Source organism: Saccopteryx leptura, chromosome 2 (assembly GCF_036850995.1).
Source record: "Saccopteryx leptura isolate mSacLep1 chromosome 2, mSacLep1_pri_phased_curated, whole genome shotgun sequence".
NCBI lineage: Eukaryota > Metazoa > Chordata > Mammalia > Chiroptera > Emballonuridae > Saccopteryx > Saccopteryx leptura.
This window is the reverse complement of record NC_089504.1, coordinates 208366965-208439053: the sequence shown is the minus strand read 5'-3', so window position 1 is coordinate 208439053 and position 72089 is coordinate 208366965.

Sequence of the window (72089 nt, the reverse complement as noted above, 5' to 3'; positions counted from 1 at the left end):
CTGGCTTCCTCCCTCCTTCCTCTGCTTCTGAGAGGACACCACAAATCTTCTCCAGCTCTGGAAGTTGCCAGAGGTGCCAAACATTCTCATCTCCAAAAATATCACAGTGGAGTCTGTAAAGCCAGTAGCCACGGACACCATCACAGCCGCCTGGCCCATGCAGGTTTGCATTTGATTCGGACAGTCAGTAATGAAACAAGGGAGCCAAAAACTGGTGGACCATTAGCTTTAATCATACTTTGCACCTGGTGGGCAAGAAATACACACACTGGGCTCCAAAACCTACTCATTCAGTGCTCACAAAGTTATTGACTTATCTGAGTTTTCCTAGGATCAAACATTTCTACCTCATCAGCCTTATTCTCCTCTGTTCCCCATCTCCTTCTCTCTGCACAAACTCTGCACAAACTTGCTTCTCCCTCAGCACTCCACCATATTGGCTGCTTCTCCTGGCCTCTTCCACATGGCCTTTCTCTGCTCTCCTCTCTAATGCTAATCTCAGGAACTGAGAGAAAGCAAGCTCCAGGTCTGCCCCACTTTATAGTATAGAAATCAAAACCTTTAATCCAATATACAAACAAGGAAGTCGCTGATACAAAGTCACTTATCTGAGGCATAATGGGATTCCTCATGAGAGTGCACAACCTTACATCAAAAAGGGTGGGAAAGGCTTAGTCTTAAAACTACGTCTTAGGATATAAGAATCCTGCCTGCTTACAGCCTGTACCCCCATATCCAATGCAAACTATAAGCGAGCAAACATATATATCATTATTTACAAACTTATTAGGTGGATAAGTAAAGGTTTTTCCCAGCCTAAGACCTATCAGTTCAGCATGGACAGCTTACCTTTAGACTTTAGGTTTCAGGAGATGGACCTTTGAAACCACAAATTTTAGGTTAAGAAGGATGAAGTTTTGTTTTAATGTGAATAGTTCCTTTTGTCTAGAAACAGACTTCAAGTTCCTTATGGACAAAGAGTCTCTTCACTCTCTACTATCAAGTAAAGAAATGACACCCTTGCCTAAACACTATAAACAACCTCAGACTTCTCAATGTAAGCAGTAATTTGCCTATTTAACATTTGAAAAAACTGTGACTTGAAAAAGTAAAGCCTCTTTTCCTCCTGTTGTCCATCTGCACCAAATCTTACCTAGTGGCTTAAAACAATATGAATGCTTTCATTTCTATTTCTTCTTTGATACATCCTGTTTTGGCTCTCCTTCCCCTAAAACAAGCCCTCCAGTCATTCTTTTGTAAGAATATTGAACAACCTTTATGCTCACTACTTAACTTGTGCATAAGAATCTTTTTAGGGCAGACTGATCTAAAGTTCTTTTATTCTTTTTGCATGGTATTTAAGGCCCCAAAAAACAAATTACAATAGAATCTGCTCCTGCCTTCCTAACATTAAATATTTTCAAAGAAAATAAACACATCTCACTGTGCTCTGACACTTGCTATCTATGACACAAGCAATAGTGGAATCCTTTTTAGTTCATGACCAAAGTTGCATATCCTTTTATTTTAACTTTCTTGATGTTGGGCGGATAAAATGTATTATGCTCACTTTGTTAAAGTTAACGCTGCCCATGTGAGGCCGTTGCCCAGGTGATATTAATGTGTGTTGAGAATCCTTGTAGCCTGGGGCTTGGTTTTGGGATTAAGCCTTTCCCACCCTTTTTGATGTGGGGTGGTACAATCCAATCATGCCTCGGAGAAGTGACTTTGTATTGGAGACTTCCCTATTTTGTATATTGGATTAGAGGTTGTGAAGCTACACTATAAAATAGGGGCAGAATGGGGGCTTGCCGGCTCTTGGTTCCTGGGATGATTAGAGGAGAGCAGAGAAAGGCCATGTGGAGGAGGCCAGGAGAAGCAGCCAAAATGGTAGAGTGCTGAGTGAGATGCCAGTTTGTGTAGAGTTTGTATCTGGGATAAGGAAGGAGATGAGGAACTGAGGAGAATAAGGCTGGTGAGCTAGAAACCTTTGATTCTAGGAAACTCGGATATCCAAGTCAGTGGCTTTGTGAGCACTGAATGCGATTGGGTTTTGGAGCCCAGTGTGTGTTTTTACTTGCCCGCTGGGTGCAAGCTAGGATTAAAGACTATGGCCCACCAGTTTGTGGCTCTGTTGTTTCTTTACCGACTGTCTGAATCCAATGCGAACCTGAAAGGGCTGGGCTGCTCTGATGGTGGCCCTGGCCCTGCCTCCTGGCTTTACACTTGATGAATTTCACTCTTATCAAAGATTATTGTTAAAATAATAGATAAATGACTACTCAGCTGCCATCTTGAGAACAATGCAGGCTTGGAGAGGAAGTGTGATAAGGTGTCAAAGAAATGCAAAAATTAACATTAGTATATTAGAAGGAAGAGTCATTGTAAAGCCAGCAGGCACAGCCAAGGCCACCATCAGAGCAGCCTGGCCCATGCAGGTTCGCATTGGATTCGGACAGTCGGTAAAGAAACCATGGAGCCAAAAACTGGTGGGCCATAGTCTTTAATCTAGCTTGCACCCGGCGGGCAAGTAAAAATGCACACTGGGCTCCAAAACCCAGTCACATTCAGTGCTCACAAAGCTACTGATTTATCCGAGTTTCCTAGAATCAAAGGTTTCTAGCTCACTAGACTTATTCACCTCTGTTCCCCATCTCCTTCCTTATCCCTGATACAAACTCTACACAAACTGGCATCTCACTCAGCACTCCGCCATCTTGGCTGCTTTTCCTGGCCTCCTCCACGTGGCCTCCTTCCGCTGCTGGCTCTACTCTCTCTTGTCTCTCATGCTAACCTCAGGTACCAAGAGCCAAGTCCCATTCTGCCTCCACTTTATAGTGTAGAAATCCAAACCCTTAATCCAATATACATAATAGGGAAGTCTCTAATACAAAGTCACTTCTCTGAGGCATGATAGGATTGTACCACCTCACACCAAAAAGGGTGGGACAGGCTTAATCCCAAAACCAAGCCTCAGGCTACAACAATTCTCAACACACATTAATATCACCTGGGCAACGGCCTCTTTAACAAAGTGAGCATAATACATTTTATCTGCCCAACAGTCATGCCCCCTTACCCCTTCTTTCTGAGAAGAAAAAAAAAAAAACCCAGAGAAAGAAATTAAAGGGGCAAAAGTTAGTAACTAATCATAATTTAACTATACTTCTCTGGAAGGACTGAAGCTACTACTTGCTAGACAGCAAAGAACTTCCTCTTCCCCTTCAATAAGATCCTTTAGGAGACACTATTTACATATCCTACACTGATTCTAACTCTTCCTCCCCTCCTGGAGTCCTGAGAGTGACATATACCTCTAGACAAAGGGATCACGGGCCCACTCCCCCTTGCTTGTAAAACCTGCATTCTGTAACATTTCATATGCTTTCTAATAATCATCCCTCTTGAAATTCTTTATATGTATGAAAACTTATTAACTAAATGTTAGGCAGATAAAATATATTATGCTCACTTTGTTAAAGATGGCGCTGCCCACGTGGTTGCCCAGGTGATATTAATGTGTGTTGGGGGCGGGCTGTGGGCAGGTAGGATCCTTGTAGCCTGGGGCTTGGTTTTAGGACTAAGCCTTTCCCACCCTTTTTGATGTGGGGTGGTGCAATCTCATCATGCCTCAGATAAGTGACTTTGTATTAGAGATTTCCCTATTTTGTATATTGGATTAAAGGTTTTTATTTCTGCACTATAAAGTGGGGCAGACCTGGAGCTTGCTCTCTCAGTTCCTAAGATTAGCATTAGAGCAGACAGAAGAGAAAGGTCACGTGGAGGAGGCCAGGAAAAGCAGCCAAGATGGTGGAGTGCTGAGTGAGATGCCAGTTTGTGCAGAGAGAAGGAAGGAGATGGGGAACAGAGGTGAATAAGTCTGATGAGCCAGAACTCTTTGATTCTAGGAAACTCAGATAAGTCAGTAGCTTTGTGAGCACTGAATGAGTGGGTTTTGGAGCCTAGTGTGTGTTTTACTTGCCACTGGGTGCAAGCTGGGATTAAAGATGATGGCCCACCAGTTCTTGGCTCCGTTGTTTCTTTACTGACTGTCTGAATCCAATGCGAACCTGCATGAAGAAGGTGGCTGTGATGGTGGCCCTGGCTACTGGCCAGACATTTAGCATAGTCTGTGGCAGGATTTGATACAGATCGGTATGGAGCCACCACCACCTTTAAGCGGTGGAGTAGAGGACTGGCTGCTGTTATGGTTCTCCATGGCTGTCCTTTTGGGGACCTTAGGCTGGCTGACTTTTACAGCCATGTGTGAGGAAACCAAGAGCTCTGTGGAAGAGGCTGCCCGGGACCTGCAAACTGAAGAGTGGAAGGAGCTGGAGCAAATGCGGGAGAAAGAGATGCTGGCCCTGGAGCTGGAGCAAGCACCGGAGAAGGAGACCGACCAGGTTCATGGGATTTGCTTGGAAATACAGCAGCTGCTGGAGGAGGAATCACAGGTTCATGAGTTGCAGCTTGCCCTGGACATTATGGAGAGCCAGCAGTGGCAGGAGGTCAGGGCTAAGACCGGAGCTGGAGCTGCAAGACCTGCTGAGCGGTGGTGGTGGCCTGGGGCTCAAGCCAGGCAGCAGGAGCTGGTGTTTTCAGTTCCTCTTTGGAGGATGAGGAGAATTGGGTTGGAGTTGCAATCTACAGTCTCCAGAAGATGAGAGCCCAGCTGGAAGGGGCACCTACTATGCCCCTGGTAGTCTGCGATTTGGGGACATAGGGTGAATACCATCATGCTCTCCATAGCAGAGATGGAAATGCTGACTGCCATTGCCACGTGCTCCTCTTTGGGACAGTGCAAGACCTGCCAGGATGGCAGGAATGAGGAAAGTGGCTGACAACCCATGTGCGTGGACTGATTTCTGGACTACGACTGGAGTGGGCACTGGCTCCTTTGTTGGATGGACTTATGCATTTTGGACAATGTGAAATACCCTGATGGGGGTGGGGGACGGCTTTGCTGGAGGCCCTTCCCCTGTCTCGAGAAATTTCAAACGGCTAGAAAAAAGGCCAAGGACATTTTGTGATTTTAGAAAAGAGCTCAGAGACTGGTGAAATGTACCTTTGTAATTGTTGAAATTGTATGATTTGTCATGTTGTTGTAATTTGTATAATATTCCTAATTTCCTTGCACAGGGAGGTTGGTGGTGTAGATTGTAGATAGGGGTGGATTGTTGGGCAGATAAAATATTTTATGCTCACTTTGTTAAAGATGGCGCTGCCCACGTGGTCGCCCAGGTGATATTAATGTGTGTTGGGGGCGGGCTGTGGGCAGGCAGGATCCTTGTAGCCTGGGGCTTGGTTTTAGGACTAAGCCTTTCCCACCCTTTTTGATGTGGGTGGTGCAATCTCATCATGCCTCAGATAAGTGACTTTGTATTAGAGACTTCCCTATTTTGTATATTGGATTAAAGGTTTTGATTTCTGCACTATAAAGTGGGGCAGACTGGGAGCTTTCCCTCTCGTTCCTAAGATTAGCATTAGAGAGGAGAGCAGAGAAAGGCCACATGAAGGAGGCCTGGAGAAGCAGCCAAGATGGCGGAGTGCTGAGTGAGAAGCCAGTTTGTGCAGAGAGAAGGAAGGAGATGGGGAACAGAGGTGAGTAAGTCTGGTGAGCTAGCAACCTTTGATTCTAGGAAACTTGGATAAGTCAGTAGCTTTGTGAGCACTGAATGAGTGGGTTTTGGAGCCCAGTGTGTGTTTTTACTTGCCCACTGGGTGTGAACTAGGATTAAAGATGATGGCTCACCAGTTCTTGGCTCCGTTGTTTCTTTACTGACTGTCTGAATCCAATGCAAACCTGAATGAAGAATGCGGCTGTGATGGTGGCCATGGATACTGGCCTTACACTAAACAAGTGGGGACTAGCCCCAACACTTTTAGCAAGGGTATTTTTATTTGTCCTCTTATCCTAAATGAACCATTTTGCTGTGGCAACAGGGATGGAGGGTAGACACTAGAAGATTTGGGAATGTCTTTAACATGTAAAACGGTATTTATCACTACTGTATTGATATGTAAAACAATATTTATTGCTATTGTGCTACCTTGTAAGTTTTAATATGTAAGAATGTATTTTTCCTTTTAATAGATCCTATAGACGAATGCTGTAAGCTTCTTAATAATTGACTATTGTGTCATGCTCCCCAACCTGTATGTGATCAAGTGTATATAACTAGCCTCACAGCTATATTCGAGGATGCATGATTTGGGTTAGCTATACCCCATGTAAGTCATATGTAGCTGGCTTATTAATTTAAAGGTCCTCTTAAAATTTCTTCTTTATCATGCTGTCTTTACATAACCCTTGGAATTAAGGTAATATACTTTATAACATTAGGAGAACTGGCTTTCATAGAAACCCTGCCTAAGTCCCCCCTTGCAGCCAGTGGAGTCAGGGTGCAAACAGATTTTGAGGAGCTGTGGTAGCTCTCCAATCCACAAACCAGAAACTGTTTTGCACCAGTGGATGCAGCAACATCAGCCACTTTTGCCCAAGGCCCTTTGGTTATTCTATATAACCTCTGCCCTATCCCTCCTTTGGGGCTGACACTAATTGTTGGTCTCAGCCTGTATTCACCCAGGTGCTTTTAAAATAAATTTTCCTTTTGAAACACACTAGCCTTGTGTTTTCAGTTTGGCCCATGGTTTCTGCCTTTCACAAAATCCATTTTATTAGATAATTATTTTCCCTCCACATTTAAAATGAACTAGATGTATATAAATAACAGTTATAGCTTGTTTAAATAAAAATAGAATTATCATTTGACAATATGATTTATTCATTACAACCAAAAGAAAAAGGAATTGCTTATTATACATAATACATACATCTTTTATTTAAGATTATATCAAAATCTATCTAGACCAGCAGTTCTCAACCTGTGTTTTGGTCATTCAACCCCACCGGGGTCGCGACCCACAGGTTGAGAACCGCTGATCTAGACCCTTATCATTGTCTGAAGGTCCAAATATTCTGGATTGGTCCTACTGTTATAATTTTTCCTTGATGTAAAGCCAGTAGGCACGGCCACTATCACAGCCACCTGGCCTGTGCAGGTTCACATTAGATTTGAACAGACGGTAATAAAACAACAGAGCCACAAACTGGTGGGCCATCATCTTTAATCCTAGCTTGCACCCAGTGGGCAAGAAATACACACACTGGGCTTCAAAACCCACTCATTCAGTGCTCACAAAGCTACTGACTTATCTGAGTTTCCTAGAATCAAAGGTGTCTACCTCACCAGCCTCATTCTCCTTTGTTCCCCATCTCCTTCTCTCTGCACAAACTCTGCACAAACTGGCTTCTCCTTCAGCACTCCACCATCTTGGCTGCTTCTCCTCTCCTCCACATGGCCTCTCTCTGCTCTCCTCTCTCTGCTGTCTCCTCTAATGCTAATCTCAGGGACTGAGAAAGCAAGCTCCCGGTCTGCCCCACTTTATAGTGTAGAAACCAAAACCTTTAATCCAATATACAAACAAGGAATTCTCTGATACGAAGTCACTTATTTGAGGCATAACGGGGTTCTTCATGAGAGTGCACCACCCCACATCATGCAATCAGTCAAGGGTGTGGGGCAAAGCTTAGTCTTAAAACTAAACCTCAGGCTACAACGACCCTGCCTACTTACAGCCTGTCCCCCACACCCAATGCAAACTATAAGCGAGCAAACATAGATATCATATTTTAAAACTTATTTGACCAACATCCTGCTATCCATGCATTGCAAAATATTTACTCAATTCAATCATTGAAGACATTTTTTGCATATGGATGAAACATACAGAGATCTAGTCAAGAGAATAGGTCTGTCCTTTGGATGTGCCCTTGGAGTCCCATTTTTTGTAGAGGCACAGATTTTAGAAGTGTAATCAAAGATCTGACTAAGTTAGAAGAACCATCTTATGAATGGAATACAGGCTCCTTACATGTTCTTATCCAAATAATTATTTCTCTATCCAACATTATTATTTTTGGTATTATAACTTTTACTATATAACATATAAAATCTTTAAACATAACTATGCCATGATAATAAAAACTCATGTACAAGATATGTGTTCTCTAAATGTCTTTTTGAAAAGTAGTTTAAGAATTTACATATCGATTTTTCATTATGTCGTTTTTAAATATATTTTTGTTAAGTTCATAGGGAAAAAATCATTGAAATTAAACTGTATTTTTTTTTTACTCCATTCTTTTTTTTTTTTTTATTTGTATTTTTCTGAAGCTGGAAACGGGGAGAGACAGTCAGACAGACTCCCGCATGCGCCCGAATGGGATCCACCTGGCACACCCACCAGGGGCAACGCTCTGCCCACCAGGGGGCAATGCTCTGCCCCTCCGGGGCGTCGCTCTGCCGCGACCAGAGCCACTCTAGCGCCTGGGGCAGAGGCCAAGGAGCCATCCCCAGCGCCCGGGCCATCTTTGCTCCAATGGAGCCTTGGCTGCGGGAGGGGAAGAGAGAGACAGAGAGGAAGGGGTGGGGGTGGAGAAGCAAATGGGCGCTTCTCCTATGTGCCCTGGCCGGGAATCGAACCCGGGTCCCCCGCACGCCAGGCCGACGCTCTACTGCTGAGCCAACCGGCCAGGGCTCCATTCTTTTATTTAAAACAAATAGCTCTGAGCAGGAAAAAACTATGTTCATATAAGTAAGTAGGTTATTTATTTATTTAGTTAGTTTTTAGTTTTAATTTATTGACTTTACATGGATTCAAGTGTCCCACTGAGTATGACACCCTCACCCCTCACCCCTGTGTCCCTATTTATACCCCTTTTGCCCCCCAGCTAACTCCCTCCCTTCTTCCCTCTAGGATTTGCTGTCTTGTTATCTATATCTCTGTGTTATGTATATATAATTTCACTAATCACTTTACCATCTCTGATTCTATCCCTCTGACTGCTGTCCCTCTGCTCCCTGTGACCCTGCCCCTGCCTCTATTCTGTTTCTTAGTTCATTTTGTTAATAAGATTCCACATATAAATGAGGTCATATGATATTTGTCTTTCTCTGCCTGGCTTACTTCACTTAGTATAATAGTCTCCAGGTCCATCCATACCATCACAAAAGGTAAGATTTCCTTCTTTTTCATGGCCCTGTACTATTCCACTGTGTATATGTACCACTACTTTTTAACCCACTTGTCCACTGACAGACACCTGGGCTGTTTCCAGACTTGCTTATTGTAAACAATGCTGCCATAAACATGGGGGTACATATCTTCTTTTGAATCAGTGATTTGGTATTCTTAGGATATATTCCTATAAATGGGATAGCTGGGTCAAAAGGCAGTTTTGTTTTAAAATTTTTGAGGAAACCCTGTACAGTTCTCCACAGTGGCTGCAGAAGTCTGCATTCCCACCTACATGCAGGAGGGTTCCCTTTTCTCCACACCCTTGCCAGCACTTATTGTGTGTTGATTTGTTAATGAGCACCATTCTGACAGGTGTGAGGTGGTATCTCATTGTAGTTTTAATTTGCATTTCTCTCATGATTAGTGATGTTGAACATTTTTTCATATGCCTATTGGCCATCTGTATGTCCTCTTTGGAGAAATGTATATTCAGTTTTTTTGCCCATTTTTAATTGGTCTCAAGCCCAGAAAACTGAGTCACTGATGTGCCTCTCTTTCTTGGCTTCTCAGTACAACCCAGTCACCATGACTCAAGCAGGAGATACTTCTGAGAGTGGAGCAGTTGATCTCCCCAGGCTGGTGCCACTCAGAGAGGACTACTCCACCCCAAAAAGATAGTGATTACAGTACTGGAGAATAACTCAGCACAGAGATTCCAGTGGCTGTCCCTCTCAGTGTCTCTCCCTGGGATTCCAAATTTACACTCTCCTCATGCAACTCTAGTCCTTTCAGCTCTCCTGCACTGGAGCCCTGCATAAGTAGCTGTGAACAAGACTTTCTGCGCAGGCCCATTAAGACAAAGCCTGCATTTCTGAGGACTCTATCTCTTTCTCACATACAAAAACCTAGCTCTTTTCACACCAAATGCTGTGTGGGTGCTTCTTATAGGCTCTGGGGCTCTAGGATGAGTCTCCAGATCTGGGGTTGAGGACCCACTCTTCTCAGGGTGACCCTCCCCACAGTGAGAGTCCCTCCAAACCCTCAGCTACTGTTCACTCCTGGGAGCAAGGCAGCCCTTTCTGCACCTCTACCCTTCCTAACAATCTCAGTGTGGCTTCTTCTGTGATCCTTGGTTATAGACTCCTTTATTTTAGTTCAAAAGTTGGTTTTTCAAGATGATTGTTCTTAACTTGTAATCCAATTTGGTCCTGGGAGGTGGTAGTTGGAACATCTGCCTACTCCTTTGCCATCTTTAAATTCCTTAAAATTGAACTATATTTTAAACTATAATATGTAGTTAATAATATGCAACATTTATTGAACCACTAAAATGTGTTAAGCTCTTTGCTAAGGATATTATATGTATGAAGGATCCATTTTAACCTTAACAAAATCTTTGTTAGTATCCCTTTTTACATATAAAATAATTGGAATTTAGGTGAAGTAACTTACATAAGGTCACATTGTTAATAAATGGTGACAGTAAATTTGGAATCTTACAATCTATCTTCATAATCTCAACACTACAAAAAGAGAGAAATAAGTAAAGGTCATTAATACAAACTATTTTCATGAAACTTGGACCTCTGACTATACATTTTCATTCATTCTTATATTATGAAATATAACAAACATTTCAGAATGACCCATCTTTTCCAAGTGATTATAAATTAGGAATAATTTCTTTGGTTAGTATTGTCTTAAAACTTAAAGAGAAAAAATAATATTAATCACTATGATCCTAATTGTTTTATTTTATTTATTGAGATGAGTTAGCTTTAGGGTTATATATTAGTAATAAATATAATGTTTTTCTGTGTAATAATTTTTACAACACAATTAATATTAAACTTCTAAATAGTTACTATGATTTCACTTCCAAGAATGTCTGAATGTTCTTCTTTGATATTGAAATCCACAGTGAAACAATGCATTCATGATTTTCACATGGACATAAAGTTCACTCACATCTATATTTCTAGACCTGACTTTTTAATTGAAATTTGTAATTCTCATTCTCCTGTTTTCTTTCTGCATTTCTCCCTTTCTCTTTATCCCTTTACTTCTACCTCTCTCTTAATATATAGGCACAAATAGATAAAAATACATATATACACATACATATATAGATAAATAGATAGATAGATATACAGAATATATATCTATATGTTATAAGTAATTATAGATATTTTTAAATGTTATTTATTATAATAAATAGTAAAACCTAAAATCAAAAGAAAAAAATGCAAAAAATCTGAGATTGTGATATAAAATTAAATGACTTGGCCCTGGCTGGTTGGCTTAATGGTAGAGAGTCAGCCTAGCATGTGGGAGTCCTGAGTTTGATTCCTGGTCATGGTACACAGGAAAAGTGCTCATTGCATCTCCACCCCTCCTCTCCTGCTTCTCTCTCTCTCTGTCTCTCTCTCTTTTCTTCTCCTGCAATCATGACTTGATTAGAACAAGTTGGCCCCTGGCACTGAGGATGGCTCCATGGCTTCTGCCTCAGACTATAAGAAAACCTCAGTTGCTGCGCAACAGAACAACGCCCCAGATGGGCAGAGCATTGCCACTTAGTGGGCTTGCCAGGTGTATAATGGTCAGGACACATGCGAGAGTCTGTCTCTGCCTCCCCACCTCTCACTGAATAATAAAAAAAAGAAATTAAATGTCTTATTATATACGCAGTATCTCACAGATGAAACAAGGGAGGCAAGCAAAAGTATTGCAAAGATCCCAAATTAAAAAGTCTTGCTCACAATCAAGGAGAAGAGATAAGAGGCAGTATATACACCAAAGGGCAGAAATTCTGGTAAACCACTTAGAATTTTGCCTACCATAAGTGAGAAATGCTTTTCAAAATTTAATAGCTTTATCAGACTAAGGTATGTTTAAACATTTAAGTAACTGAGGAAGTTAAACAAGGATATATTCTAATAAATGTTATTCAAGCAGGACAGAATAGTCAAGCATTCATGGTATATTGTGTTTCAGGAACATCAGAGAGGTTCACTTTTGCAGCAGTGTGTAAGAGACAGTGTATTTGGGGATGAGTTCAAAATGAAACAGGATCTTGGAGGCTGTTGTGAATTTACTCTGAGTAAACTAGGGTGATATTTTACTCAGGAATGCAAGTACTGAGTTAAGAAAATAAAGATATGTTGCATACATTCTTGAGAAAATAAAAAACCTTCTTGCTGTTGATGGAAGATCATTAACATTTATGCCAAGAAGCCCCAGCATGGATGTCCTTTTTCCTCCAGTTAACAGCAATGGTCCAGGGACAGAGCAGAGCAGGTGGAGAGGTAGATGTAATCTGTCTCAAGGTTATGTCAGAGGGAGTAATGAAATGAGATAATGGCAGAGCAGACAGAGATAAAACAGAAGTTAAATGAATTAAAGTGATTAAAACAATTAGCCATGGATTTTAAGCTGGTTAAGGAATGTACAAACTATTAAAAATGAGACCAAAAAAAATGGGTAGTAATAGAGAGTAGTTGGATTCATGAAAATGGAATAAAATAAGTTTTCAAAAAAGAGGTAAAGGGGGTGAGAGGATGGGATCAGAGAAGGGAAAGAAATTGGTGAAATTATATATACACAACACAGCATTATAGAGAGCAGGACAGCAAATCCTGGAGGGTGAGGAAGTTGGGGGGAGGAGGACAAAGAGGATGTTGAGGTGAGCACGAAGGTGGGGGGATGTTTCAGTGGGACATTTAATCTATGTAAACACAATAAATTTAAATCAATAAAAAAATCTCAAAAAAATAGAAATGTATGACTTTTTTTTTTTTTTTTTTCTTACAAAGACAGGAGAGGGATAGACAGGGACAGACAGACAGGAACAAAGAGAAATGAGAAGCATCAATCATTAGTTTTTTGTTGCAGCACCTTAGTTGTTCATTGATTGCTTTCTCATATGTGCCTTGACCGCGGGTCTTCAGCAGACCGAGTAACCCCTTGCTCGAGCCAGCGACCTTGGGTCCAAGCTGGTGAGCTTTGCTCAAACCAGATGAATCTGTGCTTAAGCTGGCGACCTTGGGGTCTTGAACTGGGTCCTCCGCATCCCAGTTGGACGCTCTATCCACTGCGCCACCGCCTGGTCAGGCAAATGTATGACATTTTTTAATATAAAAATTTAATATGATAAAAACTTCAATTCTAACATGACCAGGCAGTGTGGTTCAGTGGATAGAACATCAGACTGGGAAGCGGAGAACCCAGGTTAGAATACCCAAAGTTACTGGCTTGAGCGTGGGCTCATCTGGTTTGAGCAATGCTCACCAACTTGAACTCATGGTTGCTGGCTTGAGCAAGGGGTCACTCGGTCTGCGTAGCCCTCTCCCCCACTTTCCGTCAAGACACATATGAGAAAGCCATCAGCAAACAATTAAGGAGCTGCAACAAAGAATTGATGCTTCTCATCTATCTTCCTTCCTGTCTGTCTGTCCCTATCTGTCCCCCTCTCTCTCTCTGTCTCTGTCACAAAAAAATATCAATTCAATAAAATGAAGAACTATCTCAGATATAAAAAAATAATAAAATTTAATTAAATCACACCAGTATTTTAAGAGGGACAAAATTACCTAAAATTTTTTAAGAAAAGAGATAGTTGCAGTTGCTTAAAAGTAAAAAATACTGATGAGATAGATGACTCCATGGTATTGAGAATCATTACAAAGACACCACAACCAAGTCAATATTTTGTTAGAATACAAATAATTAGATCAGTGATAGAGAAGAGATTATTTAGAAATAAATAGCATTTGTATGATATTATTATATACATATAAAAAATTATATGTTGGCAAGAGGTTAGTAGCAGAACTATAGAGAAATGAGCAAAGGGTATAAAAAATTATTCACATATGAGTAAATGTATTTGTCTAAAACTATGTAAAGGTGTTCAATCTTTTAGTAGTTATGAAATGCAGATAAAATCACAATTAGTTATCACCATATCCTTAGCATATAGGTAAACATTGAGAAGGACATCTATCATTGTTAGTATAAATGCATTCTAAAAATATTATCTAAAAAATACCTGCACTCAGTTCTTATATTTATCAAAATAAAAATATATTTTTTACCCTTAACTCCAACCCTAGAAATCTATTCTACAGAAATAAAAGTTCCAGTACATAAAGCTATATATGCACAGATATTTATTACAACATAGTTTATTGCCTCAAAAAAGAAAGCAAAGCACAAAATGATTGGAAAAATAGAGTTATGGAAGAGTAAGAATATGGAATATTATATAGTCTTTAAAAATAAATGCAAACAAAATTCATATAGACTGAGGGTTTTTAATAATAAGTAACTCTAAAAACAAACAAAATAACTAAATAAGTTTGTGTTTAGTACATATTTATTGAACACATGTTCTATACCTGCACTGTCCAATTTATAGCCTATAAACATATGGCATTTTAAATTTAAATTTTTAGATTTAAATATTTATTAAAATTAAGTAAAATGATAAATTCAGTCCTTTAATTTCCTTAGGCACCATTCTAGTGCTCAATAAGCACGTGTCTAATGTTACCATATTGGACAGTGTAGATGTTCCATCAATGCACAAAGTCTATTGAAAAGATCACTGAAATACTGTTTTAAGTTCTGGAACAACTAGTAAGCAAAGCTAATAACATTTCTAAACACATCCAATTAGTATTCTAAAGAATGTTAAAAAATGTTTATAGTTAAATTTAATTTTGAAAACTAAGATTTTTCTGAGGGATGAGTATGTGTTTATATATATACCTTTAGATATGTTTATAACTATATATACATGGAGTTACCTGGTTGGGTGAGAGATACTGGCAGAACGAGGTAGAAAATAAAAAGTACCACATACATAAGCAAAAGAAGAAAATGTTTAAAAAGTACAATCTAAGAAAAAAGTTATATTTACTTATTTATATAAAATAATGTGTTCAATATGAAAATAAAATGATTTTGGAGACTAAGAAAAAAGAGAACAACAAAATGATTTTCACTTTAGTCTTAACTACTGATAATTGTTGCTTGAGAAAGGTATGGAAATGTCTATTTCCTAAATAGCTATAAACTGAAAACCAAAAAGCTTAACTTTATTACTAAGAATACATTTCCCAGAAAATATGGGCATTATGACTTCATTAATATATGGATTTCATTTTTTTTTCACACAGCTGTGAAAAAAATCTGTTTTTATTTTATTATAATGTAGAAATGATAAGCATGATACTATTTCAGTTAGGATTATTCACAATTTATGATTTTAATATTTAATAGATTTTATGTCATATAGTTTAACAAAAAATCATGTGAATTGGGAAAGCATAGGACATAGACCTCTTTTTCACCAATTGACAGAAAAAAGTGTGAAGTAACATATTTCTCCTAAAATTTTTTTTGATACAGCAATGTTTTGTAGAAAGAAACATAGGAGAAAATTTGAGAGATGTCTAATTCAAACTTTTGCCTCTGTGAGAGGTCACACCTTCTCTGACTTATTCTGTAAACACTATCGCCCTCTTTTTTTTTAATTGATTTTAATTTATTGTGTTTACATAAATTCTAGTGTTGTCCCAAATGCATCCCCCCTCCCTCATATTCCCTTCAACATCTCCCTTGCCCCCCACCCCATTGTGCCCTCCCCCCTTTCCCTTCAGGATTATCCCATCCTATCATCCCCCTTCACTCTGTCCTCTTTTCCTCTGGTCCCTTTGATCTCTCCTCTGTATTGCCCTCTTTTATTGAAGACATTCCATTTTTCTGGTGGAACATACAAAATAATGAGGATGGTTCTTTTTTAGAACTAATCCACATTCTTACTTTCTAAAGCTTATTTTTTCCAGAAAGTAATCATCTTTCATGTAAGTATAAGTCTGACTTCCAGTACTGGATATAAACTAGTAGCTTGGTTCAGGGAAAGCCTGCTTCTAGGAAAAATCATAATATCTGGGTACCATACAAAATATCAGCTTTGGAAAGAATCTAAGTCTTGATTAATAGCAGCAGCAATCAAGGCAATTCTGATGAGCATGGGAAGAGGGGATGAAACATGATGCTGAAGAGGGGTAAAATGATTTACTGATTTATACATGCCTGACACTCTCTGCCAGTTTTCTGTTTCAAGAATTTGCCAATCTGTACACTCTGTGAGATGAGGAAGTTTAGTAAATTATGTTGGTTACAAGCTTGTAGCTGTCTCCCCCAAAAGGAAAGACTAATGTTGGTGTTCAGAGCTATTCATGCCAGTCTGGAATATGATAACAAGATTGCCAAGAAAAAGGAGCTGCAAAGAATGAACCCAAAATTTTCACCACTCTTTCTTTTTTTTTTTTTTTAAACTTTTCTTAAAATTTTATTTATTCATTTTTAGAGAGGAGAGAGAGAGGGAGAGAAAGAGACAGAGAGAGAGGAGAGAGAGATAGAGAGAGAGAAGGGAGGAGGAGCTGGAAGCATCAACTCCCATATGTGCTTTGACCAGGCAAGCCCAGGGTTTCGAACCAGCGACCTCAGCATTTCCAGGTCGATGCTTTATCCACTGTGCCACCACAGGTCAGGCCACCACTCTTTCACTTTAAGCAGATGCATTGAAAAAGTGCCTGATAAACTAAGAAAAAAAAATAAGTAGTTAAAAATCTAAGAAGAGTTTTCAATAGTATTAACATATTGAGAAAACAAACAAGAAATAAAGTGTATATTCTACTAAGAAGGGAAAAGAACCTGTTAAAACCTTCACCTTTCAAATGATACTTATCAAAAAGGGTAGGAGTAAATCAAATACAGGATAAAAACAAATATATCCTAGAAATATGACAAGTCCTAATCAAGATGATTGCACTTTTCTCTGTTAACTGTATGCATATGTATTGTTAAACAAAAAACTTTCTTTTCTTTTCTTTTTTTAAAGAAATCACCAGTTGGCTATTTATTTATTTATTTATTTATTTATTTATTTATTTATTTATTTATTCATTCATTCATTCATTTTAGAGAGGAGAGAGAGTAAACGTGAGAGAGAGAGAGAGAAGTGGGGAGGAGTAGGAAGCATCAACTCCCATATGTGCCTTGACCAGACAAGTCAGGGTTTCGAACTAGCGACCTCAGCATTCCAGGTTGACACTTTATCCACTGCGCCACCACAGGCCAGGCTAAACAAAAAACTTTCACAGCCAGAAGTTTTCCTGAAAGAAAGTTTTTATTAAACTAAAATGCCAGCAAGAAAATAACAGGTCGTGCGGGGTGAAGTCTACCCCACAGTGGAAAAGACATATATGTCTGCTGTTCTGGAGTTGTTGAGTGTCTTTTATACCTCCAGTAGGGGTTGGGAGTGTTAGTGTAGGTAGGTACATATTAATAAAGGAAGGAACCAGTGGGAATCAGACATTGAGCATAATGAACTAGGGAAGAGGAATCAAATATTAAGTTTAATAAAACTGGGAAGCCTGCTTCAGTAGGAAATTATAGTATTCCATTAAGCTTGATTTTTTAGGAAGCTACAGTATTTGCAGGTTCATTCACACAGTCTAAGAGACCATTGTGTCCTCAGCCTTGGGACTTAATCCCCAAACAATTTAGAAGAGTCTCCCCAGAAGATTGCTGGCCCTGGTTCTAGATTATTGCGAGGAGCAAAGGAGGAATTCCTCTGCTGGGCACATGGGCAGTAGAAACCAGATGGCACAAGGGGAAAGGCTTCTATTTTGAGACATGTATAATATAAGTCAGGATGGTGGTCACAGAGGCTTGTTAGTCCAGCCTAGAAGAATCTGATTGGTTAGTTGAAGAAACCAATAGAAACCCATAAAAGATTTAAAAGTTGATTTGTTGGTTTAAAAAAAAAAACTAGTTTTTCCCAGTCAAGATAATATAAACCTAAACTTAACAAGTTTTTTTTCTTTCTTTCTTCCTTGGAAGCATACCTCTTCCCATTCATTCACAAGTTCTCCAAGTATCAACGTGACCCTAGAAGTGCAGACCAGCACAGGTCTCCTAAGCTCAGACTCTGAGTACAGCCTTCGTACAGCAATATAGTGCCTGAAGGGGACTAAGCCATGGTACAAAGCTTCTGGACACTGGTGTTTCTCCTGGGCTTAATGAAGACCAGATTGCACTTTTTCTTTGGTAGAATGAGACACTGGGAATCTGGGCAGCCTTCCATTTCAATTCCATTAAACTTACCAAGCCACACTCTCCCCACACATGGAGTCTTTGGAATGCTTTCTCTGCAGCTCTGTAAAAAAACACCATGTCCACTGGCAACAGGAAGGGACAATTGTAAGCCATTATGAAAGATTTCCCTTGGCTATAGACAAAGTGGGTAGGAAAAGCTGAAGCAAGGCCAGCTCTGGAAGAGGTGCTGAGTCGGCAAGGAAGAAATGTCCGCTCCTGTGGTTTGGCTCTGGGCAGCAGATTGGAAGTTCCTATATAAACAAGAAGCTGAGCCTACTGCTATTCAATGGCAGAGGCTTCTGGAGTTCAGTGGCACCTGGCTTGTCTCTCTTTTGCATAATCATGGAAATAGCTATGTGTAAATTAATCTGTAGTTCCAACAGATACGCAGGCTTGTGAACAGTCTTTTGTTAGCTGGCCCACAGCTATTAGCAGGCTAACTGTTCTATCTCACTCTCCAGCCACTGTAATTTAATTTAGAACACCTCAGAATTTTCTAGAGTATTATGGGGGCTAAAAAATATTAATACTTTTTCTCCCATCGTCTTAGTCTTAGTTCTTCTAGCTGGGCTAATAACCAAATTAACATGGATAGATTAACTGGAGAAAATCAAAGTTTAATACACATGCATAAGGAATTCACGTAAGGATAAAAATGTGAAATCCCAAAGACAGTGAAGCAACATTAAGCACAGGAAACATTTTGGATGAAGGAGAAAGTGGGAGAATAGGTTATTAGATTTCAGAAGGGAGAATATCTGCTGTCCAGGTATTTGAGGAAGAGTCAAACACACAGGGCAGGGAAATCCTTGCTAGGCAACTAAGAAACAAGGGTACAGATGGTGTATCTAGCTAACAGACCCTACCAGGAGCCCTCTTATTTCCCATATTTAATTCAAATTAAGCTAAACCAACATTTTACATATTCCTGAAGCAGGTTTCTGTCTGAGTGTCTGGGGCAGGATAGGTGGGAAAATGAAAGGCTTCCTCTTAGTCTTGTTTTTTAATAAATAGCTTAAAATCAATATCCCAAAAAGGGAGCTTCAGGGTTACAAAACTTTAGTCCCTTCAGTATCTATACCTGTAACTATGTCTGCCTATCTATCTTCTAATAGAAGTGTTACACGCCTGGTAAAACTGATTAATAAAACCTCGAGACGATGGTTTTACCATTGAAGTTTTTTAAATATTTAAGTATAAAATGGGAAAATATTTCTGAGCAGACAAAAAGACCTATTATTATTATTATTCAATAGTGATTCATAATTTGAAAACCATTTGGTCATTATTGTAGTGCCTGGGAACATTTTATAAATAATAATTTCGTATATAGTTACTTGATCAATTTTTATTTGTAATCATTTCCATGTTTTAGTAGTGTAAGTTCCAGAAAAATAATAGCATATTGCTTTTTCTATGTCTGGAGGTGAAATATTTTTTAAAAATATGTTTAATAATTTTGACAGTGAGTTAGTTTTATGCTTCTACATGTTTTACATGGTTTTCTGTGTACTCACAAACTCTTTGTGAGTTTTAAAATGATAAATCGACTCCTTATATGCCTTTATAACCTAACAGAAAAAGGGAAATTTACATAAGTTATTTTGATGGATCTGTGCTTCAGGCATATTATGAAATCGAGAGCTTTGGACAAACGTATATCCCTCTGTGAAAATGAATGTTTATTAACTAGTTATGTTGAACTTTATGTTATTTTTACATTCTAAACAGCAATATTTTAGCTTGATAAAATATGTGTTTGTCAACTATAATTCAAGAATCGATTTTCAGTGGTCTAAGGAATCTAAGCAGAAAGAAAAGGAGGAAACTGAACAAATTGTAACAACATGTAAGAACACTGTCCTTACTGTTTCAACTATATGTAGCTGTTAACCTGAACATGGAAGAGGAGGAGCACATTAGGCAAATAGTAAATCCTTTTTTCCCCAATAACTTTAAAAACACAAGTGTAAACAGGGAAGGAGGTTAACAGATCCCATTAATGTATTGTTATGAATTCACATGATTTATGTTCTCATTACTAATCAGAAACTCAATTCTAAACCCAACAAGAACAAAGACATGTTTTATGTTTGAATGGTGGCAGCTAAGCTACTAACAAATAAATTTTACCCTTTTTTTTCCTGTTCTAGGTAGATGTTTACCTTCTTAATTAAAAAAAGAGAATAATTATAATCATTATGAAATTTATCTTGGAGAAGCACTTCAGACTGTTCTGTTGACTTGTTAAATTTACATTCAAATTTGGCTTTCACTAAGAATTACTGTTAATGTATTTAATTTTATATTATCAAATCAGAAATTATATTACCATGCCCACTTCCTTTCTAAAATCCCAAATTGAAGTACATTTAGAGATAAAACCAACAAATCTAAGTTTATTTTTAAAAAGTAAAAAAAAAATATAGTAATATATTGTACATTCAGATGAAAATAAGCTTTTGCAAGGATTTTGGTGATTGGCTTTCTAAAAGGATGTTTCAGAATGTGCTGTGGGAGGTGCATGTTTAACTCTACACACAATATGGGATTTGAAGCATTAGATTGATAGACTTGTAGCTATGTTGCTTTAAATAAAAAGAGTAACTTTCTGTTAATCAAGGGTAAGTATGGGTCAAAAGAGAAATTGGGAATAACTGTACTAACATATATTGCTTTAATGACTTTGTAAAAACTCATCAAAATATTTTTTTAAAGAGATTTTTTTTCATGATTTTTAATTTATTTATTAATTTTTAGAGAGGAGAGGGAGAGACAGAGAGAGAGAGAGAGGAGAGACAGAGAGAGAGAAGGGGGAGGAGCTGGAAGCATCAACTCCCATATGTGCCTTGACCAGGCAAGCCCAGGGTTTCGAACTGGCGACCTCCGCATTTCCAGGTCGACGCCCTATCCACTGTGCCACCACAGGTCAGGCTCATCAAAATATTTTAATGCAATGGTTTGAAGGGCTCACCCAGTCTAATATGTACACATGTTAATTTATTGAAGACGTCTGTAACTTGAAAATCATAAGTATAGTGAATACAATTTGTTAGTAATGACTCGAATCTAGAATGTAAACAATACTCATTATATTACTTTTAATATAAGCGTAAATATATATAACATAAAATAAGTGATGTTTAGTGGAATGAAATGTAAACTTACAAGTCTTCTCCAGAAGACAGGTAAGAACCATTTGATATGGTGATGTTTTAAAAGTGAGCTAAGCCTTACTGTCCTGAGAACCACCCTCCATGAATTTATTACTTTCTCTATTTGCTCTGGAGCTTCTAAAGTATGGGTTGTTATTCTTTATATATAGCAATCTGTATTAGGAAAAAAATATATATTTATATACACTTTTACACTTAAATCCTCTGTTTTTATTTAACACTACAAAACAATTGTATTTTTTATGTTAACATTAGAAAATAATATAATTAGTTTTATTATCCTCTACATGCTAAATCTTCCAAAACAGATTAAAATGATGATTGTCTTAACAACCAGAACAACTATGTGAGTCAGGTACTATTATTATGGTTCCTGTTCTACATAAAAGGAAACAGAACCAGTTAAAAAATTCTCAGTATTACTCTAGTTGAAAATTGAGACACACACAGCTATCTGAACCCTGTTCATTTCATCTGCCATTACCAAGCAGTCATTGACTTTAAGAGTAGATTGGTTTAAACTTATTTTATTTTAATTTTGTTTTATATTTTTCACAGAGCTGGTTCCCCTCCAATGTGTTTTAGAAATTCTTAACTCCATGTTTGACTGGTTGATCTGGTTACACTTCTTCTAATCCCAAAATTTCCCTATCTCTGACTTGAACCCTCTTTGTCCATGTTCATGTTCTCTGCCACACTGTGTTTCCTCTGCTGATACCATTTTCCACAGGGGAGCTTTAAAAAGGAAGAAGGTCATGTCTTTGTTGAAGCGAGAAAGAAGAATCACAACCAATGTCACAGTGACATAAAATTGTCTGTTACATGCAGTCAGAGTGCTGTAAGTTTCTTGTTTTTTTCTTTTCTTTTTCTTTTTTTTTAACAGTGTTTTACTCTGAAGGGCTGCAGGAATCAGCTGATTATTATATTTAATAAAATGTATTTTTATATTTGAATACTTTTATTCTTGTTAGCATCTGACTGATATAAATCATATATATCAGAAAGAGAGAGGTTGAGGAAATGTGAATTTTATATCACAGTTCTGTGGTTCTGACTTCAAAAGTAGGATATTAGATGGTTCAGTGTGTGGTCTCTTTTGAGGTTGAATTTAAGATACGGGCTGACACTGGAATATCTACTTCCAGAATAACTTGTTCTTGAGGTATTGATATATAACAGGAGGCCCCATTTCTTTCCTCATGGCTTCTTGTGCAACCTCAGCATATAGTAGTTGATTTCTGATAAATTGAGAAGTCCAACATACAGAGGGCTATTTACAATTCTTTTATGACCTAGCCTCAGGACACCAGCATATGACACAGTAACCTATTGTAACAAAGGTCAGACCTATTCAATATGGGAAAAGACTTCAAAGGGGCATGGATATCAGCAGGCTACAATCATTCAGGGCTGTCTAGGAGGCTGGTTTTTATACATACAAAGATCTTTGGAGTGGGGAAGGAACTTACTCAGGATGGATGAACAGTATGTAGAAAGGCTATGAAACAGTTAAAGAATTTGACAAATAATATTTAAGGTAGATAAAAATAAAAAAGAGTGAGCACTGAAGAACAAGTTATAAAATGAGCTGGAAAGGGCAGCAGAGGCAAGATCATACAACTTTCACACATGGTAAAAATTTTGGTTCTTAGCCTAAGTGAAATGGAAATCTGTTGAAGTGATTTGTATGATTAAGAAAGTGACATAATAGGGATTGACTTTTGTAAAGATATCTTTGATGGCTGAGTGGATATTAAATTATAGGGAATGAGAGGGAAAGCAGAAGGATCAAGTACAGTCATACTATGTGCTGTAAGAAATTTGAAATAAAATTACAGTGTTTTCTTAAAGAAGTAAAATTCTAAGAGCTCATAATGACATCCATTATTCTAAGAATTCATATGGCCTCTACAGTTTTAGAATTCTCACCAAGAAATTCTTAATGTTTAACTCTATTTTTTAGAAGACATATAAGTGCATATCTTTAGATTTCAATATAATAATGAGAATGGTTTCTTCCTTTAAAATTGCAAATTAATTTTTATTTCCATATAATACCATTAACACAGCTTTTCCAACCTTTAAATGCTTAGATGTGTTAACTAGTTTTATTTCCTTTCTTCACATAGTTCTTTGAACTTATTTTGAATATATTCAAAACCTTTGTCTAATTCTTGAATTCTTTCTACACTCATAGTTTTTACTAACTTATTCCTAGATCAACATCAACTTTTTAAATAAAACTAAGTCCCTGAATTTATATAAATCTTGGTCTATGAAAATTGAAGGGTAGAACTGAAAAATATATATTTTTAGAGAAATATTTAAAATATTAGAATTAAGAAAAAATATGTGTCATTTAAAAAATAAAAAAATCAGAAATAGTTTGCCTCATATCACATTGCAGAGAATTTTATAGGGGTGTTATAGAGAATGTTTTTGAATACCATGTATAATAAAATACAACAAGCAGGTGAGAAAGAACCTTGTCTTTTCTGTGGTAAATGGTGGTCTAGTAGCATGTAAACCACACAAACACAATAATGATGGCTTATATATTGTGTTCAGATAGGTATTATCAAACTTCTATAGTTTCTTTTTGATTATTACTTCTACATTAACAAAAAGTGCTTTCATGTTTGTAAGGTATTTTTCCCCACCAAGAAAAAAGGAAGGGGCCTGAGCCACAAAGTGTGGAATAGTAAAGGCTTTATTGAGTACAGAGTTCTTCCCGCCCGACAGGTTCCCTGGCCCTGAGGAAAGATGGAGGCCAGGGAAGTTGCAAATGGTGACCCGCGTGAGAGATATTTAAAGGGTCCCTAGGGTGGTTGAGCTAATATGACGTGGTGAAATCTCACTGGCTGGCAGATGGTCACTTTTTTCCAAAGGGCTCCTGGGAAGTTTCTTTTGGCGCGCTTGGTTGTGGGCAGTCCTAGCCAAAGTTTGCGGGCCTGACCTTTCCCCAAGTTGCTGGACCAGACGCAACTGAAGCATGGTGAGAGCATAGTTTTTCCTGGTGAGGGCAGAGGTTGAGGGTGGCTCCTGCGGTGGAAGGGGCGCATGAAAGCGGTCAAACCTTTGGCTGTCCACCGGGTGAGTGAGAGAGGTCACACTTGCATTTCTGCCCCCAGGGGCAAGGAAAAACCTGGGGAAATGCCTGAGACTTGTGGCTGAACACTAGAGTCCAGCCCATCCACCAGGCAGAGGCTTGTGGCCTCAGTGCACAAGTGTAATCCCACCAATGTGGGCGGGGTGAAGGCCAGGGGCCAGCCAAGGCTTGTAGCCCGGATGCAAGAGTGCAGTCTCACCTGTGGGGGATGGTGGTTGCAGGGGGCTGACCAAGGCTTCCTGCCCAAACATGTGATCCCAGTCCCACCCGCAGTGTTGGGGCAAAGTCCAGTGGCCAGCAGTGCTTGCAGCCCAGGTATGCAAACACAGTCTTGCCCACGAAGGTGAGGTGGAAGCCACAGCAACCACCACAGCAGGCCAGTGCCAGCAATGCCCATGCCTGACACGGAGTGACAGCAGAGGAGGTAGCAGGCCTGCAGAAAGACCATACGTAGGAAACACAGGGGCCACACCCATCGGATTTCTATGCCCACACCCTTCTTATACACAGACAGAATGGGAAGGCAGAAAAATGCAACCCAAATGAATCAAGAGAAATCCCCAGAAAAAGATTTAAATGAGATGGAAATAACAAAATTACCAGATGCAGAGTTTAAAATAATGATTGTTAGGATGCTCAAAGATCTTAGAGGAACAGTGGGTGGACATAACAAGCACCTAAATAAAGAGATAACAAGTATAAAAAAGGACATTGAAATAATAAAAAAGCATCAGTCAGAAATGAAAAATACAATATCAGAAATGAAGACAACACTGGAAGGAATTAAAAGCAGGATGGATGAAGCTGAGGATCAAATCAGTAGTTAGAGGACAAGATAAACAAAAGCACGGAAGCAGAGTAGCAAAAAGAAAAGTGGCTCAAAAAGTCTGAGGAAACTTTAAGAGAGCTCTGTGACAACACGAAGAGAAACAACACCCGCAATGTAGTGGTTCCTGAAGAAGAAGAGAAAGAACAAGGGATAGAGACTCTGATTGAAGAAGTCATAGCTGAAAACTTCCCTAAATTTATGAAGGAAAAAGTCACATAAGTTCAAGAAGCACAGAGAGGTCCATTAAGGATGAACCCCTAAAGGCCAACACCAAGACACATCATAATTAAAATACAAAATTTAAAAGATAAAGAAAGAATACTAAAAGCTATAAGAGAAAATTAGTGTATTACCTACAGAAGAACCCCCATAAGGATGACATCTGAATTCTCAACAGAAACATTAGAAGCCAGAAGGAAGCAATAAATATTCAAAGTAATGCAATACAAGAGCCTACAGCCAAGACTTCTCTATCTAGCAAGGCTATCATTTAAAATTGAAGGAGAAATAAAAAGCTTTCCACACACACACACACACAAAAAAAAAAAAAACCTCAAGGAATTCATTATAACCAAACCAATGCTACAAGAAATGTTAAGGGGCCTGCTGAAAACAGAACACAGGGGGGGAAAATTTAGTAAAAAAGGAATGTAAATTTAAAGAATACCATAGCAATAAACTACTACATTATTAACAATAACCTTAAATGTAAATAGATTAAATGCTTCAATCAAAAGACATAGGGTAGCTGCGAGGATAAGAAAACAAGACCCATACTAATGCTGTCCACAAGAGACACACCTCAAAACAAAAGATGCACATTGACTGAAAGTAAAGGAATGAAAAAAATATTTCATGCAAATAGAAATGAAAAAGAAGCTGGGGTAGCAATACTTATATCAGACAAAATAGACTTTAAAACAAAATCTATAGTAAGAGATAAAAAGATCACTACATAATGATAAAGGGTGCAATCCAACAGAAAGATATAACCATTATAAATATCTATGTACCTAATATAGGAGCACCTAAATATATAAAGCAGACTTTGATGAGCATAAAGGGCAAGATCAACAGCAATACTATAATAGTAGGGGATTTTAATACATCAGTAACATCACTGGATAGATAATAAAGTAAATTAACAAAGAAACAGCAAACTTAAAGGACACACCCGATCAACTGGATTTAACAGATATCTTCAGAACCTTCCACCCTAAAGCAGCAGAATATACATTCTTTTTAAGTGCTCATGGTACATTCTCTAGGATAGAATTCATGCTAGGACACAAAAGCGGTCTCAACAAATTTAGTAAGATTGAAATCATATCAAGCATCTTCTCGGATCAAAATGGCATGAAACTAGAAATCAACTACAATAGAAACAATAAAAAACACTCAAAAACTTGGAAACTAAATAGCATGTTATTAAATAATGAATGGATTAACAATAAGATCAAGAAATAAATAAAAAATTTCCTTGAAAGAAATGAAAATGAACATATAACAACTCAAAATTTATGGGACACAGCAAAAGCTGTCCTAAGAAGGAAGTTCATAGCACTACAGGCATACCTTAAGCAGCTAGAAAAAGCTCAAATAAACAATTTAACCCTGCATCTAAAAGAACTTAAAAAAGAACAGCAAGTAAAACCCAGAAGAAGTAGAAGAAAGGAAATAATAAAGATCAGAGTGGAAATAAATGACATAGAGGCTAAAAAAAAATACAGAGGATTAATGAGTCCAAGAGCTTGCTCTTTGAAAGGGTAAACAACATAAATGAAACTTTAACCAGACACACCAAGAAAAAAAGAGTGAGGACTCAAATAAATAAAATTAAAAATGAGAGAAGAGAAGTAACAACTGACACAGGAGAAATACAATGAATTGTAAGAAAATACTATGAAGAATTGTATGCAAAAAAATTAGACAAGCTAGGCTAAATGGACATATTCCTCGAAACATAATCTTTCAAAAATCAATATAAAAGAATCAAAAAACCTAAACTGACCAATTTCATTAAGTGAGATTGAAACAGTTTTCAAAAAAAACTCCCAACAAACAAAAGTCCTGGGCCAGATGGCTTCACAGGCAAATTATTCCAAATATTTAAAGAACTAACTCCTATCCTTCTCAAGCTATTTCAAAAAATTCAAGAGGAGGGAAGACTTATAAACACCTTTTATGAGGCAAGCATAATACTGAGTCCAAAACCAGGAAAAGACACTACAAAGAAAGACAACTATAGACCAATATCCTGTATGAACTTAGACACTAAAATTCTTTACAAAATATTAGCAAACCAGGTCTAGCAATACATAAAAAAAAATTATACATCATGATCAGGGGGAATTTATTCTAGGGAGACAAGGCTGGTACAATATTTGCAAATCAATCAATGTGATTCAACCCATAAAAAAAAAGAAAGGATAAAAACCACATGATAATATCAATAGATGAAGAAAAAGCCCCTGATACAATCTAGCACCCATTTATGATAAAAAAACTCTCAGCAAAGTGGGGATGTAGGGATCATACCTAAGTATGATAAAGCCATCTATGACAAACCCAAAGCCAATATCATAATCAATGGGCAAAAATTAAAAGCAATCCCCTTAAGATCATGAACAAGGCAGGGATGTTCCTTTTTACTACTCTTATTCAACATAGTTATGGAAGTCCTAGCCACAGCAATCAGACAAGAAGAAGGGATAAAAGGCATCCAAATTGGAAAAGAAGAAATAAAACTATCATTATTTGCTGATGATATAATACTGTACATAAAAATCCCTAAAGTCTCAGTCAAAAAACTACTAGACCTGATAAATGAATTCAGCAAGGTGGCAGGATATAAAACCAATATTAAAAAATCAGTGGCAATTTTATACACCAACAATGAATTGTCTGAAAAAGAAATTAAGAAAACAATCCCCTTCACTATTGTAACAAAAAAATAATGTACCTAGGAGTAAGTTTAACCAAAGAGGTTAAAGACTTGTACTCGGAAAATTATAAAACAATTGATAAAAGAAATCAAGGAAGATACAAACAAGTGGAATCATATACTGTGTTCATGGATAGGAAGAATAAACATCATTAAAATGTCTACATTATCCAAAGCAATCTATAAATTTAATGCAGTTCTTATTAAAATACCAATGACATACTTCAAAGATATAGGACATATATTCCAAAAATTTATATGGAACAAAAAAACCCCCACAAATAGCTTCAGCAATCCTGAAAAAAAATAAAGAGGGGGGTATCACACTTCCTGGTGCCAAGTTATACTACAAGGCCATCATACTTAAAACAGTTTGGTACTGGCATAAGAACAGGCATATACAGATTGATGAAACAGAACAGAGAACCCAGAAGTAAACCCACACTTTTATGGACAATTGATATTTGGCAAAGTGGGCAAGAGCATAGAATGGAATAAAGACAGTCTCTTTAACAAATGGTGTTCAAAAAATTGGACAGGTACTTGCAAAAATATAAAACTGAATCACTAACTTACACCATTCACAAAAGTAAATTCAAAATTAATAAAAGACTTAAATGTAAGTCGTGAAACCATAAACATCTTGGAAGAAAACATAGGCAGTAAACTCTCCGATATCTCCCGTAGCAATATTTTTGTTGATTTATCTCCATAGGCAAGTAAAATAAAGAACAGAATAAACAAATGGGACTATATGAAACTAAAAAGCTTTTGCACAGCAAAGGACACCATTAACAAAATAAAAAGACGACCCACACAATGAGAGAATATATTTGCCAATACATCTAATAAGGGGTTAATAACCAAAATTTATAAAGAACTTGTAAAAGTCAACACCAGGAAGATAAACAATCCAATCAAAAAATGGGCAAAAGAAATGAATAGACACTTCTCCAAGAAAGACATACAGATGGCCACTAGGCATATGAAAAAAATGTTCAACATCACTAATCATTAGAGAAATTCAAATTAAAACCACAATGAGATACCACCTCACACCTGTCAGAATGGCGCTTATTAACAAAACAACACAGAATAAGTGCTGGCAAGGATGTGGAGAAAAGGGAACCCTCCTGCACTGCTGGTGGGAATGCAGACTGGTGTAATAAGTGTGGAAAAAAGTATGGAGATTTTTCAAAAAATTAAAAATAGATCTCCCAGCCATCCCACTTTTAGGAATATAACCTAAGAATACCAAATCACTGGTTCAAAAGAAGAAAAGCACTTCCATTTTTATTGCAACGTTGTTTACAATAGCCAAGATCTGGAACCAGCCCAAGTGTCCATCACTAGACAAGTGGATAAAAAAGCAGTGGTACATATACACAGTATAATACTATGTGGCTGTGAAAAAGAAGGAAATCTTACCTTTTGTGACAACATGGATGGACCTAGAAACTATTATGCTAAATGAAATAAGCCAGACAGAGAAAGAAAAGTATCATATAACCTCACTCATTTGAGGAATCTTATGAAGAATGTTAACTTAGGAACGGAATAGAGGCAGAGGTGGGATCAAAGGGACCAGAGGGAAAGCGGTCAGAAGGAAAGGTGATGAGAGGATGGGGTCAGAGAAGGAAAAAAGATTGGTAAAATTATATATACATAACACAGCATTATAGAGAGCAGGACAGCAAATTCTGGAAGGAAGGGGGTAAGGTATTGAGGGGATGGAGCATGGGGGGGGGCAAAGGGGAATAGGGGGGTCAGTGGTGATATATTCTGTGGAACACTTGAATCTATGTAAACACAAATTAAAATCATAAAGAAAAAATAATATAAAAAATTGTTTAAATAAAATTTTTAAAAAGTGCTATAACCATTCAAACCACTTATAAACACACACACACATGCACACATGTGATGCAGGAAACCATAAAGGACAACAAACAATAGACTTCTAAGACAAAGGAACTTCCCATGGCTCCATTTCTACCAATTTCTTCCAGAGGAAATTCTCAGTACTTTTGTATTTTCCATTATAATCTGCATATATCCTCAACTTAATTCTTAAGAGTTAAATATTTAGTATTTTTAAACATTGGAAGAAGACTTTTCTAAACATTCTTTTCACATCATTTCTTTTTCTAATAAAGTTAATTCATCCACCTCTTTTCCCCAAATGTGTTTCATTTTTAACTCATTTCTCAAATATACTCATATGTATATGTGTTTGTGTATATGTGGATGTCTGTGTATGTGTGTGGGGGGTGCATGTGTGTAGACATAATTCCACACTGGCTAGATTTTTAATTACCTAACCAAGGGAGTATTTAATTGGTCTTTGTATCCCTCTGCATTTTAACTCCTTAAATCAAAGTTTTAGTAAATTGATTGAAATTATAAGGCTGGTGTCTTCCAAATTTCTTTTTTACTTTTGTGTTTTTTGCCTTATTTTTATGGAAAGATCATTTTGGCCTATTCCATCAAATCTACCCTCTACTATGGCCTCCCTGACAATTCTAATCTTATCTGATCTCTTTGTTTGTGAAAGATTTCAATACTTTTAATGTGTTGATTGTTGTAATTTTTTAACAAGATAACATAAAATTTCTCACTATATCATCACTAAGTAGAAAAGTATTACCACTACATCACAGTAAGTGATAGTTAAAAATCATCCTTTTTATTCCTACAAGTTTATTCTCCTCTGCTTTCAGTTTTAGTCTAATATCCAAAGCACAATGACAATGGTCATTTCAGAAGGTGTAATGACTTACAGAACAGACTTTTGAACTCATGTCTTTACAGATAAAGAGAAAAAAGTGGTCTGTTCACTTTTAAAGGCTAAAAAAAAGTTATATATATATATGTTTGGGTAGGGTTTTTTTGGTATTTTTCTGAAGTGGCAAGTGAGTGGGCAGGGGAAGCAGACAGACTCCCACATGCACCTGACGGGGATCTACCCGGCATGCCCACCAGGAGGCGATGCTCTTCCCATCTAGGGCACTGCTCCACTGTGGAGCCATTCTAGCGCCTAAGGCAGAGGCCATAGAGCCATCCTCAGCGCCCAGGCCAACTTTGCTCCAATGGAGCCTTGGCTGCAGGAGGGAAAGAGAGAAATAGAGAGGAAGGAGCAGGGTAATGGTGGAGAAGCAGATGGGCGCTTCTCCTGTGTGTCCTGGATGGGAATTGAACCTGGGACTTTCTCACACCGGGCCAACACTCTACCGCTGAGCCAACTGGCCAGGGCCAAAATAGTCATAATTTTTATGTGCTTTTCTACTTTTAGTACAATCTCATATATTATATGCTACTAATTTCAGTGGGAAAGGTACACATTATGGAGTAGAAGTTTTTATTGTATTATTTTTATTTTCTATAATCAACTTCTCTCTCTCTTTTTCTGTATCTCCTCTCTAAAATGAATAAATAAAATCTTAAAAGGAAATTAAAAAATAAAGACTGTATCCAGTATCCACTTTATTTCTCCACTATTAGAAAAAGAATTGAAGTAGCAAAAGAATTTGTATGTTTCTTTTTCATCTTAACAAAATAAACATTTTAAAGATCACTTTTGGTTTTACCATATATAGGAAATATAATTCTGGCATTAACATACTATATTTTCCTTCTTTGAAACTACCCCTGATTTTTTTTCTTTATTACTTTCTTTTTTTTCTTTCTTTCTTTTTTTTTTTTATTAAGTGAGAGACCAAGAGGCAGAGACAGACTCCTGCATATGCCCTGACCAGGGTCCACCTGGCAAGCCTTCTACAGAATAATGCTCTGCCCATCTGGGGCCACTGCTTCATTGCTTGGAAATTGAGCTATTTTAGTGCCTGAGGCTAGAGCATGGAGCCATCTTCAGTGGCCCAGGGCTGATTTGCTCAAACCAAGCCATGGCTGCAAGAAGGGAAGAGAGAGAGAAAGAGAAGGGGGAGGGGTGGAGAAACAGATTGTCGCTTTCCTGTGTGCCCTGACCAGTAATCAAACCCAGGCCAACTGGCCAATGCTCTACTGCTGAGCCAACTGGCAGGCCCCTAATTTTTCTATTATTAGCTGATGCCAAATCTTTTAAAGTCTGAGTCATAGATATCCAATGTTCCTGTTTACTTACTTATTTTAAAATGAAAATTTTTTTCATATTTTCTTTTAGTTTTTATTTGTTTCCTAAGGAAACTTTTGTGACAACTGCCAACATCCAGCTTCCCCTTGTCTATTCCACTAGGTTAACTGGTTGGCATTCAATGCAGCTCACAGACCACATGGTCTCCATGACTCTGTGCAACAGAGAACTTGTGAGAGTCTTTGCCCTCTAACAAGTATGCTCTAACCAGCAGTTCTTCAAATGAAAAAAAGTCAAAACAGAGAACATAATAGTGTTGGAAGATATGTATGAAGTGTGAGAGGTAATAGAATTGATCTCTATCTTGAATGTGTGATGGTCACATAAATGTACAGATGTGATAAAGTTATATTTGCATAAGATAGATGAATCAATATCAATCACCTGGTTGAGAATACAATGTCATTTTAGGGGAAATTAGGTAATGGCTAAAAGGAACCACTGAGTTATTTATAATTGCATTAAACTCTATAATTATCTCAAAATGAAATATTTAAAAATAAATACACTTGACAAGGGGGCATGGTGCACTGTTTCATTAATATGATGCATAATATACACACAAATTATGCCTTTTTAAAAAATGTTTGTGATTCTTCTTCTAGGCTCTCTATTTTGCTCTGTTATTTGTTTTTATAGTCTAGTTGCTCCTCTGTATCTATACAATAGTTCTTAATTACAGAAGGTTTATTATCTGGAAAGACATTACTCCTGACCACTCCTTGCTATAATTCTTTCTCCTTGCCTGGTCCTCACATCCTGCTTTTAATAGTGCTCCTTTTGCATTCTCCATCCTTCACAGCATACATTTTCAATCTGTTACTGTTGCACATTTAAGTTACTTCTGATTTTTAGCTATTACAAACAATCTATTAATATTTTTGAACATGTTTTTAACACACATTTTCACTGTTTAGTACTTTTTCTTCTTACTATTCTTTAGCCCCTTCTTCTCCCTCTGCCCCATCTCCTCCTTCTTCTCTTCTTCCAATTCTTTCACCTCCTCTTTGTCCTTCTCCTCCTCTTTGTCCTGTTAGACTCTTTCTTCCCTTTCTCTCTATTCTTCTTTAATTTCAGCAGTATATTATGTTTGGCATTTGTCAGAATAAAACAGAAAAATAACAGTGGGGAAAAATTTATTTTTATTTTCTGTTACATGAAGTTTTAGAAATTTTTCTATATATTTCTGCATCACTGATTCCAAATCTGAAATCCATTGTTTGGTGCATGCTCTAGTTTTTATGCAATTTTAATATCTTTTTGTTACAGTTAATGGCATGCATTGGTTTTTCAATTGGAGTTAAAGGGCAATGACTCTTGGATTAAACATAACCACAAGGCAATTAATGTTTTACAAACATCACTTTTACATAATTGTAGTTGTTTTTAAATGTAAAAAATTATTATCTGATAAAAAAAACCCTCTTATTTTGTTTTAAGATTGAATTATGGCTTCTTCAAGTAGGCGTAAATGTAAGAATAGTCCTGACACTTTCTGTTATATATGTGGTTGTTATACACTTCAACATCAAAGGTGCAATATTTCATTTGTCGCACGTGCATATATTGCCTATTTTCAAGTTCCCCTTGGTAATCAAGACAAGAATTGGGCTCCTCATATTGTGTGTCATAATTGTGAGAAAATACTTCATGACTGAACAAAAGGAAAACACAAAGGAATACCTTTTGGTTTCCTCATGGTTTGGCATGAACCTAAGGACCACAGCAGTGACTGTTATTTGTGTCTGATCCATACAAAGGGCATCGGCAAGAAAAAATGGCATATGATTGTATAGCCTAATATTGCTTCGGCAATATGACCTATTCCACACTCTGAGACACTCCTGGTTCCAATTTTCAATGGTTTTATTTCTTCTAAGGACGAAGAATGTGAACATGGTGATCAAGTGTATTTTGATAAGATGCATGAGGAAATGGTTGTAGAATCTGAAAGGTCTTCTTCTGATGCCAAGCAGTCATTAACCCCTCAGCAGTTTAGCCAACTCAAATTGAATGACTTAGTAAGAGATTTGGCCTATCAAACGAAGAAGCAGCTGAGTTACTAGCCTCCAGGTTTTAAGAAAAGAATGTACTTCGCCGGTCAGCTAAAGTATCCCATTTCAGGAAGCGTGAACAAATTTTTGTGGACGTTTTTTCTGAAGACAAACACTTTGTTTACTGTCATGATATCAGTAGTCTTCTCAGCCAGCTAGTTGTTACCACTTACAGTCCAACAGAATGGCGGCTGTTTCTTGACAGCTCTAAACGGAATCTGAAATGTATTCTTCTACACAACGGTAATGTTTATGCAGCGGTTCCATTGGGTATTCACCTCATCTGCTAGAAGATTGTAATAAAATTAAATTGTCCTCAACTTTCTGAAGTATGAGGAGCATAACTGGATCATTTGTGTGGGTCTTAAAATGGTAAATTTCCTGCTAGGAAAATAGAGAGGTTTTGCAAAGTATCCTTGCTTTTTGTGTTTGTGGGACAGCCGAGCTGGGGAAAAACACTGGACACAGAAGGAGTGGCTGAAACATGAAGCTCTGGAAGTAGGGATGCAAAATATTGTGAGTGAACCTGTAGTTAATTGAGACAGGGTCATTTTTCTCCCACTTCACATCAAACTTGGCTTAATGAAGCAGTTTGTTCAGGCTTTGAATAAAGAAAGTGAATGCTTTCAACATATGATTTCTGCTTTTTCTGACTTGTCTTTTGAGAAGATAAAAGCAGGTGTATTCGATGGACCTCAAGTTCAAACCCTCATACATGATGAGGAATTTGCCAGGAAGATGAATAAGGAGAAGAAAGCAGCATGGCAGTCTTTTGTGGCAGTTACAAAGAACTTCTTTGGCAAGAAAAAAGCAGAAAACTATAAACTTCTGGTTCAAAGAATGCTGTTGGCTTTCTGTGACATTGGATGTAACATGAATATTCACATTCACTTTCTAAACAATCACCTTGATAAGTTTCCTGAAAAATCTTGTAGCTGTTAGTGATGAGCAGACTACTGCTGGAGTTTCAAACAAAATTGTCCTCAACAAGTACACAAATGCAAGAGCTACAAATGCAAATTTTTGCCTGAATAGAACTTAAATAAGTGTTGTGCAAATTTTATGATTAAAATAAGTGTTATAATATGTTCTTTTTTGAAATTATAGACCAATTCTGATGCAATCATATCTTTTAGTATATTACTGTATTTACATTATATAAATTATTATATTTTCACAAAGATGATGCCCAAGGAGACATTCTACTTCATTATGTTAAACTAAATGTTGAAAAGTTTACAATAAGATGAAAACCTAAAATCTTGAATTGCAAAAAACTGTAGCTTACAGAGAAAAAATAATGTCAAATTTGAAATCAGCACACTCAAATTAGGTAAGAACAAATGTTTTGTGGATGCAACAAAAATTTTGTCATCAGTGTAATCAATTTTGTCAGATCCAGTGAAAACCCTCATTATAATTGTGAATATTACATAAATTTGTGGTTTATTCTGTAAGAAATATTGTATTTAGTCCATTAGTGCATGAGTATACTCTATTTTTCACATATTTAGTAATTTATATTTTAAAAAATTGTATTTTATGCCTTACCAGACAGTTGCACAGTGGATAGAGCATCAAACTGGTATGCAAAGGACCCAGGTTCAAAACCCCGAGATCGCCGCTTTGAGTGCAGGTATATTTGGTTTGAGCAAGGCTCACCAGCTTGAGCCCAAGGTTGCTGGTTAGAGCAAGGGGTCACTTGGTTTGTTGTAGTCCCCTGGTCAAGGCACATATGAGAAAGCAATCAATGACAAATAAGTTGCCACTACAAAGAATTGATGCTTCTCATCTCTCTTTCTTCCTGTTTGTCCCTATCTGTCCCTCTTTCTGTCTCAGTCTCAGCCACAAAAAAATAAACTAAATAAATGTATTTTAAGTTTTTTTATGTAAGTCTTACAGAAATTTATTTCAGTTCTAAAATATAGTCATTATTAAGAAAGGTTCTATATTTATTTCAGAAGATGGGAACCAATAACAGCAAAGCTATGTATGTATGTGTATATATATAAACACATAAATGTTTTTATATATATACACACACACACATACACACCCATATAGTTGGGTAGTATGTTTTATTGAGAAAAATAAAGTAAGGTTCAGAAAGTAGATATTTGTTTTAGATAATTGTTTTAAATTTAGTCATTCAAGTCATCACTAAATAACCTTATATGTTTGTGCACTTGATCTAGATCTACTGAAAAAGTTGTTTTACAATTACTAGAGTTGTTTTGGAAATTTTAACTGCTATTTTATTTATGTATCAGTTATTGTTTTATGCAATTTGTAATTATGTTATTAGCTCATTTAAGTTTAGCATTTTATATTTTTGGTTGATGAATTAAAATGTGCTTTGTTGTGTACAACCTCCTTAAATCTTATGATATCTGTGGCTCAAGGGCTATTTTACCCAAAATTGCTTTGAGTCAGTATTAGTATTTGCCAGGTGTAAATTTACTTTTGATACAAAATCTTTTAAACTGGTTTTATATCTTAGGGAGTTCTTCTATAAACTGCAAAGAGTTGATATTTTAAATATAATTTCAAAATATTATTAATTAACTAAAAATTTTAATTGTTAGAAATTTTTAAGTTGGCTGAACACTTTGACTCTCTTCTTTCAATATATCATTTGCATATTATTCATATATTTCTTCTAAATACTTTTAAAAATTAAAATTCATTTTTATAATACAAATTTTAAGAAATGTTTTTATGTAAAAAACATGAGGAAAAAACTTTTGTGCTATACTTCCAAAGAATTCAAACTTAATATACAATTTGTTTATTTCAGAATAAACTCATAATGGATAAAAGACTTAAATGTTAGTCGCGAAATCATAAATATCTTAGAAGAAAACATAGGCAGTAAACTCTGATATCTCTTGTAGCAATATTTTTGCTGATATATCCACATGGGCAAGTGAACTAAAGGACAAAAAAAACAAATGGGACTATATAAAACTAAAAAGCTTTTGTACAGCAAAAGACATCATTAACAAAATAAAAAGACAACTCACACAATGGGAGAATATATTCACCAATTCATCTGATAAGAGGTTAATAGCCAAAATTTATAAAGAACTTCAACATCACTAATCATGAGAAAAATGCAAATTAAAACCACAATGAGGTATCATCTCACACCTGTCAGAATGGCGCTCATTAACAACATCACACAATATGTGCTGGCGAGGATGTGGAGAAAAGGCAACCCTCCTGCACTGCTGGTGAGAATGCAGACTTGTGCAGTCACTGTGGAGAACAGTATGGTGTTTCTTCAAAAATTAAAAATGGAGTTGCCTTTTAATCCAGTTATTCCACTTTTAGGAATATATACTAAGAATTCCAAATCACTGATTCAAAAGGAGAAAAGCACCCCCATGTTTATTGCAGCATTGTTCACAGTAACAAGATCTATAAATAGCCAAAGTGTCTGTCAGTAGACGACTGGATTAAAAAGCAGTGGAAAATATGCACAATAAAATACTATGCAGCTGTGAAGAAAGAAAATAATCTTACCTCTTGCAATGGCATGGGTGGACCTGGAGATTATTATGCTAAATGAAATAAGCGAGGCAGAGAAAGACAACTATCATGTGATCTCCCTTACATGTGGAATCTAAGGAACAAAGTGAACTGAGGAATGAAATAGAAGAAGAGGAGGGGTCACAGGGATCAGAGGGACAGCTGTCAGAGGGAAGGGAGATCAGGGGATGGGATCAGAGATGGGGAGGGGATTAGTAAAATTATATATACATAACACAGAAATACAGCTAACAGGACAGCAAATCCCAGAGGGAATGGGGGTGCGAATTAGGGGGAGGGGTGCAAAAGGGGTATAAAAAGGGGCACAGGTGTGGGGGGTGAGGGAGTTATATTCAGTGGAATACTTGAATCCATGTTAACACAATAAATTAAAATTAATAAAAATAATATGAATTTAATGTTAAAATTGTTTTTTCTAATTTTGCCAGCAAAAAGGTATCTCACAGAATCTACTAACTTTTTTAAACCAATCATCTCATATGTATGAAACATTTTATATATTATATATATGGACTAGTCTCAGCTCTAGTACCCTTAAATTTCTAAAATCCAAGGCTGTCCTTACTAAATTTGGAAAGCCTTCCAGAAAGGCACATGCTTATGTTATGTTTATTTGTTTGCTTTTTTAATATCTCAATTTTTAAAATGATATTTTCCCAAGAAGAGGAAATGCAGTCTATTGCTAAAATCATGCAATTTTCAAAGACATTTTTATGAACTCCATACACTGCCATGGCAGGGTAGAATTTTGTATGTTGAATCTAGTAATTACAGATTATATTATTTACAAAATGAACAGGCAAAGTAATATGATTGAACATGTTTGGCCCTTCAGTAAAGAGATAATTTTAATTTGTGTGTATGTGATTTAGAACAGATTTTAGAAAGGCATATATTGTTTGATTAAGAGATTTTGGGGAGAAAAGAACTTGTAGAGATAACTTAAATACTCTTGCGATATAGAGCTTAATTTTCCACACATTTTAAAAGTCAGAGAAGTAATGCATCCATTTTACTCTCAATTAAAAAGAGAACTATATAGCCTGACCAGGCAGTGGTGCAGTGGATAGAGCATTGGACTGGGATGCTGAGGACCCAGGTTCAAGACCTCGAGGTCGCCAGTTTGAGCGCAGGCTCATCTGGTTTGAGCAAAGCTCACCAGCTTGGACCCAAGGCCGCTGGCTTCAGCAAGGGGTTAGTTGGTCTGCTGAAGACCCGTGGTCAGGGCACATATGAGAAAGCAATCAATGAACAACTAAGGTGTCGCAACGAAAAACTGATGATTGATGCTTCTCATCTCTCCATTCCTGTCTGTCTGTCCCTGTCTGTCCAGCTCTCAGACTCTCTCTCTGTCTCTGTAAAAAAAATAAAAAGAATAAAAATTAAAAAATATAAAGAGAACTATATATAAATAAAAATATATACACATTTCAAATTTATATATATAAATCATTATAACACATAGAACTTTAGAGTATATGAATACTTCTTATGTGATTATGTCAATTTTCACACTCATTTAATAACATATAAATGTTACAGATATCCCACATTCTTTTTTATGTACATATATATGTATATGTAGACAATTACATAAAGATTTATAATTATATTTCTATATTTTAAATCCTTTTAGTAGAATACAAAGAATATATTTCAGATATGATTTTAATTGAAGTAGATTTTGTTTTATTAAAATAGAATTAAAAATAAATCTGCTAATAGTGTAAAGTAACCATATTAACTGAAATTATCAAAGCCATTTTATGAGAAGTGTAATACAGTATTTTAAAAAATATATTATTATCATTTATGTTTAAATGACAAATTAACATTTGCCTAGAACATTGAAACACCATGCTAATTTATGTATTTGTATTAATCACCCAAATAGCATTAGAAATATACATTTCATTATTCTATTTAGTATTTTGATCTAGTACTTCCTGGGACCTCTTGTAAGTTTTAATAAATTTTATAAATCTTCTAAAGTGATTAAAATTTGACAATTTATAATAAAATATGATATGCTTAAAATGATTAATATCAGTTGTAGCTGGTTGACAAGGTCATTGGGAGTCCTTAATTTTCAAATATTTGACTTCAGTTGAATGGTTGGATATGTCACTTTTTATTTTTATTATGAAATATACTTGTCAAGGAAATATTTTTCAATCTAATATTTGAATGAGGCTATGCACAGCACGTTCTTCATGATTCTTTATTCTCCATAACCTATAGGTTGTCTTCCCGTGAAGAATAGCAATAGGGTGCAAATTAATATTACTGACTAAAAAATGATACACCAAAAAATCATGTATTGCAGGGATTGAGAGGCCTATGATTAGGTATATAAAAGTTGCTTTGTAAATATGAATAAATATTCTCAAATTAGCTTGTATTATAAATAATCTTAAGAAAGTATAGAAATAACATAACTAAGAAAATTTCATATGTGTATGTGTAGAGGAGAAAGTAATATTTTCTTTTACTTAAATTTTTTTTATTTAGCTTAATGCATGTATATTCACTGTATGTGGTGTGCTAAGCTCTGAAAAGTATGTACAACTTGTCTGTTTTCTTGAATAAATTAGTACAAAAATGAAAAGCATGCATTAATATAGGGAAAAGAAGTAATCAAGTCAATAAACTACATAATCTTTATAATGCTTTTTCTTAATGGGATCTTAGTAAGTTATCTCTAGAGTTATGTTTTAGCATATATCTTTAATGATTTCATGGTCATACAAGCAAGGAAACTTTCATTAATCTGTCATGATTATGAAAGAATAGCATTATTCTTGTTTATATTTTAAAATTGAATTTATTTATGTGCACTGGATAATAAAATTACATAGGTTTTATGTCTATCATTTTATAATATATTATCTGTACATTGCACTGTTTATGCACCACCAAAAGTTGTGTTCTCCATGAGCATTTATTCCCACTTTACCCTCTTATACCTCCCTCCAACCTCCTTTCTCTCCTATAATCACCGTACTTTTGTCTGTATCTACGAGTCTGTTTTTCTTTGCTTAATCCTTTTACCTTTTTTCAGTCAGCTCCCAACACCCTTCTGTGATAGCTGTCAGACTGTACTTTGTGTCTATGCTTCTGTTTCTATTTTGTTTTTTAGTTTATTTTGTTTATTAGATTCCACATATAAGTGAAATCATATGGTACTTGTCCTTGACTGACTTATTTCACTTTGCATAACACTTTCCAGTTCTATCCATGCTGCCCTTTGCAAAACTCACTGAGGAAAAAAGAGAATGAAACTCGACTACAGTTTGTCCCCTTGTACTAAAATTAATTCAAAATGAAGCAAAGACCTAAATATAAGACCTGAAACAATAAATTACATAGAAGAAAACATAGGTACTAAACTCATGGACCTTAGTTATAAAGAGCACTTTATAAATTTGACTCCAAAGGCAAGGGAAGTGAAGGCAAAGAAAAATGAATGGGACTACATCAGACTAAGAAGCTTTTGCACAGCAAAAGAAATTGACAACAAAACAAACAGACAGCCAACTAAATGAGAGATGATATTTTCAAACAACAGCACAGATAAGGGTCTAATATACAAAATATACAAAAAACTCACAAAACTCAACAACGGACAAGCAAACAACCCAATAAAAAAATGGGAAGAGGAGATGAATGGACACTTCTCCCAGGAAGAATTACATATGGCCAATAGATATATAAAAAGATGCTCATCTTCATTAGCTATTAGAGAAATGCAAATCAAAAGTACAATGAGATGCCACCTCACACCTGTTAGACTATTATCAATAAGACAGGTAACAACAAGTATTGGAGAGGCTGTGGAGAAAAAGAAACTCTCATTCACTGTTGGTAGAAATGTAAAGTAGTACAACCACTATGAAAAAAGTATGGTAGTTTCTCAAAAAAATTAAGAATAGAACTACCATATGACCCAGGAATCACTCTACTGGGTATACACCCCCAAAACTCAAAAACATTGGTATATAAAGACACATGCAGCCCCATGTTCATTGCAGCATTGTTCATAGTGGCCAAGACTTGGAAACAACCAAAAAATCCTTCAATAGATGATTGGATAAAGAAGATGTGGTACATATATATTATGGAATACCACTCAGCCATAAGAATGATGACATGGAATCATTTAAAGTAACATAGATGGACCTTGATAACATTATATTGAGTAAAATAAGTAAATCAGAAAAAACTAAGAACTGTATGATTCCATACATAGGTAGAACACAAAATTGAGACTCATGGACATAGACAGGGGTGCCGTGATTATGGGGCGGGGGGGGGGGGGGAGAGGGAAAGGGTGGAGGGAGAGGAAGGGCATAAAGAAAACCAATAAAAGGTAACGGAGGACAAATAAATCTACTTATAATTTAGTGAAAAATGCTAATGTACAATTGTGCTTTATAAAACTTAAATATACATTTGATATAGGTATGCCTCCCATAGAATTATAGATGGCACTTGAGTATACAAAATAATATTTGTAAAAATATATTTCCTTCATTAAATCCACAAAGCATACAAAGATCCCCTCTATCATAGTGAAAGGTTCAGGATTTAGATTATTGATAAAATCTCAAAAAAAACAGACTCATATCTCAAATGCCATTGTGGAAATAAAAACAACAAAATTACTGTTCCATGGGCAATTCACTAAATCTAGAGCTTAGAAACAAAATGAAATATATTATTTATTTTCTTACTGTGGGAAATTTGAAATTATTAGTGACATTGTATTTACACTTTTTTAAGACTTCATTTATTAATTTTAGAGAGAGGAAGAGAGAGAGATAGAAACTGATTGCTACTGTCTCAGATTTTACTGGAGGGCATTCAAAGCAATTGCTATATGGTGCTACCAGTGGAGTGCGGATTTACTGCCTTCTTGTAAGATGTTTGTTTGTTTTTTATAATAACTTCCCATAGTATCTCTGAAAACAGTTTAAAAAAATAAGTGATTAATCATTTTTATAGAGAAAAAATATCCAGGGACACAGAGCATCAAAACCAATTAAAGTAAAAAAACATACCAGTATATTCCAAAATATGTAAAAACAAATGGATTTATATAGGGTTTCTACCTCTTTATGTTTAATAAATGAAATCAAAACATTAACCATGTATATTCAGAAATTTTTCTGGAAAGAAAAAAACTGCTCAGGGTTTGTTGGCATCCATTATAGAAGGTCCCCAGGAAAAGAATGGTAATTGTTGGGCAAGAGGACTCTCTGTTGTATCTAGTTATATATATATTCCTGTACCCATCAGCAGGTGCTTAACAATCAGAAAGTTTCTTTATTTAGATGGGTTGGTGGATTTAAAAGAATAAAATAAATATAATTACTAAATATTTTAACAGACAACTAGTTTTACATCAATGAATACAGTAGAAACATATTTTATACTTGCTTTGCTAACTGAGACTGCGCAGTACCATTACTGATACTGAGACCATAGTGATCAGTTTCTGAAATGAAAGCAGCAAAATTTGAAGCTCAATGACTGTGACTTTATAATTAACTACTTGTTTTTCATTAGTAGTTAACAAAGCATGTTACTAGTGAAGAACAAAGAACATCCTTAGATTATACTTACGATAATTAATTTATGAAGAACTGCTAATATATATTAAATTCAACAATACTATTGGCATCTCTATGCTGTTTTTTTTTTCCATTTCTGTGATTATGTGTTAGTATCATGAGTTACAAAATCAGTTTTAAATAAGAACCTGGCCTTTATGACATGACATTACTGAAATTCCTAAAATACATGAGTTGTATTTATATATGAAAAAGTAGCTAGTTTAATATACAATATGTACAGAAAGTTAATATGCTATAGAACAGGTAAAATTTTAAATAAGATGGACAAGGAGTTTTTGACCAACTGCTTGAAGCATATTGGCTATCTTGGGAAAGGACTTCCAGGTAGAGGGGACATGTACAAAAGCACTGAGGTAGATATGTGCTTGCTGACTTCATGTAGTAACTTGAAGGCAAGGACAGTTTCAGTGAAATAACAGAAAAAATGAAATAATAGAGTCAAACAAGTTCAGAGTTCAGATCAAGCAGTGCCTTGAAGGTAATTATAATAACTTTGGCTTTTACTTAAATGAAATGGAAAGCTATTTGAGTGATACAGGTGATACATTGACCTTCAGCTTTAACTGAATTATTCTTGTTCTTGGGAGAAAGAAAAGATAAGGTAGAAAAAGTCAGAATAATGAAGCAACTTGGAAGGTTATGGAAATAACACAGGTAAGAGTTGATGAGCATTCGTGCCAGAGTGTTATAGGTAAAAGATATGAGAAGTTGGCACAACTTTGTACATTTTTTTATGAAAAATTAGCAGGATTTTCAAATAGATGTGATATGAGTTAAGAGAAAGAAACAAAATACAAAGATGGCACCATGTTGTTTTGCCTTGGGTGACTGAAATGATAATATGGTTAATAACTGAGATAGAATAAGATAAACTGAGGCAGAAGCAATGGATGGGAGGCAGGTAATATTTAGCAAGAGGTATAAATCTGGAAATTAGAATTATAAAAAGAAATATAAGCAAAGAAAACAAATTTATAGACATAGACAATAGCATTTTGATTACCAGAAAGAAGGAATGGTGGGGGGATGTAGAAGAAAATAGGGGGTATAAATGGTGATAGAAGGAGACTTGATTTTTGTGGGGTGAACACTCAATACAATATACAGATTTTGTATTATAGAATTGTGCACTTGAAACTTATACAATTTTATTAACCAAAGTCACCTTAATAAATCTGTAGTACTTCAGCCCACTGAAAACTCCAGTGTTGCGTGGAAGAAACCTACTCAAGACACAAACTGATGTCAAGAGGGAGAGGGGGAGGCTTGACAAAGGAGTCAAAGAAGATCTCCTGAATTTCCTTCTCCCTTAGCTTTTATTTATTAGAAGTAGAACAGAGGTAACAGGATTGTAAGGGAGGAAGATCAGATGATAAGGGGGAAGAATAATTAATGGCCATTTTTCTGACATGATGAAAGGGCTAATTTGGTCAACACATTCTTTTTCTTTTACTAATTAACAAGCACAAAAGAAGGAGTAATCTAGAACCTCTAGGCTAATTTTCTAAACCCCGTTCACATGCATTCCTTTGTGTCTGCACAATGGTCACTCACTCACACAGTTTCTTGGTGTTTGCATCCAAGAGACATTCACTCCGGGCTTTTCACTAAAATTCCACAATCCAAGTCATAGAAAGTTCAAGGTTAGATGAGTGATTTTCTACATAAATCCAATTAAAATATTATTTTAAAATATGTTTTTAAATAATATGTACTTTAAATATATGCTATTTAAAATTAAATAGAATAAATATGCAGAAAAATAGAGATGATAAAGAACATTAAATAACATGAAGCATAAAACAGACTCATGACTAGATGAGAGGACTAAAGGGAATACATCTAGATAAAGAGATTCAAGAACTGAACTAACTGAGTGGCAGCACAGTATTAGGAATTTGGGAAGACAAGGAAATTAGTAGAAGAAACCCAAATAAAACTAAATGTGACAAAGAGGAAAATATTATCAACTTTGTTACTGATACTGGTGTTATTTCAAGCCAGTGGAATTAATTCTAGTCCTTTGCTTGGCTGACTGACTAAAGTTGAACTTGGCCAATGATCAGGGAGTATAAAATAATAACTTTCTGAGTATCATACATAGGAGGGTATTAAAAATGTAAGATGTTGCAGGGGATCAGGTAAGAACCTCACATTCATTCTTTGTTGCCCTTACGTATTTTAAGAGAACCCAAAACCGATGTCCTTTACAAAAACATCCACACCTACATTGATCAAATAATAGTGATGGGACTATTGAAAACATAATGATGTGAATTCTGCCTGAACTCCCAGTTATTAATGTAGATGATGGACCCTGGAGTGAATAGGAGGTCGTGAAACCACTGGCAACAAGTAGGGCACAATGACCCTGTTGACCGAGGATGCACCAACAGAATTCTAGACTCAGGGTAAAACAAAGAAAAGTTTATTACACTCGCGAGCCGGCCCAAGGCAAGGAAATGGCCAAGAGCCCCGAGCCACTTCAGCAAGCAAGTTTTATACCTAATTTCAGGGAGGGTAGTTGTAACAGTTCTCAGGGTGATTGATGTGACATAACCTATTCCCGGGACAGATGAGTCCTTGAGGTAAGGAAGGTGTTAGACTCCCAGGATGACTAGGAACAGATGGAAGTTGTTAGACTCCCAGGATGGCTAGGAATAGATGAGTCCTTGAGATAGGAAAGTCGTAAAACTCCCAGGATGATTAGTGTAACCCAATCCTGGAGGATAGATAGGGACTTTTCCAGCTGGGGGCTTTCAACTGTATGACTGGTTACTAAGGCACGTGACTAAAATTTAATTTGGGGGAGCCAAGTGCTAAACGCAAAATTCGCTTCTGTATGAACCGCTTGCTTGCTACGCTATAAAAACCTCTAGATTGTAGGCACTCGGTGTGACTCTGGTGACTGCCACCTGAGCTCACCCCTGCGCAGGTTTTGCTTTTTCTTTGCCATAAAACTTTGTTTAAACTTTCCAAACGTCTCCAACGTCTATTTTACCCGGCGAGTGCAACAATTGATTGCCTCAGATGCTTGCGGCCTTGCCTTTCCAATAAGCCCCTAATCAAACACCGGATGCCTGCGGCTTCTTCAAGGAGCCTGGGCAAACATCTAGGGGCCAGGTGGGCCAGTTATTGTTTTACAAGCCAAGATGAGTTAAGCAAAGATCAGACGGAAAAGATCAGATGGAATCCACTGTTACAACCCTAATATGCAGAAGAACAAAATGAAACCCAGAATATTGACATACTGGATTCTGTGGCACTGGATATTTTTTCTGGGATCCTGGCAGTGAAGCAAATGAGACCATCTTCTAAAGCAGGGGTCCCCAAACTACGGCCTGCAGGCCACATGCGGCCCCCTGAGGCCATTTATCCCCCCCCCCTGCACTTCCGGAAGAGGCACCTCTTTCATTGGTGGTCAATGAAAGGAGCACATTGACCATCTCATTAGCCAAAAGCAGGCCCATAGTTCCCATTGAAATACTGGTCAGTTTCTTGATTTAAATTTACTTGTTTTTTATTTTAAATATTGTATTTGTTCCCGTTTTGTTTTTTTTTACTTTAAAATAAGATATGTGCAGTGTGCATAGGGATTTGTTCATAGTTTTTTTTATAGTCCGGCCCTCCAACGGTCTGAGGGACAGTGAACTAGCCCCCTGTGTAAAAAGTTTGGGGACCCCTGTTCTAAAGCATTGGTAGGTTTAGTAGGATTTCTGGATACTATTTCTATTTTATTGTTTACTTGTCTTTCTATAAAGTTTATAGTGCCTTAATTAATATATTTCATAATGTCATAATATTTAGTAGAATATGCCCTCTGTCTACTTTGTTCTTAGTCTTAATGTTTTGTTTTTATTTTGGCTGTCAGTGAACTCATGTATCAATCTTTTTTCACCTCAAAACAAAAAGACTTCTACAATTTGAAGAAAGATTGTGTTGTATCTGTACATGGATTTTCAGAGAAATAAAATTTATATTACATTAATTGTGCCAATCTGTAAATATAATATAACCTTACATAATGCCTCATTAATTTTGTAAAATATATCTAAATTTATTTGAATTAAATTTTAATGTAATGCTTTATTCTTAATCTGAACCCCACTGAGGGTTCTGAATCACAGTGAAAGTTTCATTGAAATAAAATTGTTTTTTTCTTTATAATGATAGTTTAGTGAAAAATCTATATCCACTTATATACTCAGTTTTTACATTTTATTTCATACAAAACATAAGGTATGATATTTCTATTAAGTATAGGACTGTCACATTGAAATGCAAAGAGTAATAAGTAATAGACATATCTGAGGCATACAGTATCTGTATTCTGTCACGATCTGTTGTTTGGAACTGTACTATCTGTTAGCAATGGTTTCTTAAAACCTTGTTTTTAATGCCTACTTATAATGTTTAGTATTGTCTGCTGCAATTAGTTGTGATTAATGTTCTTTTCTTTGCAGTCTTATCATTTTCTCTTGTGCAGTACTTGGAGCAGTAGTAAAATCCTCTCCAAAGCTACTGTAAAGTCTTTGGCGTGGTATACATCCTCAAACAGCATTCATAAATACTACAAAACCCAAGATTTCAGTATTATGTCTAGAATAGAGTTGTAGCCCTCATAAAATCCTTAATCATTTAGAAGTTCATTTGAAGTCTAAATACAAAGAAAACAACAATAGCTTAAGTGAGTAGGTATATTGTTTTCTTCACATACCGAGGAATCCCGCAGGAGCTTCTAAGACTTGTGCAATGGTTCAGCAATACTGTCTCCTCCTTTCTTTGTTCTCCATTATTCTCAGCAGATTGGCCTATTGCTGCATGGTGGGACAATTTCTACTGAAGCTTTAGACCTCACTTTCTATTTCCAAGTAGTACAAAGTAAAAAGAAGCATCATCCATTCTCAACTCTTTCTTTAATAAGGAAACAACTTTCTTAAGAAACTTTCCCCTGACTCCAGGACATTTTTTTCAATTATATTATTCATTATCAGCTACATGGAAACTGAAAAAAAATGTATTTAAGCTTTCCCAAATTCTATTTTGTAAGCAGATGAGGAAGGTTTGTGAAATAGCCAAAATGTACTATCAGCCTATGATCATACATAATTGTTCTAGTAGTCAATTGGTTTTAGCAATAACTACTCTGAGTAGTAGTGCCTGATAATCACATTTCTATGAAATATCTTCATCTTTGTGCCATGCCTTTATTCCAGAAGACATTACAGATGAATTAACTAACACTTTGTAAGAAAGAGTTTTAGACTTATGCATTTCCTCCCAGCAATTTATACTTGGTAATAAATATATATAATAAACAATTTAAATATTTTCTTAATCTTCCAGAGAGAAGAATATCTTCTTCTAACAGTAAAGGATTACATAGTTTTGACAATGTGCCAAGTATAACCAGATAACTTTATAACTATTCACTCATTTAATCTCTGAATAAACCATTTGACCTCATTTTGTAGATAATAAAACTGAAGCCCTATAGAACTTCCAAGGTCATTCAAACAGTGCTTGGAAGAACCTAAGTTCAAACCCAGGCAGTTTGGCTTCAGAAACCATAGATTTTACTATATTGGCAGTTGTTCAGGTCTTCAAATGACGATGCAGACAATTCCTCAGCCTCCCATATTTCCTCAAGTAAAGCTATTAAGAGAAAATTATGTCATATGTGAATTGTACGAAATAACAAAGAGAAATTTACAAGTTATTGTGTGAAAACCAAATTTTAAACATCGTTCATTGAAATTGATATAATATCAACATCCAACTGTCTTTTATGACACATCAATTAAGCAAAAGTTTTCACACTCCAGGCCCTGGATGGTTGGCTCAGTGGTAGAGTGTCGGCCTGGCGTGCAGAAGTCCCGGGTTCGATTCCTGGCCAGGGCACACAGGAGAAGCGCCCATCGGCTTCTCCACCTCTCCTTCCTCTCTGTGTGTGTCCCCCCCCCCCCCCCCCCCCCCCGCAGCTGAGGCTCCACTGGAGCAAAGATGTCCCCGGCGCTGGGGATGGCTCCTCGGCCTCTGCCCCAGGCGCTAGAGTGGCTCTGGGCTCTGGTCGCAACAGAGCGACGCCCTGGAGGGGCAGAGTATCGCCCCCTGGTGGGCGTGCCGGGTGCATGTGGGAGTCTGTCTGACTGTCTCTCCCCGTTACTGGCTTCAGAAAAATACAGGGAAAAAAAAAAAAAAGTTTTCACACTCCATCAGGAGCAATTTTGAGAGTGAAAGTAGTACCAGTAACTAAGCTGGAAAAATAGGCATAAAACAGAATTACTCCCTAGAAAACTAGAACTTTTCATCATCCTAATGTTAAATCCTCATTATATTCAGCAGAATTATCTTACTTCTTTGCAACAAACTACAATTCTAATTAAAATAATTGACTCAAGTTTTCCTGAAGCAAGGACTAATTTTTAACAAAACACTCTTCATTTATGTAAGTAAATAACTGTCACTCTTTTCAACTGATATCTATAATTTGAGGTTGTTTCTGATTTGTCTTGTCAGATTTCCTACTGCTATAATTGTATTCATTACTCAATCTTTGGGGTGAGAATACAAGCAAGTCCATGGAACAGCATACTCTGAGATGAGATAATGGTCTCCAGCTTTGAAAATCATGGTTTCCAGATCTCTTTAATATTTGTTTTCTGAAACTTGCTCAGCTTTGTCCTGATTTGTATGTTATAGCTGGGGGCTGTTAGCATGGCACTGTGACTATGGGTAATATTTCTTGGAGGAGTGAATACCTGCATAGTAATCGTGCAAAATAATGTGGATTACCTAAATATATATTTTTTTAAATAAATGTTGTTATGTTTTTCTTGGCAATATGATCCCCAACTGCAGCCAGTCTTTTGCACACATTTTTTTCATTCCTAGAAGGAAAAAGATGTTTTAATACATAAAGCTCAGCTGTGATCACATCAGTCCCCTGCTCAAAGAAAATCAGTCAATTTTAATTCTCTACAAATAAAATACAACTTTTTAGCCAGGCTTTTAAATCCTTAATGATCTAGTCCCATCTAATACTCTTTCATAAAATGTAGCGTGCACATTTTTTTTTCTTCTACATATTAACAGTTATGAACCTGGGAAGATTCTCACAATTATCATTCCTTTAAAATGAATCTTTCTTTAATGTTTAGATAGTTCCTCTTTTTGTGTCCCAAAGTTCACTGATTTTTCTTCTACTTTATTTAATCTGCTGTTAAGATTATCTGATACCATTTTTATTTCTTAATTATTGCTTTTCATTTTAAGAAGTTCTGCTTGATTCATTTTAATATCTACCTTTCTCATCTCATGATATTCACATTTTTCTTTAAATCATTGTTCATATATATAACAGTGTTTTAAATTTCTTTTTATTTATTTATTTATTTATTTATTTATTTATTTATTTTAGAGGAGAGAGAGAGAGAAAGAGAGAGAGAGAGAGAGAGAGAGAAGGGGGGGAGGAGCAGGAAGCTTCAATTCCCGTATGTGCCTTGATCAGGCAAGCCCAGGGTTTTGAACCGGCAAACTCAGCATTCCAGGTCAACGCTTTATCCATTGCGCCACCACAGGTCAGGCTGTGTGTTTTAAATTTCTTGTTTTCTTATTATACCACCTCTCATTTCTGAGTTTATTCACAATATTCTTTCTCATTATGGGTGACATTTTTCTGGGTTTTTTTTTTTGCATTTATGGTAATTTTAATTTAATGCTAGGCATTTTTTTTTTTTTAGAGAGGAGAGGGAGAGACAGAGAGAGAGAGAGAGAGAGAGAGAGAGAGGAGAGACAGAGAAAGAGAAGTGGGGGAGGAGCTGGAAGCATCAACTCCCATATGTGCCTTGACCAGGCAAGCCCAGGATTTCGAACCGGGGACCTCAGCATTTCCAGGTCGATGCTTTATCCACTGCGCCACCACAGGTCAGGCAATGCTAGGCATTTTGATTGCTACATTTTTCAATTTCTAGACTTTATTGTCTTTTTAAATAAAGTTGTTATTATTTTGGGATTCATTCGATTTACTTGCAAGGATCAACTTCAAGTTTATCTTTTAGTGACCTCTTTTTAAAGCTTTATTTGACAGACTGACTTTGACCTTTAGAGGTCAAGCAGGATACTTATGAAGTCCTTGTTGAATGTCCAAGATATTCAGTAAAGTCCTTTCATTCATGCCAGTTGAAACTTAAATATTTTTTCAGTGTGTCAGCACCAGATTTATTCCTTTTATAGCACTTTAGAGATTTTCACCTTGCTACAGAGTGCCCATTTGCATATACAACTTAGCATTGTGCAGAAATTGAAGGAGACCTCTAAAGATTCTTATATCTCTTAATCTGCATATTTCCTATATCCTGGGGTCATGCCCTCCCTAAACCTTTTAGCCATTTCAGTCTGACTCTTATCTGTTTCTACTCAAATTAGTGAGACTACTTTGATTATTTTGGGTTCCCTCTTTGTTTTTCATCATGAAAAGTGTGTTTAGTTTGAAATCTTGGGTGAACACAGGGTTCAACTCATTTGTTTCCTTTTTCCACTGTTCATGTTCCAACACTGTCTGAAAATAATTTATGTTTTCTCCAGGTTTCTAGTGTAAGGTGTAAGGGCTACTATGGTATGTTATTCTGTCATGGGAAAAAGCTGGAGTCCTCAGTATAATTTTAATGGATAAGTTTTTTAAATTAAAGATAATACTTCATCAAGACCTTGATATTATTGTTTCCTGTCTTCTTGCATCCAGTGTTGTTGATGTAAGTCTGAATTTCGATTCTTTGAAAATAATACTCTTTTTTCTCTTTACATTGTATTTCAAAAATTTTAAATTATTTTCAATGTCCTAACATTACCCTTTGATGTTAAGGGTTTTGTTATTATTATCACCTCTGCTTTAATTGTTTGCCCTTTATCTTTCTAATATTTTTAATGTCCTCTCCAGCCCTTCTCTTTCTTTCTTAATCTTTCTATTCAGCAGACTTCTGATAAAAATGGGCTCTTGGGAGGTGTTTTTGGGAAATTCAATGGGGAAACCAGTAAATTGGCCTCTAACTCACTGTTTAAGGAATTGCTCTAATGATATTTCCTCTTTGGCTCTGGTTCCTGTGGGAAAGACCCTGCTTCAGTGTTTCTTGTCCCAATTCATTACTATATTCTTCTCATTTTGCTATCTTGAAAACAGCTGCAGCACTAATGTTTTCAACCATGTCAATCAAAGATGCATTCATGTTTGCTTTGTCAGATCATCTGATATGACATAGACCATTTAATTAGAATATCAGGCTAATTTTATATTAATATGACAAAATAATTTATGACTTTTAAAGGGTTTTTTTTCCCTTAATCCATGTTTATATTTTAAACTGGATAAAGTTAGATACTATTTACAAAACACTTTGAATGACTTTTCGCTACCTTTAAGAAAGCTGATTCCTTCATAATATTTTTAAATCAAAAAAATTATTCTGTAATCTATCAGTTTATTGTTTTTTTCTGAAGTGATTCATCCTTTTACCTAATAACAATAATCCTTCCAATTTTACTCAATAAAAATATATAAGTGACACACTTAATATGAAAACAATAGATTCTGAATTATTTTTAATGTTTAAAATAATTTTGAGAAATGTGAAAATTGTTACACTTATAGAAAACTGAACTGAATTAATATTTGCAAATTACTATAATATCATTTATATAGTTATCTGAGGAACTCAAAATTTATAAACATTATAGACTCTTAAGATACATAGAGCTTGACCAGGCAGTGGCGCAGTGGATAGAGCGTCGGACTGGGACGTGGAGGACCCAGGTTTGAGAACCCAAGGTCTCCAGCTTGAGCACAAGCTCATCTGGTTTGAGCAAGGCTCACCAGCTTGAGCCCAAGGTCGCTGGCTCAAGCAAGGGGTCACTTGGTCTGCTGTAGCTGCCCCCCACCCAGGTCAAGGCACATATGAGAAATCAATCAATAAACAACTAAGGAACCACAATGAAGAATTGATGTTTCTCATCTCTCTCCCTTCCTGTCTGTCTGTCCCTATGTGTCCCTCTTTCTGACTCTCTCTGTCTCTCCCACAAGGAAAAAAAAGATAAATAGAATAATTTTAAAAAGTACATAGTAATAAAAAATCATTTAACTATCTAAAAAATATAACTATTCATGTCATATTTATAAGCAGCTTTTTCTGAAATAAAATACATTTAACATTTTATGTATTACGTTTGGACTTTTTTCACCTTGATTTCAATTGCTATTTCTTTTTTTTTTTTTTTTCAATTGCTATTTCTTGTGATGAGTTTCTAGAATTAACCTCTATCATGAAGATGGTATACATATTTCTGTAGGGCACTTTCCATATTTTCATACTATAAGATATTTCTGCACTTTTAATAAATCACATCAGAGTACACATAATTTTGCAATGTATTTTTATTTAACATTACACTTTCATAATATAAATAGATTAATACTAATAAATCTAATTTAATTCTTTAGTTTACAGTGTATTTTATGAATTATTTATTTATATCTATATTGATATGTTGGAATGCTGGAACTACTTTTTAAAAGCTCTTGAAAACCCATTGGATGTATCTCTTCCCAACTCTATGTTCAGTGACATTACACTGGTAGATAAAAATCAGCCATATGGGGTGATATTAACTCTATAAAACTTGGCAAATGATACAAATCAAGTCTTTCGTCGTACTAAATATCTAGTTCTTAAACATTTACTAGCAAACCACTTGTTGCACATGTTGTTCCCAATATAATACTATTATTTAAAACAATCCTGAAATAAACATATTTTTATATTTGTCTATATAAGGTAATTGTTCAGGAAAGGGACTGCTTTATTTAAATTAACTTTATGTTTGTAAACAAAATTATTTTATTTATTTTAATTAATTGTCTTTTTTTTCTTATTTTCATGTTTTGTTAAAAATTTCAATTATTTCCTAGTTATGATTATAAATATTTCCCATTTTGTTATATACTTTTTTTTAATTACCCTTTATTTTCATTCTTTGAGACAATGTAGTAGTAGAAGAAAGCTGTTTCCCTGTCAACAATGCCATTTTGAGGGGACAGTATAGAAGTATAAGGTAAGGGACTAATTTGCTTTAAGCATATAAATTGCTTGATTGGAGAAACGTATCTCCCTCTGCTGCTGTGATTAATAGTCTCTCTCTTAGCCTTGGCACTGCAGTGATATGATGCAATAGAAATGTAGTACCCAGTTACTTTTACAGAATTAAAATTCAAAGCTGGGAAAGAATTGGCCATTTCCATGATCACATGGCTTAGTGAATTGCAGCTATAAATTGTCACCTGCTTAAGCATTTAAAGCTGATTTCCAGAGAGCTCTGTAGAATGTTAATTCTATCTCTGAAATGAGTTACTCTTAATTATGCTAAATATTTTATAATTTTAGAACAATTGATCTTTAACTTATTAGTTAATACTAAGAGAGTTATTTGATTTCCAAATGTTTTAATAGTATTGATTGTATGCTATAGATAAATAAAGAATACTAGATAGGTTTGTAAATGTCAAGGTTTTTTTCTTTATATTTCTAATGTTAATTAAAAAATTAGACATCCTATACCCTGGCTGGTTGGCTCAGTGGTAGAGCGTCGGCCTGGCGTGCAGGAGTCCCGGGGTTTGATTCCCAGCCAGGGCACACAGGAGAAGCGCCCATCTACTTCTCCACCCCTCCCCCTCTCCTTCCTCTCTGTCTCTCTCTTCCCCTCCTGCAGCCGAGGCTCCACTGGAACAAAGTTGGCCCAGGCGCTGGGGATGGCTCCATGGCCTCTGCCTCAGGCATTAGAATGGCTCTGATCACAACAGAGCGACGCCCCAGTTGGACAGAGCATCACCCCCTGGTGGGCATGCCGGGTGGATCCCCATCGGGCGCATGCTGGAGTCTGTCTGACTGCCTCCCTGTTTCCAACTTCAGAAAAATACAAAAAAATAAAATTAGACATCCTATTTCTACTTTTTCTTGAGTTATCATTAAAATGTTAAACTACATCGATACAGATATATTTTCATTGTTCTATTGTGGCTGTGTTTTCACAATTTTAGATTACCTCTCTGTGTCACCACCATTTTAAAAAGGAGCTATTTTCTTATGTAAGCCTAATAATGAGACACCATCACTGAGATATAATTAAGACAATTAACTTTGATATAATTAATGAAATGCATAGGAAGTAATAAAAGATGGTTAATCCCTTCTAAACCTCCCTTTCTTCAAAAACACTATGAAAGAGCTATTTTAATCAGAAGCAGTCTTAACAGTCTTTGTCTGCAGACTCTGTCTTCTGTTAGTATACATGTAAGACACTGCATTCAGTACAATGAGGTATTTCTCGTTTTAATTCTCTGTAAGACATATTTTATGGTACTTTATATAAACCTTCAATATAAAAATAAATTGAATTGAGCTTGTTATAGCTCTATCAAAGAATGATCCATTTGGAAAAATTTTTGTCTAAGAAGATAATGAGCAGGTACTTATGCATGCATCACCATTTTCAAAATGATGCACAGAGACCTTTTTTTTTGAAAAATATGAATATAAAGCATATTATAATTTTGTTCCACTTGGGAAGTATAAAAACTTAGATCTCTCATTATAATTTTTTCTCAATCAAGCTATCTTCTGCCTCAAGATTAATAAAGATTAAAGATTAAATTTCTAAATTAAAGTTTTACATAAATGGTCCTCCACTCCTTTTTCCATATGAAAGGGGAAATTTGGAAAGGGAATTTTTTAAAATATAGAAACCAGACATTAGTCTATTACATTATGTAGTCAACTTCTTCTTTCTAGAGATTGTACTTTTTTTTTTATCTCCTGTGATGTTTATTGTGTCCTTCAGATTATGATTTTCATTAAAAAAGGGAAATGTAAGTCAGAAAAGCTCTAAAACAAATTCTTTATAGTTTATTTTTCAAGAGAGTTACTTGTATATCAAAATTAGAGTAACATCATTGTACTTGGTGATTATACATTTAAAGTAAAAACATTTGTAGGAGTGGTTTTCAGTTAAATATGTACATTATGCTCAGGAGTTTAAAGTTTTTATTATTATTTAAAGCTTTTAATTTTGAAAAAGATTGTGAATTCACATTGGGTTATAATAAATAATACAAAGAAATTTTATTTAGCCTTAACCCTATGAGGGAAATTGACATTTTAAAACCAGTGTTGGTGTGTTATTTTTGTTTTTGTTTCTTACTTCATTTGATTATTCAGTGATTCGGAAACTATTTCTTGGTGGTCTGTGAAGTCCTTTGATGGTTGAAACACAGTTCTGCAATTAAATACTTTTATAGAGTAGTTCTTTCATTTTTCAAGAATACTGTGATTAGGGAATGTTTCAGTTCCAGGTGATTAAAACCACAACTAAATCTTACTTAAAGAAACAAATGTGAAAAAAAATGTGGATTCACTGGCACACATAAGAATGAGAGTAGAACCAGCTTCTGATTTGGCTGGTTTTGTTAATGCTTTTATGTGTTATCATTACTGTCACTGTTCCTTGTGTTGTGTTAATTATTAGGTAGACTAAAGCTTCCACATCTATTCCCTATGTAACAAGTGAGATATTTATAAATTCCCTTCCTCCAAAAGACTCTGAACTCCAAAGTAGAAAAACATCTGAGTTTTCTCATATTTGAGTAATGTTGTGATATGAAGGCCATGCTACCATAAACACCTTAGATATTTGCCAAATTGAATAATAAATAATACTTAGTTAAAATTAATAATGTCTTCATTCCTTTAATTAGTCCCTTAATAATTACAACAACTCAATTATACCCATAACAGATCAGAATTATAGAATTTGTAGGTGGTAAATCTAAGGCTGTTAACCAGGAATAAGTGATATATTTTATTATTTATTAAAGCTTTCCACATGAATTTTCTGGAATTATTTGTTCAAAAATTTATTATATCAAATAACTCAAAACAAGGTAGTACTTAATGTTGTATTTTAATACATGTAATTGATTTTTGTTCTATATAATGTTATCTGTGCTTTATAGGGAAAATATTCCACACATTCTTCCTTCCCTCATTAAATAAACTATAAAAATGTTGAACATATCTCTGTATTTTTAGACCATTAATTTTAAAGAATGCCAAATTGTTGGACTGTGTGGGTACCCAATTTCTCAGACCAGGTATATAACTGTTTAGAGACAGGCAGTTCTTAATTGGTTTTGGCCTTTTCCCAAAGTTCTCAATTTCTCTCTTCCTACTTTCTGTAAGTAATAAAGTAAACCATTATTTTAAAGAAAATTGACTTCTATTATAAAATGGCCTTTTTTATTTTATTGTCTCTTATTCAACTCAGTTATGTCACTCATTTTTATCTCTGTCATTCTTCTTCATATCTGAATATAGTTTATTTATTTCTTATCAGGACTCTTTGCTTTTATGTATTTTCTACTTTTTCATTCTGTTAATGTTTGAAATCTAGATTGTCTTCATCAAGAATGCAGATGAAAATATTAAATAAGTGTTTATCTTGGCACGTGAACCTCTGATCATATCCATAATGTGATTTCACAGTTTAGACTGTCAACATTTTTTTTCACTAAGTGAGAGGGTGAGAGGTGGGGAGGCAGAGAGACAGACTCCTGCATGCACCCTGATTGAGATCCACCCAGCAAGCCCAGTAGGGGGTGATGCTTTGTCCATCTGGGACTACTCTGTTGCTTAGCAACCAAGTGATTTTAGTGCCTGATTTGAGGCCATGGAGCCATTCTCGGCGACCAGAGTTAACTTGCTCAAACCATTTGAACTATGACTGCAAGAATAAAAGACAGTGAAAAAGAGAGAGAGTAAACAGGGACAGATGGGGAGGGAGGCAGATGGTTGCTTTTCCTGTGTGCCCTGACTGGGAATCAAACCCAGGACTTTAACATGCTGGCACGATGCTCTACTTCTGAGTCAACCAGCCAGGGTGACAGTCAAATTTTAATCCTTACATGGGGTAGTATTAAATAAAATATAAAAAATTTCAAGTTTAAAAAAGAGATCATCTACTGTTAAGATCAAATATATAGTTAAAACTTGTCCAGAAACAGTCATCCTGATGAGCTCTTGGGCAAACATAAGAAGATTGAGCAATTAATGAAAATAATTTTGTCTGAGAATGAAGCCATTTTTATTGATATCTTTCTTGTTAGGTTTTCTTTACAGCATAAATCTTTGATTTTTGTGAATTTTAAGGTCAAAAGCCATGACCACTGGGAAGGTAAAGGTATCTACCCAGTTCCTCCCTGTAGAGATCCGGAGAACCAAAATATCTGCCGGTTTGGGGATGATTCTATAAAATTTTCTACAACAAGCAACTTCGAAACATTAGGTCAAATCCTTGTTATAAAGAGAATGGGGATTCGGATAGATGTAACCTGATGTAGATGGATTGTTGTGACAGTAGAAAATGTAACTCCAACCCACATCTACGTACCCTTCCAGATTTATGAATATCTGTGAAAACACACACACATGTAATACTATTCATTTAAAGCATTATGATATTTGTGCACAGAAAATAATTTTTATTTTTAGATATTAGCTTATGACTACACACAAAAAATATTATAAGAAAAAGCTGAAATTTATTGACGTTATTTGCAAACACCATAGAGATATAAATTATGATTTTTAGCAAAATTAGTCATATAAAACATTTTTATTTGAACATGATTTTAAGACTTATTTTCTAATTATTTTTTATGTAGCATTTGATTGTAAGTTAATATGTATTTTTGGATCTTGTTCTTCTCTATTATTAGCTAAGCTCTTTAATTATATTTTCTCTTGCAGCTATATAAAATATTGATTGTTTTACATACAAAAGTATCTTAGTTCTATATAAAATATTTAGAAAATATTTAGAAAAATAACTGTTGAATAAATATTTCCTCATAAAACAAATATTTTATGTATCTTATTTTCATTTATTTTTACTTTATAAACAGTTGACTATTATACTGCAGTCTTTTCAAATATCAGAGAAAATTAAAAAGTAAATATTTACTGATGACATTAGCCCAAATATATATTTGCTTGTATTTTGTTGACTTAATTTTAATATATCGGCCTGACCTGTGGTGGCGCAGTGGATAAAGCGCCGACCTGGAAATGCTGAGGTCGCCGGTTCAAAACCCTGGGCTTGCCTGGTCAAGGCACATATGGGAGTTGATGCTTCCAGCTCCTCCCCCCCTTTTCTCTCTGTCTCTCCTCTCTCTCTCTCTCTCTCTCTCTCTCTCTCTCTGTTTCTCCCTCTCCTCTCTAAAATGAATAAATAAAAAAATTAAAAATAAAATAAAATTTATAAATGAGCAAGGTGAGCAGAAACAAAAATAATTAAAAAAAATTTTTAATATATCTATTTTGATAACCTCCTGTTGCATTTGCTCTTGTCTATAATTCTAAAATAGACATTGATCTATTATAAAAAATCACTGGTATCCCTTTAGAATAAGCTAATTTAGCACCTATATCTAAAATTGTATCTTTCTCTGTGTTTTGCTTATTATTTTAAAATACTGTACATTATTTTGAAATATATAATAGTGAGATAAAGTAATTTTAGAGTGGTTACTTGCTTTCACATTTCATGTAAATAATAAAAACTTTTCCTTAAGTTTTAACTTGGTAACTGGTATTTTCTTTAAAATTGATGAATCATCATTTTCTTCAAATGGTAATTAAGATTTAACAGAAAATGCACTATTATAATTATATATACATAAGCACACACTCTAACATATACATAATTACTGATACCAAAATTCCTCCATTCAGCTGGCCCTTGTTAGGTTCCTAGGAAATGTTTTAAAGTGAGACTTGAGAACTATCAGTCTATAAAATGTCTGGAAAGCTATGAATATCAGACACAAAATAAATTCTGCTGGTTTGGTCCACATTCATTTTATTGTCACTTCAACCACAGTCACAAGTCTCAAGTAAATGGAAAACTTCTCAGATGCTCTTTTGGTACACTGAATCAAATAGTCTTCCTTTCAACCAGAAAGGATTCTTTTTTTTTTTTGTATTTTTCTGAAGCTGGAAACGGGGAGAGACAGTCAGACAGACTCCCGCATGCGCCCAACCGGGATCCACCCGGCACGCCCACCAGGGGGCGATGCTCTGCCCCTCCGGGGCGTCATTCTGCTGAGACCAGAGCCACTCTAGCGCCTGGGGCAGAGGCCAAGGAGCCATCCCCAGTGCCCGGGCCATCTTTGCTCCAATGGAGCCTTGGCTGCGGGAGGGGAAGAGAGAGACAGAGAGGAAGGGGGGGGGTGGAGAAACAAATGGGCGCTTCTCCTATGTGCCCTGGCCGGGAATCGAACCCGGGTCCCTGGCACGCCAGGCTGACACTCTACCACTGAGCCAACCGGCCAGGGCCTCACCAGGAAGGATTCTGATATGACAAGCAGCACAAGTGAGTATTAGTATAGAAAGGAGAGGCATACCGCACAAATCTTCAAAGCTCTTACTAGTTCAGTAGGAATCAAAATCTGAAGAAGAAATTTCTTTTAATTATTCAAACAAATTATCCTTTTTGGAAATCCAATTTGGTTGAAGCAAGCCAAAAAAAAATATACTCTGTTTATTTATTTATTTATTTATTTTTCTTTCATTTTTCTGAAGCTGGAAACAGGGAGAGACAGTCAGACAGACTCGCATGCGCCCGACCGGGATCCACCAGGCTCGCCCACCAGGGGCGACGCTCTGCCCACCAGGGGGCGATGCTCTGCCATCCTGGGTGTCGCCATGTTGTGACCAGAGCCACTCTAGCGCCTGAGGCAGAGGCCACAGAGCCATCCCCAGCGCCCGGGCCATCTTTGCTCCAATGGAGCCTTGGCTGCGGGAGGGGAAGAGAGAGACAGAGAGGAAAGCGCAGTGGAGGGGTGGAGAAGCAAATGGGCGCTTCTCCTGTGTGCCCTGGCCGGGAATCAAACCCGGGTCCTCCACACGCTAGGCCGACGCTCTACCGCTGAGCCAACTGGCCAGGGCCAAAATATACTCTGTTTAACAGACAAAACTAATTTGCATTCTACAAACATACATGTTGGGTAAAGTTTACTCATTATGAAAATTATTTGCTATTAACAGTTGGGTAAAAAAGAAGGACATCTATACAGGCTAAAGTCACTCTAGACAACATGACCGGACGTAAAATTTGTCATCTCTCAGAAAAAGCATTTTGGGAGCATCTCCACTCATATGAGGACTATATTACTTTAGAAATTTGTAAAGCACTTCTATAAAAGCCAATCCACTCTGAACAATGTGTTTGTATATCAAATGTTACACATGTGCTAATTCCAGTCATGGAAGGTAGACTGTGGCCTACAACACTATGATTATTAGATTATAACAAGAATATTTATCTTCGGAAAAAAACACAGAATGGGGCAAACGGCTCGATCAATGCATACATGAGTATTTATGTTGATAATATATATACACGCCCACACACATATATACACAGATGCCTAAAATAAATTCAGGTCAGAGAGATATGCACATTAGCTCTATAAGAACTGTTCATGAAATTTTATTTCTTTATATAATATTTGCTTTGGTACTTTAGAAATTTAAAAAGAGAAACAGATAACAAGAACAAAAAATAAATAAGAACAAGAAAATGAAAACAAAACTAGACATTTCTTTTCCTTTTCAGAAACCTGTTACTGGAAACTTATAGTCTATATCTTAAAATTTGTATATGCTCATTTCATTTTGGGTTTCTTTTTTAATTTATTGATTTTTAGAGAGAGGAGAAAGAGAGAATGAAAAAGAGGGAGAGAAAAAGAGGGGGGAGAAACAGGACATATCAATTCATAGTATTTTCTTTCTGTATGTGCCTTGACAGGGCAAGCCTGGGTTTTTAAACTGGTGACCTATCCACTGCACTACCACAGGTCAGGTGGTATACTCATTTCTTGTCAGGTTGATAATTGTTGTAGTGTACGACACTCAATATTTTATTCTGTATATAAAAATCAATTTTTATTCATTATAAAAATTCATTTATTTACCAGAGTTTCTTGATGTTCAACATATCCAACGTATTAGTCTTATATAATTAACTTTCCCATACTCACTAAATAATTAATAACATTGATTTTTTCACAGCATCTATATGCCCCATGCAAAATGTAACTACATTGAATAGGCAGCTAATATTGTACAAGCATAGCTGTCATGAAGGTGTCTAGCTGCACCTCAGCCAATATGTTCATTTAAGATTTTCTGCAATTTGACCTACAGTGTTTCCCCTGTTTCTAAAGTCTTCTCACTTGAAAACTTATGGCAAGAACATTTAAGACTGAGAAGTATGAAGTCTAAGTAACTGTTCTTTGAGTTGTTAATTCCTACTAATAATAAATATAAAATCTTATGGGATATTCAGAAATATGATGACTGATCAAAATGTGCATCTTAAAACCTCCTCAATGTACTGACAGGATTTTAACCCAGTTTCTATCCTTTAAATTTTTTTACGGCCAAAAATGTAGATATTGTAGATATTACACTAAATAAACAGGTAAAAATGTATTTTACTACCCAATGTATTATATTATATTAGTATTATATTATATTATAATACTACCCAATATATTATATTATATTATATTATATTATATTATATTAGTCTTTTGTGATTTTTATACAGACTCCTTAAAGTTAGAAAGTCTTTTTATAACTTAGAATAAGATATTCACTTAAATATTATGCTGATTTAACTGTTTGCATTTTTCAAATTGCATTTTTTAAATTTAATATGTAATTTTGTTGCATATGGGAAGAATTAAATTGTTATATTTGTTTTGTATGGTCTAAAGAAGAGCCCCTGCAGTTTTATAGCACCACTGTACATAGCCTCACATCACCAAGATACTATATAATTTTCCCATTTATATGATTATATAATTTAAGCTAGGTTCAGCGCAGAGATCAGGCATATCACCTTTCTATTTTGTCAGAGAACATAGGGTAAAAGTGGACTTGATCATTTGGTCTCCTTTAGTACATACTTGATGTTTGTTTGCTTGATAGGCAGGGTATAGACATAAAGTAATGAAAACTTTTTTATAGAGTAGAAAACCTGCATTTCTTCCATATTTAATAAGATACTTGAATTGACTAGATAAGCTCAAAAAGAGGTTTTCATAATCCAAAACAAAAAGGGAATTTTGACTTCAGAACTTTGATTAAGCATGACCTGGGTGACTTAAATTTGGAAATGTTATTAGGTTTGTTCCCACCATTCACTCCTTTAATAAAAACATAGAATAAAGAAATTTATTTTTAAATATTTTATTTATTGATTTTTTTTAGAGAGAGGGGAGAGAGAGAGAGAGAGAGAGAGAGAGAGAGAGAGAGAAAGGGGAGGAGAAGGAAGCATCAACTCCCATATGTGCCTTGACCAGGCAAGCCCAGGGTTTCGAACCGGCAACCTCAGTGTTCCAGGTTGACGCTTTATCCCACTGCACCACCAGAGGTCAGGCCTAGAATAAAGAAATTTAAATAATTAAAATAAAGACAATTTATCTTTACTCTTTCTCAAATTGAATCAATGTTATTCAATTACTCATTGTACTAACTATATATTTTTTTCCTTTTTCATTATCAAATGGGATTCATACGGTTTCTTGTGCTAACAGATAATATGTATTTAATTAATAGTCCCTGACATTGTTATTTATTTATTTTCTTACAACAGCAATACAAATTAAATTTTAAATTCCCAGAAAAGAAAAATCTTGTTTGGTATTTGACAGTTGTAATTATATATTTCACTTATTTCTTATTGAAAACGGATCAACCAGGCATTTAATTCTTTTCCATAAGGTTTAATCCACAAGGAGATAGAACCACATAGAAATTATTCATATACAGTTTTAAAAGCTTTGAACTGTATTTTTGGGTTTTGGGTTGTTTTTCAATTAACCCTCTATTATTTGTTTTAGTTTTCTTAGTCTCTAAGTCACCGACTCACTAATTTTTGACCTTGCATTTCTGTGAATACTTTTATATATTTATATCAACCTTACCATGAACTCTGATGTCTTCATTTTTGACCCAGTATTTGTTTAGATTTCCTGCCAGAATAACTCTGGGCTGAGGAGACAAAAGGAACATGATTTTTGGTTAATACATTTAGCAATGATTTAAAGCTTCTCTTTAACCATCAACACTGTTACATACATGAAATAACAATATTGAATGCAGACATATGAGATGGTTAATAATGTTGAACCTACTTCTTAGCAAGGGCAATGATATTCTTTTATACAAACAGTTAGATTTGGCAACGTGATTAGAAAACAAGCTTAGTAAAAATATCCCTGGATAATTTTGCCGAAGTACAGAATAACCACAGGGATTTGTTAATTGAATTGTTACAGGCATGGATGAGCAAGTTAACTTCTGTGATTCCAGGTGTTCAGGGATTCACTGTGTCTCCTTATGTCAGCCAAGACTGATTGTCAGAGAGGGGCTTGTGTAGCAGTTTAAAATAGTGTGTCTCCCTGGAGGTGGGTTCAATGTTGGTGTAGTGATAACTGAAGTAGGCAAGGCCTACAGTGGTTTTTGTCTTAGTGGATAAGTTTATGATGGGGAACAAAAATGTCATTGATTTCTCTTACTATTTAATTAATTTTCCAATTAATATAATTAATCATGAATAATATGTAATATTTTGGGCCATGTTTTTACTTTTATTTATATTTTTATTTTTTAAAGATTTTATTTATTCATTTTAGAGAGAAGAGGGAGAGAGAGAGAAAGAGAAAAGGGGGGAGGAGCAGGAAGCATCAACTTTCATATATGCCTTAACCAGGCAAGTCCAGGGTTTTGAACTGGCGACCTCAGCATTCCAGGTCAATGCTCCATCCACTGCACCACCACAGGTCATGTTTTTAAAGCAAACCCAAGACCTAGGGACTTAAATTATTAAATAATTTTCTTGATGAAATATTAGCTATTTTTAGTTAAATCTGAATATTTTGGAAGTGTTAAAGGGTTATTAGTTGAGTATTGCTTAGATAACTAGATATGGACAAGCTTCAATACAATCATAACAAATATTTATGGAAAAACAATACAAATATGCCAAAATACCATCTTGTAGACAATAAAACCATTTGTAGTTTTTTACAGATTGATAGGATTAAGTTCTTGTCTACAGTGCTCAGTTTTTTTATAATTGTCATTTATTTTACCCAGTTTTCTGTTATAATGAAGTAATATTCCTGAGTTTAATACTGTTTTGTTGTGAATATTTATTTATGAATATATATTTGAAGATTTATTTGCTATGAAATTAGAATTTTTTAGTTTCACTATATTTTAAAAGTCATTTTTTCTTTCAATTCATAAAATTGCAATGTACTGATTAATTTCCTTAAAATGATTTTTGAAACAGTGATTAATTAACATTTCAAATAAATTTGCTTATTATATTTTATATAATAAAATAATTGAGTATGACCTTTATTCATGAAGAATTTTTCTTTATTCTAGTTTTCAAATCAGGTTTTTCTTTCCCATTGTATCACTAAGCATATTTCTTAGTGGAGATTAAAGATGTGAAAAATTTTTAGAGAAGTGGCATTCTCTGTATTAGATGCTGTTAGAATCCTGTCTGTATTGACTTGTTATTCACTACTCTATTACATAGTGGAAATGTGAATAAAAATACTTGCTAACTATTATTTTGAAAAGATTAAATAAAACCCTATGTGTAAATTACCTCCTTTTTCTACAAAAAATATTACATGTTCAACCATAATCCATTGTATTGTTCTTAAGAGTTGACATGTGGTTAGAAGAGTTGATATACTCTTTGCTAAATTGGAAATAAGAATAATGAGATACTACCATTGCTCTCTTTCACCATACAAAGAACTTGCATAAATAATAATTAATTTATTTTTTAATCACTTAAATCATTTAAGTAGTAAGTTTTAGTTTATTGAGAAGCTTCAAGGGAGATTTGCACAGTTTGAGAATGGTAAATTTTTTACACACACAAGAAAAATATTTTAGATTATAGCTGAAAAAATTCTGAGCCTATTTTAACTACTTAAAAAAAACACTCTGAAGACTTGAAGAAAACAATGAAGTAAGTTAAAATACAGAATAGAAATCATTGATGAATAGAAAAGACGCATGATAAATTTTGAAGACTGACTTGGTATATGCCTGGTTATTGTGGGAAAAAATTACAATAAATTTTGTGTCTGCAAAATCACCTTGGGAAATTACCACTCTATATTCTAGTCATTTTCTCTATTCTCTTTTTATAATCCTTTTGTAAGTAAAAAACAATACAAATGGTGGACATCAACATCTAATATATATCACAGATATATAACAAATACTAATAAAATATATAAGAACTTTATCAGACATTTTTTTAATTTTTGAGGGTTACAAATTTCCTAATTTATTTTACTTAGAGCTAACCTACTATCTAAACTCTTCTTCAGAGTGCACAGGTTTACTTCAGATTCTAAAGAGAAATACAAATGGAATTTAAGAGCTTTTAAGTATACCAAGGTACTTTGTGGTTGCCATAGAGATAACTTCTACTTGTTCAAAGCTCTTAGGTAAAAAAAAAAAAAGCACTATACTATTTGAAGATAGATCAGGACAAAGATAACTTTTGGTGTTTTGCTCTTAGCTTAATAGCTTTTAGAAAAGTGAGGGATGAATCATGCAGTTGATGGATCAGTCAAGACCTTAGATTCTTTTGCTAAAACCATTCTTGTCATTTGGATGAGCAAGCAGAGTAAGAAATCCCGTTATCTCTGTGTCTTTCTTTCTCCCTCTGTTTTTTGGTTAACATGTCTCTGTTTCTCTCTATATTTACATTTCTCAATTGTCTTTAGTGCTTAATTAACATGTTTTCATTTTAAATTAGAAATATAAAAAATACACATTTCATTTGAGCCAAGCACAGCAGAAGCATATATATTTATAGAAAAGTATCTTTTACAAAGGGTAATTTAGTAACAAGTAATACTTGATCTCTGGGTTTTAAAGTTTGTTTTTTTAATGTTAGCAAAAGTGACAATTTTTTCTTATAGAATTAAAAAATGACTTTTCTAGAACTTATTCTGTAATGCCATTTTCACCAGAAATCATTTATTATAAAATCTATTTTTTCAATAAATTCTTTCAAATAAAAAGCTGTAACTTAGACTCTATTTATTTCAGTAAATAATGTATATTTTATGAATCATATTTATAAAAATTAAAATAAAATAGGTTATATTTGCTTATAAATATACATGTCTAGTGATTTTTTGCATAGCTTTAGCTCTATAATCAAATTACAGTACAGAAAACCACCATTAAATATGATTAAATTAGATAAGAGAAAACAAAAATAATTTTAAGTTACTGTTTTTGTTTTCACAAACTTTGTCTTTCTACTTTTTTCAAAAAGATCTTTTCTATATTGTTCAGCTGTTACATGACAATGAAAACATACTGTATTAAGAACTATTTTTTGACATAAAGATATTATATTTATGCATCCTATTTAGAAACATGTCTATTTTACTTTGAAAAGTATGTTTCTTTCTTCATTAAAATTGCAACTGAATTTCTCCATTTGTTTTATATATCTTTCCTGTGAATCCTTCATTCAGTGAATTATACTAAAGTAAACTCTACCAATAATGTAAATCCATAAACACACAGGTAAGGAAATAAAGAAAAGAGCAATAACAACAACAAAATAACCTCTCTCATCTTGTTAGTTGGCTGCAATAACGTTATTTTGGTTAGTTGAAACATTTTTGTTGGTTCTATTAGAGCTTGATAATATGTTACAAAACTGGAACACACTTCTTTTTCTTTATTTCCTTCTCTATTTTTTTTATTTAGACTGTAGAATTATAACTGAAAAGCAGAATGAATCAAAATAATCTCCAAGAATACCTCAAGGCCCTGGTGGTTGGCTTAGTGGTAGAGCATCGGCCCAGCATGTGGATGTCCCAGGTTTGATTCCCAGTCAGAGCACACAGAAGAAGCACCCATTTGCTACTCCACCCTTCCCCTTCTCCTTTTTCTCTATCTCTCTCTTCTCTTGCCGCAGCCAAGGCTCCATTGGAGCCAAGTTAGCCTGGTTGCTGAGGATGGCTCCACGGCCTCCACCTCAAGCACTAGAATGGCTCCGGTTGCAACAGAGCAATGCCCCAGATGGGCAGACCATTGCCTCCTAGTGGGCATGTCAGGTGGATCCTGGCCATGTGCATGTGGCAGTAGGTTTCTCTGCCTCACTGTTTCTCACTTCACAACAATAAAAAATAAAGAAAAAAGAAAGAAAAGGAAAGGAATACCTCACGACCTTGGGGTTCAGAACAACCCTTGGTCACCTGGGGCATGAGTTCTTGGATCCCACAGGGCTATAACAATCAGAAAAACAATGCTTGGCAAGCTGCCACCCCCAGAGAACTATACAGACAACAGACTGAAATATACCCTTGGGTTTTCTATGAAAGAGGCCTAATTGCTTATACTTAGGGGAACACTTCAGATTTGCACATATATAGAGGCTACGGAGGAGCTCTAAGGGAATGTAGACTGGAGGATGCCATCTGTGTACTCTCCCTCTGTTCCTACAGCTCACAAGCATCTTCCAAAGTGGAGCTTACACACTCATCTGGAGCTCCAATTTTTGTGACGGCCACACCGGGACATTTCCATATCATCTGGCTCTGGTGGCCAGAGGAGCTTACTTTCCCAGTTCCATAGGTCTGTATGTATTTGCATTCTCTGAAAGCTGCTGCTTAAGAGTCTGGTTTCTTTTTTTTTCTTTTTTTTCTTTTTATTTTTTTGTATTTTTCTGAAGCTGGAAACGGGGAGAGACAGTCAGACAGACTCCTGCATGCGCCCGACTGGGATCCACCCGGCATGCCCACCAGGGGCGATGCTCTTCCCACCAGGGGGCGATGCTCTGCCCCTCCGGGGCATCGCTCTGCCGCGACCAGAGCCACTCTAGCGCCTGGGGCAGAGGCCAAGGAGCCATCCCCAGCGCCCGGGCCATCCCTGCTCCAATGGAGCCTTGGCTGCGGGAGGGGAAGAGAGAGACAGAGAGGAAGGAGGGGGGCGGGGTGGAGAAGCAAATGGGCACTTCTCCTATGTGCCCTGGCCGGGAATCGAACCCGGGTCCCCCGCACGCCAGGCCGACGCTCTACCGCTGAGCCACCGGCCAGGGCCGATTCTGGTTTCTAATAAACCTGAATTTAGGTGCTGACTGAGACCCTTTCCTTTGAGACACTGACTTGTCTAGTCACACCCTCACCTACTGTGCTCTATTCATAATAAAATAGGCTGATTGGACAATCTTAGAGATTTGAGAGGCAACCAAGGTCTAGAGCAGAATTGAATATGGTCATCTCCTATTCAAAGCGTAGGGAAAAAATTGGACTTTCCCTTTTGACTGACATGGATAATCATACCTCAAGTAACAATGATGTTTGTCTTATTTTATTATGCCAAATAATTAAGCATTTTTTAAAAATTTATCATTCTTCTTCCTATAGACCCACACATAGGATAAAAGTCTGGTGTTCTCAATTTCTTCTCTCACCTAATGGTGGTACAGGGCTTTCTGGATGAAACTCATCCTACCTTCCCCCTTGCTCTCTTAAGTTTTACTTTTCTCAGATGGCTCAAAGCTCTGTATGGAAATGATTTCAGCGAAGCTACCTTAGAATTCACCTGTCTGAAGAGTGAGGTTCAAGCTACACTTTTCTATAAAGCACTAAATCAAATTCATTTGAATAATAAAAGTATAGATTGATCAAATAGATATAATTTCAGTATATGTGATTTATATCATAATGTTATGAAAAGGAAAAGGTATATTCTATACTTCCTTATCTGAGATACAAATTTTATTATTTATTTCCTATCTTCTCCAACTAAAAGTTAACATCCACAATGATAGAAACTTTTGCATTTCTTTTCCTTGGCACATTGTAAACTGGTAGGCAAACATTTAATATTTGTTTGAAAAATAATGGGTATTAATATATATCCTAAAATAATTAACAAGATAGTTAAGTTTTCAAATTAATTGTAGGTAAAAGAATTTCACCAGGAAGGGTAAAGGGATAATCAATATGCATTAGTTAAAATTATGTTTAAACATGAGGCACTAAAAGAATAAAATAATTTTGATATAATAGGTTATTTACATGATTTATTTATAAAAGTGAAAAAGTGGTGGCAAGTTGCTGAAACATACAAAAAAATACAAGTTCTTTCTGTGTCATTGCTCTTTTGTGCCTTTTTTTTGTTCCCAAGACTAACTCCTCATTTAAGAGGGCTCCTCCAGGTTCAATAATCCTTTGATATTCCAGCCATCACAAAGGAAGTAATAGAAGATGAAAAGATGATCTTCTTTTTGAAATAGAAAAATAAGAAAGAATGTCTATTTTAGGAAAGGTGATGACTAATTTTACTTATGGCCTTTTGAGTTCAGAACACTAGCATAATACTTAGGTGACATAGCCCTGGTCATTTAAGAGGCACTTTTATTTTGGAGGAATTGATTTTAGAATTATTTGTATTTAACACTGAGAGTAGATAAAAATTACCAAAAAGTTTCTGTAGTTTAAAAGCTTTTAGTTGAAGCCCTGGCCGAGCAGCTCGGTTGGTTAGAGTGTTCTCCCAACATGCCTAGACTGCAGGGTCCATCTTGTCAGCTCACATGGGGACAACTGATGAGTGCATGGTTGGGTAGAACAGCAAACTGATGTTTCTCTTTCTCCCCTTCTCTCTCTAAAATCAATGAATTAAAAAAAATAAAGCTTTTAGTTGAAGACATCATTTTATTTAATTTTTCATTACTCATAGTATACAGTGCCTTGTGTTTAATACCTTCTAAAGATACACACACATGCAACCATATATGTATGACAAATAGATAAAAATATTTTTAAGAAACAAAACACTAATTAATACCACATAAGTGCATTTTATACTTATTACATGCTAAATAAATCATGGAGCATATAAAAATGTCACAAATTCTGGACCATTCCTTAGTAATACAAACATCTTGGAGATGGCACATAGATATAATTAGAAAATCTCTATTATCTAATAGATAGATTAAATAAAAATCAGATACAGCTTTGGTGAATATTTTAAATAGTAGAATCTCTTTTGACATTGAGGACCACTGAGAGAACATATTGCTTTTTTGACATGAAACCAAAATTTACCTCTTTAGTAAAATAGCTGAATCGCAATATTATAAAATATGATTTTATTATGCTTTTATTGTGGCTGGGCTACATAATTTTTATTAACATTGGAGGAAAAAGACTAATCCTCATAAAATATAT